General features: G+C 33.3%; 2 protein-coding genes, 1 non-coding gene and 1 pseudogene across 5 annotated transcripts; all 4 read left to right on the top strand.

Moving 5' to 3' along the window:
• Positions 1 to 9684: 9684 nt before the first annotated feature.
• Positions 9685 to 9788, top strand: LOC148545876 (small nucleolar RNA R71). Its single transcript, XR_015900468.1, has one exon. It is a non-coding gene; the product is annotated as a small nucleolar RNA R71 (small nucleolar RNA).
• Positions 9789 to 36561: 26773 nt separating this feature from the next.
• LOC107617920 (uncharacterized) lies at positions 36562 to 45043 on the top strand. The gene is made up of 13 exons (XM_088498218.1): positions 36562 to 36668; positions 37913 to 39367; positions 39826 to 39833; positions 40141 to 40322; positions 41110 to 41151; positions 41591 to 41651; positions 41744 to 41842; positions 41921 to 42015; positions 42364 to 42477; positions 42798 to 42865; positions 43101 to 43211; positions 43554 to 43788; positions 44735 to 45043. The coding sequence occupies exons 2-13, from the start codon at positions 38013 to 38015 to the stop codon at positions 44843 to 44845; spliced, it is 2481 nt and encodes an 826-aa protein (XP_088354344.1). The 5' UTR covers positions 36562 to 36668; positions 37913 to 38012; the 3' UTR covers positions 44846 to 45043.
• Positions 45044 to 46340: 1297 nt separating this feature from the next.
• LOC148545875 (U2 spliceosomal RNA) lies at positions 46341 to 46553 on the top strand (annotated as a pseudogene).
• Positions 46554 to 52672: 6119 nt separating this feature from the next.
• LOC107618178 (notchless protein homolog) lies at positions 52673 to 60489 on the top strand. Of its 3 annotated transcripts, XM_088499454.1 has the most exons (15): positions 53195 to 53448; positions 54475 to 54520; positions 54909 to 55360; positions 55481 to 55562; positions 55680 to 55769; positions 55995 to 56120; positions 56458 to 56585; positions 57134 to 57333; positions 58396 to 58459; positions 58974 to 59084; positions 59174 to 59311; positions 59566 to 59708; positions 59801 to 59855; positions 59957 to 60013; positions 60176 to 60489. In XM_088499454.1, the coding sequence occupies exons 3-15, from the start codon at positions 55199 to 55201 to the stop codon at positions 60257 to 60259; spliced, it is 1440 nt and encodes a 479-aa protein (XP_088355580.1). In that variant the 5' UTR covers positions 53195 to 53448; positions 54475 to 54520; positions 54909 to 55198; the 3' UTR covers positions 60260 to 60489. The 3 variants fall into 3 exon arrangements, with proteins under 3 accessions (XP_088355581.1, XP_088355579.1, XP_088355580.1); XM_088499455.1 differs by lacking the exons at positions 53195 to 53448; positions 54475 to 54520 and adding an exon at positions 52673 to 53002 and having other exon boundaries at positions 55168 to 55360; XM_088499453.1 differs by lacking the exon at positions 54475 to 54520 and having other exon boundaries at positions 52689 to 53448.
• Positions 60490 to 72089: the final 11600 nt, after the last annotated feature.

Genomic DNA, 72089 nt, shown 5'->3' with positions numbered 1-72089 from the left:
GGTTGATGATGATATTGATATATGTTAATGGATAGGTGGATGTTGAATTTATGTTGAAAGATATGGTTAGTTGATGGTGCTTCTTGAGATTTGGTTGTTGATTGAATTTATTTATATATGTATATTAGTATGGCAATGATGCATGAAGGAATCATGATCATGGCAAAGTAATAACATGGTTGTGGTTGAATGGTTGTGCTATGGTTAAGGGCTGTTTATATTGACGATTGTGGTATATTAGGTTGGCTGGAAATGAGTTTCTGGGAGGAAAATGTGGTTTTGGCAAAAATAAGGTTTGGGGTGTTTTTGGTAAAAAGTGAATTTTAATAAACTTTAGAAGTCCATAACTTGCTCCTCAAATTTTGAATGTCAATGAGGTTTGTTTTAAATTAAATGGTGTTTGATAAGCTTCAAATCGATATAAAATTTGTGAAAAACTGAATTTTGTAGAGGAAGTTATGGATGCCAGAAATTTGGTGCAAAAATCTAAAATTTTAAACGTTGCAGCAGAACCAGATTTTCTGGTGTGGTCCCACGCACAAGTCTGTGCGCACGCACCCAACAAAGGCAAATTTCAACTTATGTGTACGCACGCTTCTGTGCACACGCACACGCTAGGATGAGCCTTATGTTGGTGGCGCTAGCACAACTGAGACACAGGCACACTAAGGGATGTGTGCGCGTGCATGTATTCCTGCGTACGCACACATACTGCTTTCTTGTTGAGCTGTGCACACGCACAGGTATGTGTGTACGCACACGCCCTGTTTTTTAGCACCTTTATTTCTTTGTTCTAAACATGATTTTAAGCCCTAAAACCTCTATTTTTGCCCTGTTAATCTTAGATCCCACTAGTAAGTTTAGTATATAGCAGAAGATAGGAGTTTGAGGTAACTTGGGAGTGAAGAAAGAGGTAAATATGATGAAAAATGTGAAAGGGAAGTTGTTAATGAAAGGAGTTAATATTCCATGGCTTTGATAAATGGTTATAAAATGATTATAAATATGAAATGGCTTATGAACGATATCTGAGATACGAGTTTCCCTGGGTAACAGAACCGTGGCTCGCCAACACGTGTTCCAGGTTGAATCTCGATACTCTATTGACCCTACGTCGTAAGGGTGACCGGGCACATATAAATTTCCAGGTATGGATGGCCCCCAGTGAGTGATTTGAATGTTATATGAATGTGAAATCTATGCATAGATGATAAACCACTATTTTATGGTTTATCTTGTGTTTAATTGAATGGTTTCATCAAGTCTTCACCCACTTATTCATACTAATTGCATGATTTTATAATTCCTTCCTAGTATTATTCTATGGTTAAAAACTTGCTTCCTAGAGATCTTTAATTAGTATATTTTAATTCTCCTTTATACCATTCGATGCCGTGATCCGTGTGTTAAGTGTTTCAGGCTTCATAGGGCAGGAATAGCTTAGAAAATGGAGAGGAAGCTTGCAAAAATGGAAGGAACACAAGAAACTAAGGAGATGACCAGCGAACACCGACGCGCGCGCATGGCTCACGCGAACGCGTGGAATGGAGAAAATCGCAGCGACGCGAGTGCGTGCCTGACGCGAACGCGTGGATTGGAGTCTGCACAAATGATGCGAACGTGTGGACGACGCGTACGCGTGACAAGGAAAATCACTGAATGACCCGAACGCGTAGACGACGCGTACGCGTGACCTGCGCGATCTGCAAAATTAACAGAAAACGCTGGGGGCGATTTCAGGCCGCGTTTTAACCCAGTTTTTGGCCCAGAAACACAGAATAAAGCCAGGGAACATACAGAGACTCAACACACATCTTAGACATAATAGACATACAATTTTAGATACATTAGGATAGTTTTTAGGTTTCTAGATCTGAATTTAGAGAGGATTACTTTCCCTCTAGGTTCACTTTACATTTATTGTTTCATGCTTTTGGATACTGAAGAGTCATTACCTCCGTTGAAGACATTATTCTAGTTTGTTTACTTTGTCCCTTATTCTTCCATATCCTTATTTATTTTATTTAGAGTTCTAATTGGATTATTTTCATGAATTGTTAGTGAAGAGGATTACTTTTACTTTTAATTAATTTTCAATCTCTATTTTATTTGAATTAATTTATTATGTCTTCTTATATTTTCTGAGTATTATATTCATGTCAATGGAGTAGATTTCCCAAACTTGACATGGGGGTTGATTAAGAGGAGACACTTGAGTTGGAAGGCTTAAGTGTTGGTTAAATTGGAAGTTGTTGGCTAGTTCTGTATTTACTAACACTAGACCTTCCCAAGGGAGAGGACTAGGATTTGCGAATAAGGATTAGCTCAATCACTTGACTTTCCTTTATTTAGTAAGGGTTAACTAAGTGAAAACAACAACCTTCTTGATACTACACTTAAGAGATCCCTACAAGGATAGAACTTCCAATTAATCATTCTCCCAGTCAAGGCCTTTTATATTAATAATAATTCTTAGTTTTATTGCTTTCATTTATAATTATTGCTCATTATCCAAACTTGAACTCTTTCGAAAATTCCTGATTAATAAGTTAGCACCCTTTCCTGCAACTCGTTGGGAGACGACCTGGGACTCATACTCCCAGTATTTTTATTTCTAAATTTTGTGACAAATTTTCTAAATTGACAAGGCGGATCTTAGCTGGTTAAGAACTATACTCTCAACGCATTCTCTATATTGATTTCTTAATTAGCCGACTTCTGCCTCCACGTCAATAGACTCATAGGGATGTGCGACGGGGACAGTCTAAGGTTTTTCGGACTTGTCGGGTTGGCTGGATAACTGACAGATGAGCCTCATCAGCCATAGGACAGGCATGCATCATGTGCATTTGTTTGTGTGATTGCTATGCATTATCTGGGATTGCCTAATTGAACACATATGTCCTGTTACCTGCTATTCTTGCTATTTGCACTATCTGCTTATTACTTGTGCGTGAATTTGTTTGGTTGCTTGTCTCTACTGAATTTATGGAAGATGGAGGAATGGTGAACGGGTTGAGCTTTAGGTGCTAGGTTTAAGACAAAAGATTATAGTGTACTTAGGACACCTACCCCTATTTATGGCTTTTACTTAGAGGTTAAGTTTTGTAATTGTGATAACATAGTTCTAGGATTGCCTCTGGCATTCCCAGGACCTTATTTATTATACGCGTGGCACCTTTACCATGATGAGAACCTCCAGTTCTCATCCCATACTGTGTTGTTGTTTTCAGATGCAGGTCGAGAGGCTCCTTGCTAGGCGTCTGGATTTCCTGAAGCGGAGTAGTCTGGGATATTTTGGGCCTTATGTTTGTATATATATGAATCATGTACTTAGCTTGCTCTCCAAGAAACTTGTTTATTTTGTTCCTCCTAGAGGTTGCAGAAGAGTTAGGGATTTGTTTCTGTATTTTGATATTCGGGATACTTATGTACATATATATGTAAATATTCTCCGGACAGCCTAGGCTTGTAGGCTGAGTTAGGAGCTAATTTCACTGTATTCTTGGCACTCTTGTTACTCTTTCGTCTATTCTTATCTTGAACCTTTAGGTTTCTTAGCATGCCATTAATTCATTTCCTCAAGCAATGCGCTTTTTATTTTTGCGAAATTTGTTTACCCATTTTTCATGACTCCTAGTATATTTTATCCATTGTTATATATTATTATATATTTTATTTTAGAGGTCGTAGCGCCTTGCCGCCTCTGTTTTACATCCTAGGTGTAAGACTCTGTGTGGTAGGGTGTTACATACCACACCTTTTGGCCCACCCAGTCCAAAAAATAGATCGTAAGTCTTCTCAATTTTTTTTTTTCAAATATCATAACAAGTTCAATAGCTTATATCTTATATGTATATAATAACTATTTGTTGAATGCTTTATATTTGTTGAATGTTTTATATCATAGGAATGATAGCAGAGTTTGAGTGACCAGTTGGATGAGAGAATGTACTTTACAAGATGACTTCAATATTCAGGTAATATTTATAACAAAGTATTTTTAACATAAATTTTTCAACACACTTTTAATTATAATTATATTATTGGTGCTCTAATCAGATTAACGACTCCACACGAATGAGACTTTCCGTGGATATGGTTTTAGAGGAGTACAACGATTTATGTCTCGTAATTGATGCTGTATTTTACAACCACACTTACTAACCGGCAAGTGCACCGGGTCGTACCAAGTAATACCTTACGTGAGTAAGGGTCGATCCCACGTGGATTGATGGACTAAGCAACAATAGTGTTTGATAGGCTTAGTTAGACAAACAAAAATTGGTGTTGAGATGCAGTATAAAAGAGATTAAACAATATAAAAAATATTGAAGAAGGGCAAGTAATTAAGTTGGGAATAATATATAGAGAAGGCAGTTAAGGCTTCAGAGTTATCTATTTTCTGGATTGACTTTTCTTGTTAACTATTTTAATTATGCAAGATTTAATTCATGGCAAACTATTTATGACTAGACCCTAATTCCTTAGACCTTCCTAGTCTCCTCTAAAATTCATCAACTGCCAATTCCTTGGTCAATTAATTCCAATTAGAGGGTGATGATCGAATCCTAGTTTATATTCCACAAGAATCCTAATTATTCAAAGATAAAGGGAATATATGTCACGTATCCCGTTAAATACAAACAATTAGAAATTCAGGATAATATGTTTTCAAGCTATTGTTCAAGTAAAGAGCTTTTCCAAGTTTTACAAGAACTCAAATAGAACATGGGTCATACTTCCGTTCCACCCAAATTCATAAAATAAAGAACGAAAACAATTATTGAAATATAAATCAAAACATGAATTAAAATAGAAAAATAATATTATCAATCCATACAATAGACAGAGCTCCTAACCTTAACAGTGGAGGTTTAGTTGCTCATGGAAAAGAGAAAATAAGGATTCAGGTAAAAAATGTACCGTTCCAATCTGATGGCATCAGATTCCTTTTTATAACTAATCCTAATAAATTTAAAATCTAATATTTAAATTTAAACTTAAAATAATATCTTTTTCTAATTTAAAATTTGAATTTAAATTTGAATTAATTAACAGATCTTCAGTTGATGGGTGGGGACCACTTGTTCTGTCCATTCTGCAGCTTCTAATCTGTGTTTTCTGGGCTGAAAATTGAATTAAAACAGCCCAGAAATCGCCCCCAGCGTTTTTCTGCATTTTCTGCACGTGGCGCATGTGACGCGTCCGCGTCGTCCATGCGTTCGCGTTATTTGTGCAGATTCCAGACCACGCGTTCGCGTCAGGCACGCGATCGCGTCATTGTGATTTCCTCCATTCCGCGCGGTCGCGTGAGCCATGCGTCCGCGTCGGTATTCGCTGGTCATCTCCTTGGCTTCTTCTCTTTCTCTGCAGAAACTCCATCAAATTCCGCCAAATGCTACCTAAAATAAACAGTATTGTACAAAACTCAAAATAGCATCTATAGTGGCTAAAATATAATTAATTCTTAATTAAATTCAACAATTTTGATGCAAATTCACTAGGAAAAGATAGACAAGATGCTCACGCATCACAATACCAAACTTAAACTGTTGCTTGTCCTCAAGCAACCAAAACTAATATAAGCTTAGGATGTGAATTTGCATGAGAATGAGAGTTCGATTAAGCCCATGTCTTCTCTTATAGTGGGGTTTACAACTGCAATCCTGAACAATTTTGGCATCTCACTTTATCCTTTGAAGTTCAGAATGATTGGCATCCATAGGAACTCAGAATTCAGATAGTGTTATTGACTCTCCTAGTTCAGTATGTTGATTCTTGAACACAGCTACTTTATGAGTCTTGGCTGTGACCCTAAACATTTTGTTTTCCAGTATTACCACCGGATACATAAATGCCACAGACACATAACTGGGTGAACCTTTTTAGATTGTGACTCAGCTTTGCTAGAGTCCCCAGTTAGAGGTGCCCAGAGTTCTTAAGCACACTCTTTTTGCTTTGGATCACGACTTTAACCGTTCAGTCTCAAGCTTTTTACTTGACACCTTCACGCCACAAGCACATGGTTAGGGACAGCTTGATTTAGCCGCTTAGGCCAGGATTTTATTCCTTAGGGCCCTTCTATCCATTAATGCTCAAAGTCTTGGATCCTTTTTACCCTTGCCTTTTAGTTTAAAGGGTTATTGGCTTTTTCTGCTTGCTTTTTATTTTTCTTGTTTTTTTTATATTATAAATTTTTTTTTCGCAAGCCTTGTGTTTTCACTGCTTTTTCTTGCTTCAAGAATCAATTTTATGATTTTTCAGATTATCAATAACATTTTTCTTTTTCATCATTCTTTCAATAGCCAACAATTTTAACATTCATAAGCTTCACTATCAAAATTATGCACTGTTCAAGCATGCGTTCAGAATCACAGAAAAAAAATACCACCACATCTCAGTAAATCAGACTATTCTTAAAATTAACTCAATTTCTCATGCAACACATCACTTCTTTTTCTTTTCTTTTTAGATTCAAGTTTAGTGAGTGGTACATGAAACATCTTTTCAGTCATTAAAGCAATTAAAAGAAAACTAAACTAGTCCTAGGATTCTAACTAATAAAAGATCATGCAACAAACAAAGCAAAATAATAGGAAACTGGAACATAACATATATAAAGAGGGGAGGAATAAAAATGAAAGGAACTCAACCACCTTAATTATCCTAGCGGTCGCTTTATTCTTCAAGTTGTGCTCCTTCGCGAAGATGATTCAGCTCCCTTTTGTACTAGAAAACCTATAAGCGCAGCGTCAACACCAAACTTAAAGGTTTGCTTGTCCTCAAGCAAATAAGAACTGAAAATAGAGGAGACAAATATTAAATTGAAAGAAGAAAAAAATAAAATAAAAGGATAAGAAAATAAGAGAGAATTAGGATTGGGAGAGAGAGAGAAAGAAAACTGGGCGGCGCAAGCGACGCGTTCGCGTGGAGCATGCGTTCGCGTGCTTCGCGGAACTTCCTTAATGACGCGTCAGCGTCAGGCACGCGATCGCGTGGATGGCCATATATGCTACTGACGCGAACGCGTCAGTCACGCGTCTGGGTGACCAAATTTGTGCTTTTAGCACACTTCTATCCCCAAGCTGGCACAAATCTCTGCCCAAACGCTTTTTTACATCGAATTTGCAGGTCACGCGATCGCGTCGGTGACGCGACCGCGTGAATGACGAAAATCACAAACGACGCGAATGCGTGAGGTACGCGATCGCGTGGGATCGTTTGTGCGAAAGGCTCCATTCTGGCGCCACTCCCGCGCAACTCTCTGTAACTTTTTATTTTTTCTTGCACCCCTAGATGACGCGTTCGCGTCAGCGACGCTGGCGCGTCGGGTGCTTTTTTTTTTTTAGCTTGAGGTGTTCGGTTCCTGGAAGAACATAGCTGCATGATCAGAAAATTAGTAAGAACTAAAAAAAATAAACTAAAATAACTAAGAAAACTACTACTACGAAAAATAGCTAAGGATACGAATTTATCGGGTTGCCTCCCGACAAGCGCTTCTTTATCGTCACTAGCTTGACGGTCAGCTCCTCTAAGGAGGAGGATCATAGGGGCTCAGCTCTTCACCCCTTACTTTGAACTTCTTTCCTGTATCTCCATAACGTAGCTCAATATGCTCTAGAGAGAGGATTTTGATTACTGTATAAACCCATGTTGGATTGCTGGTCAACACCACCTTCATTCCTGGGGAGAAACATTCAGTGGGGATCTTTTTGTTTCTCCATCCTCTGGGTATTTTTTTTCTTTTTGGGGACCTCCTCTTTGGTGGATGATGCAGTTTCAACACCAAACTTAGGTTTTATGTCAGGCGGAATTTTATCGGTTGTCACCACAGGAGGTTTGAGTTGCAAATTCTGCTGTGCATCATCAGGGGGTTCTTGAAGGTTTGGATCAATAAGCTCAGCCTGCATGCACCTCTCTTCTACACCTGTTGAGTGTACATCTTTGAAGACATGAAAGACCAGTTTCTCATTATGCACTCTAAGCACTAATTCACCCACTTCTACATCAATCAGAGCTCTTCCAGTGGCTAGGAATGGTCTTCCTAGAATTATAGAGGCATTCTCATCCTCCCCTGTATCAAGAATCACAAAATCTACTAGGAGGAAGAACTTACCCACTTTGACCAATATATTCTCCACTAATCCGTATGCCGGCTTTATAGATTTGTCCGCCATCTGTAATGCTATCTTTGTGGGTTGTGCCTCTTGGATCTGCAGCTTCTTCATCACAGATAAGGGCATTAAATTGATGCTCGCTCCCAGATCACATAAAGCTTTCTCAAAGGTTGTGCTCCCAATAGTGCATGGAATTTGAAAGCTCCCTGGATCTGGCATCTTTCTTGGCAAGTTATTCTGAATTACAGCACTACATTCCTTAGTCAGGACTATTGTTTCATCTCCCTTTAAACGCTTTTTCTTTGACAACAGCTCCTTCATGAACTTGACATAGATAGGCATTTGCTCCAAAACCTCAGCAAAAGGAATATTGATTTGTAACTTTCTGAAGATTTCCAAGAACTTTGAGAACTGTTTGTCCTTGGTCTCCTTTTGAAGTCTCTGAGGATATGGCATTTTAGGCTTGTATTCAGGAGCCTTTGGCAAAGTAGGATAAGTGTCAAGAGAGTCTGGGAATGGGTTGTCCGCACGCTTTGGAGGGGCGTGTTCTACTTCTTCCTTCTTCTCCTCTGGAGCTTCCTTTTCAACTAGCTCTTCATTAGCCTTGGTCTCAGAGCCAGCTACTTTACCACTTCTTAATTGAATACCCTTGCAATCTTCTCCTGGATTCACCACTGTATCACCTTGAACTGTACTTGCAGACCTCTCAAGTATTTGCTTGCTCAGTTAGCCCACTAGCACTTCTAAGTTTCTAATGGAGGCCTTAGTTTCCTGCATAAATTGTGCTTCCGCACTTGCCACTTGTTCACTTATTATGGTGATAGCCTTGCATTCCTCTCTTGAATTTGGAATTGTGTTACCAGGAAGGCTATTAGTGGTCCTCTGATCAATTTCATTGACCTTTGTGGCTAATTGACCCATTTGAATTTCCAGGTTCTTGATGGATGCTCTGGTTTCCTGTCTAAAACCTGTCAATATTGCTTCCAAATCATTGTTCTACTGGAAACCGCCCTGAGAACTATTGTTGACGTTCTGAGGTCTCTGAGGTTGGTCCCTCCATCCAAAATTTGGGTGATTCCTCCATCCCTGGTTGTATGTCTTAAAATATGGATCATTGTTGGGATTTCTAGGACCACTCCCCATGTAATTCACCTGTTCAGAAGAGGGTTGAGCATAATCATAATTATCATTTTGCATAAAGTTACCTGCCATGTCATAGGAGACTTCCTGTGGTGGATTTTGGGTGTTGATAGCTGAGACTTGCATGCCACCCATCTGTTGAGTAAGTAGATTTATTTGCTGAGACATCAGCTTGTTCTGAGCAAGAAGAGCATTAACAGCTTCTACTTCCAACACACCTCTCTTTTGAGAGGTTTCAGAGTTCACAGGATTCCTGTTAGATGAGTAGAGATATTGGTTACTTGCAACTAATTCAATCAGCTCAATAGTCTCCTCTGGTGTCTTCTTCTTGTGCAATGAACCGCCTGCAGAGGTATCTAAGCTCATCTTTGACATCTCTTCTAAGCCTTCATAAAAGATATCCAGTTGGGTCCACTTGGAGAACATGTCAGGAGGGCATTGCCTAGTCAGTAGCTTGTATCTCTCCCAAGCTTCATAAAGAGTTTCACCCTCCTTCTGTCTGAAAGTCTGAACCTCCAACCTAAGCTTAGTCAGCTTCTTTGGTGGCAAAAATTTAGTGAGAAATTCAGTAACGACCTTTTCCCAAGTATTCAGACTCTCCTTTGGTTGGAAATCTAGCCATAGCTTTGCTTTATCCCTCAGAGCAAACGGGAAAAGCATGAGTCTATACACCTCTGGATTCACTCCATTTGTCTTCACAGTATCACATATCTGCAGAAAATCATATATGAACTGATTTGGATCTTCATGAGGAAATCCATGATACTGGGAGTTTTGCTGCACCAGGGTGACCAGTTGTGGCTTCAACTCAAAGTTGTTTGCAGTTATGGGAGGCACCACAATACTTTTTTCCATAGAGATCCGCAGTAGGGGCAGAATAAGAGCCAAGCACTCTCCTCTGTTGATCATCCCCATTCGGATTTACCACATTGGCATTAGCATTATTATTTGCCATAGTGGATTCTGCAGCCTTGCAAAGTCTTGCTTGTTGTAAACGTCACCTGAAAGTTCTTTCAGGTTCAGGATCAAAGTCTAAGAGATATTCTTTGTCTCTGTTCCTGCGCATACACAAGCAGAAAACAAGAAAAAAATGGGACTCTCTACGTCAGAGTGCAGAGAAGTCCCTGTGAAATAACCTGTGTAAAATAATAAAATAAAAATACTAAATAAAAAAATAAAAAAATTTAAAATTTAAAAGAAAAAATAAACAAAAAAATTAAAATAAAATTAACTGGGTAACACCAAACTTAAATTTAGAAATAAAAAAATAATAAATTTTTAGTGCTATTTTATTTATTTAAATATATATTTTTTTATTTTTTTTATTATTTTTTTTTTATAAAAGTAAAAAAAAAAAAGTAAGGTGTAAAGGGGAGGGGGTTTAAACGAAAAGGAAAGAAAGTAAATAATGTAAAGGAAAAACGGAATAAATTAACGTAAAAGGAAAGAAAAAATTAACGTAAAAAAATGCAAAATAGAAATTAATAATAAAATCAAAAATATAAAAAAAAATTATCTAATTTAAGCAATCAAACAACGAATAGTTGTTAATCACAATCAATCCTCGGCAACGGCGCCAAAAACTTGATGCGGTATTTTACAACCATACTTACTAACCGGCAAGTGCACCGGGTCGTACCAAGTAATACCTTACGTGAGTAAAGGTCGATCCCACGAGGATTGATGGACTAACCAACAATAGTGTTTGATAGGCTTAGTTAGACAAACAAAAATTGGTGTTGAGATGCAGTATAAAAGAGATTAAACAATATAAAAAATATTGAAGAAGGGCAAGTAATTAAGTTGGGAATAATATATAGAGAAGGCAGTTAAGGCTTCAGAGTTATCTATTTTCTGGATTGACTTTTCTTATTAACTATTTTAATTATGCAAGATTTAATTCATGGCAAACTATTTATGACTAGACCCTAATTCCTTAGACCTTCCTAGTCTCCTCTAAAATTCATCAACTGCCAATTCCTTGGTCAATTAATTCCAATTAGAGGGTGATGATCGAATCCTAGTTTATATGCCACAAGAATCCTAATTATTCAAAGATAAAGGGATTATATGTCACGTATCCCGTTAAATACAAACAATTAGAAATTCAGGATAATATGTTTTCAAGCTATTGTTCAAGTAAAGAGCTTTTCTAAGTTTTACAAGAACTCAAATAGAACATGGGTCATACTTCCGTTCCACCCAAATTCATAAAATAAAGAACGAAAACAATTATTGAAATATAAATCAAAACATGAATTAAAATAGAAAAATAATATTATCAATCCATAAAATAGACAAAGCTCCTAACATTAACAGTGGAGGTTTAGTTGCTCATGGAAAAGAGAAAATAAAGATTCAGGTAAAAAATGTACCGTTCCAATCTGATGGCATCAGATTCCTTTTTATAACTAATCCTAATAAATTTAAAATCTAATATTTAAATTTAAACTTAAAATAATATCTTTTCCTAATTTAAGATTTGAATTTAAATTTGAATTAATTAACAGATCTTCAGTTGATGGGTGGGAACCACTTGTTCTGTCCATTCTGCAGCTTCTAATCTGTGTTTTCTGGGCTGAAAATTGAATTAAAACATCCCAGAAATCGCCCCCAGCGTTTTTCTGCATTTTCTGCACGTGGCGCATGTGACGCGTCCGCGTCGTCCACGCGTTCGCGTCATTTGTGCAGATTCCAGTCCACGCGTTCGCGTCAGGCACGCGATCGCGTCATTGTGATTTCCTCCATTCCGCGCGGTCGCGTGAGCCATGCGTCCACGTCGGTATTCGCTGGTCATCTCCTTGGCTTCTTCTCTTTCTCTGCAGAAACTCCATCAAATTCCGCCAAATGCTACCTAAAATAAACAGTATTGTACAAAACTCAAAATAACATCCATAGTGGCTAAAATATAATTAATTCTTAATTAAATTCAATAATTTAGATGCAAATTCACTAGGAAAAGATAGACAAGATGCTCACGCATCAGTAATCTAAGAGAATGCTTGGAAATATAGGAGCATGGTGGATGCAGAGAATGAAGATATTTGGGAGTGAAAAATTATCTTTTTAGATATTTTTACTATTTTCTTTGAAATACAAATTACTAAACTATTTTTCATTAGTTTATGCACTAATTTATCCTTCTTCTACATATTACAATTCTATATTACTAATTTTCTTTACTTCATCAGTTAATATAAGTTATTAGTAACCAATATATTATCGTAAATAATTATTGCTGGGTATGATAGATACAATATAACTTAATCCAAAAAATGAACAACAGTAAACCTCAAATATATCCTGAATTTATAAGATATAATTAGTCTATTTTATATTATATAATACAATATAACTTCATACAAATAATCATATAAAGCTACAAAGTACAGCATCAAATATAAGCTGCTATAATAACTTTTTAAGCTACAAAGTAATTTGACCAACTAAACAAAGGGTTTTGGGATTTGAAGGAGTTAACCAAGTTCTCTTTAAAAAGGGATTTTTAGATTTTTGAAAGTGAACCTTTGAATTTTGAAAAGACACATAAGACGAGCAATGATCACTGTATTTTAAAAATAGTTCTATTTTACGTATCTTATTATGGCAATTCTGTAACCCTAGAGAGAGAACCAGCGAGGACGATGTTCTCACTCTCCTACAGGTCTTTTCTTTTTCAGGATATGGACGACGAAGTTCGGAAGAGCTTATTACTTTTCTGTTTACACGATATTTTTGTATTGTTTTAGTATTTATGTTTCCCTCGCCTTTAACATTGCAAGTTCTGTAAGAGGGATAGGATTTTGGTATGAAATGTTTGTAAAGTAATAATATGTATGTGTGTGTGTGTGTGTATTATTTGTAAGTATTGTAATTTGTATTGTAAGTATGGATTTATGCTTTCAAGAATATGGTCTTTGAAAAATACGGTTTAAAGTTTTAAACAGTCTCCTATTTTAGTATTAAGTATTTTAAGAGTCATGGTAATACCCGAGTTATCAAAGTGGCGCAGCCGGAAGCGTGATATTTTGATAGTTAGGGTGTTACACGTTTGTTGTAACTAGTACTCTTAGTCAATTTAAATCACAGACAATTCACTCTTGAACAGGCAACTTATTTAGAAGTGATGTTAGATCATCATATTTTTTATTATTATAAGTCTAAAATTGTAGATTGCTCCACTTTTTGACCTACCACACCTTTTGGCCCACCCACTCGAAAAAATAGATCGTAAGTCTTCTCAATTTTTTTTTCGAATATCATAACAAGTTCAATAGTTTATATCTTATATGTATATAATAACTATTTGTTGAATGCTTTATATTTGTTGAATGATTTATATCATAGGAATGATAGCGGAGTTTGAGTGACCAGTTGAATGAGAGAATGTACTTTTCAAAATGACTTCAATATTCAGGTAATATTTATAACAAAATATTTTTAACATAATTTTTTCAACACACTTATAATTATAATTATATTATTGGTGCTCTAATCAGATTAACGACTCCACACGAATGAGACTTTCTGTGGATCTGGTCACTACTACATAATTGAGTTTTACTAACATTTAAAAAATGTTACCAAATCATATTAAAATATTACCTATGTATATTAGTAACATTTTAAAAAATGTTAAATATACTCTATGTTACTAAATAGTTTTACTAATATTTTTCAAAAGATTTAATAACATTTAGTAAAAATGTTACAATAGACCTTTCTTAGTAACACTTAAAGAAATGTTACAATAGATATATTTTGTAACACTTAGAAAAATGTTACTATAGATATTTTTTGTAACACTTAAAAAATGTTACAATAGATATTTTATGTAACACTTCAAAAAATATTACCATAAATATTTTTTGTAACACTTCAAAAAATGTTACCATAGATATTTTTTGTAACACTTAAAAAATGTTACAAAAGCTCTTTAGTAACATTTTTTTAGTTATATTATACTATTTTTTATTTTTATTATATTATACGTAATATAAATATACTAAAATTAATTAATACAACATGAAATATTTAATTAAATTTACAAATTCACAAAATAAAATTTTTATAGCCTCTTTTATTAATCAATAATCATTGTACAAGTTTGCTTCGTGATGCAAATAAAAAGAAAAAAGAAAAAAATACTTATAACACTTAAACTCTATGAACATTTCATATAAAAAAGAAAAAGAAAAGTGATACTATGTACATAAAAAACTTAGTCCTTGTACTAATCCTAGAAAAATGTATTTATCTGCCGAGCTTGGAAGTAGCACCCATTAAGAAAACCTCTTTAACGTCTTCTGGAATCTCATAAAAAATCACAGCTGCAGTTAAGGTGTTGCTGTGCACGTAATGAGTAGAACTTTATCCTATATTGTGCAGCTAGATTGAATGAATGAGCAGTGGCAGAGTGCCCCACATAACCAACGGGGTGCACAAGACAAGAAGAACCAAATACAAACCATAAAATGACAAAAGCAATTTTGATTACCACAAACAATAGTATATAATATGCAATGAAAATGGAGCAGCTCAATTATATAAGGAGTACTAACAATTAATTATTAATTAATTACTGTAATTAAAGTAAGTTAGCACTTAGCACTAGAATGGAGTCGAAATGTAGTTGTAAGTTGCAAATCAGATACAGGCCAGTGTAGTAGTACTAAATACTAATAGTAAATATGGAGGATGAGGATGCTACCTTGGAAATGAGAGCCTTAATGAAGTCCAGTTAACACCTCTTGGTTGCAGCAAGGTCTCTGTCTCAAGCTTACCTCTTGATTGCAGCAAGCTCTCTATCTCAAGCTTTCCCTTATGCCTGCTCTTTGGATTCACTATATCAACCTATCATTTTTTCTTAACAAGTATTAGTATTCAATTAACATCCTTCAGGTGTGATCCTTTTCTGGATCCTGCACTAATACAGAATGTTTGTAAAGTGTAAACTGACCTCGACATGAGGCAGTAGATTAGATTTGAGATAGACACCAGTAGAAGAGCAATAAATGAACCTTGAAATGGTATGACATGAGATTTAGAACCCAAATTTAATTTGATTATTTCAAACAAGAATTTCATTCATTTAGCATGAGTTGTATACTGAAAATGTAACTTCTATGCCGGTACTTACACTTATTACAGTCTAAAACACAAGAAAGATTCAAACCCAACAGAACTCAAGTCTAAAACTCATGTCTACAAACAGATAAGTTGTATACAAAATTTGAGAGCGAAAATCCAACAAGAGACCCTTCTAGCTCTTCAAAATAAAAATAAAAATAAAAGATACATCTTTTTAGCATGAGTAAGAAAGAAAAAGGACAAACTATAAAGCTCATCAGATTGTGACCGTGCCGTGAAGTAAACTTATTTCTAGTGGAACAAAGCATAGAAATTGAAATGAATATTTGAAAGATAGAGAGAAAACTGACCAGAGGAAGACTGTTACTTCTTGTGTTGATGAGTAACGGATTTTTATCAGGATTTCCCTTATAATCTGTGTAGATTCTCCTACAATTTGTTGAGCTTCCGTTATGGAATTGCCATTTATAGCACCTCAAAAGCAAATCAACAATGGAGAGAAACAAGAACAGGACATGGAGGCGCTACAAACACCGTTAAGCTTAAAAAGGATGCAAATATGCCAAGTAGAAAAAAAGGATGTTACACAGTTCAATTAAAAGTCACAACAAATTTTAATACGATAAAGATTGTATGTCTTCAACTCTATGCACTTACTTTTGTAATTACACAATCACCAAGACTAAAAATGCAATTGCCAATTTCTGCTTGAGCATAGTGGCACTCCACATTTACAATGGTCTCGTCTTCTTCATCCTTGTTACAAATCAGCAACATTGAAAGAAATAAATATATAATCTAATCTAAGGTACGAGTGCAAAAAGAGCAACATATGAGCTTGTGAATTAGTAGTTCAAACTTACTTTATTTTAAACTTTTGGCCTTTATTTTTGTCCTGCATGCTTGAGCAGAAAAAATTAGATAAAAAGGAAACTCATGAAAAGAATCTCAAAAACATTGGGTTATTAACCTTCAATTCGAAACTGATAAGGCATTGCTAGAAAAATTCAATTGCCTAAGCCTACTCAATGACCAAACAACAGAAAAATCAATATAACTGGCGAAACGGTTATTCGAAAGATCAATTCTATTCAAAGATCACACACTGAAGCTCATCCAGCCTGCTCAACTTCATTTTTAGTTGATGAAATAGATGTTTGAATTTTAGTTATAGGTGACTCTATTTTGACAGAGGAAGGCACTGAACTTGTTTGAGAGCTACCAACCAAGGATACTAGAGCTGCAGGGGAATGTGAGATGCCAGACTTGTAACACTGTAAATTATGCAACATGGCATAATAGAACAATGGATCACATTAGAGTGACAAAATCACCATAGTTGTTTTTAACCTACACCAGATTTACTTGATTCTGGTTTCAATATAACATCTTATCCAAATAATTTTAAGATAAAAATTCAAAACAATAGATAAAAAATATACATCTTTAATATCATGATAATGTACAAGAACAATGTGCTCTAACTACCTGCAGACAAAAATAATGTTCAAGTTGACATGAAAAATGATCAACACTAGCAATTTAAGTGATAAGCCCCTTAAGATCCCCTATGGCCTTTTCTAGTTAACCCGAGGATCAAAATGAGTCAGATGCAACTGCAGGGTAGCCTGCTTCAGCCAGCGGCTTTATCAATTTTCAAAATATATTTAATCTCAATCTTTTATTATAAAACCTAACAAACGCTGTTTGTTTGCAAGGTCCAAGTTTGGATTAAGAACAAATTAAACATCATTACCTGAACCATTAACTTGTTGCCAGTGACTTTCAATGAATTGGATAATTAGAACTATTATGCACCAGCTTGCGCAACATATTCATTTGATCCTAATGAAGTACCTTGCTCAATGCACTGGAAGACATCCCTTACTGATGAAAAGGAAAACAAGAGTAATTTATGATGTCAAGGAAACGCTTTCAGAAACTTTTGAAATATCAGCGACTCACTTGTGCAATGTCGAAGAGAGACAAAATTTACTAAGCAAAGATAAAATGCAGCATATGATTCCAAGCTCAGACAAAAAATCTGCAGTCATTTCTTCTTGGTTCCCTCTTGTCAGCTTCTTTATGGCAACAAAGGTTCCATCTTCCAATTTTTCTAAGTATACCTCTGCATACCCTCCCTCCCCAATTACATTATCTGCCAATAACAACAATCATTTTCGATTTAACGAGTAAACTACCATTTCTGACCATAAAAATGTAATAAACTAACACAACCATACTATGGCTGAAGTCATCAGTTGCAGCCTAGAGTTCAGAGAGAGTGAAATTCTTCCATGAAGATTTAAAGTTGGCAAACTCAAAGTCAAAAAAAGAAGGAATGAGATCCTATCTAACCTTCTTACTCTTCCTTCTAGTTAGCTTAGGAACATTCTTTTTAAGAATGTGAAATGGTTGAAATGGCATTTGTGAGCCTTTCTTGAGAAGCTTGAAGAAACTACGCCATTGATTGTTAGCATTAGAACCACCACTTCCTGGTATATCTATATATATTGACTTTATTTAAAATGCAATAACAAAATTTCTCTCTTAAAAATATATAATAAAAAAAGGAAAATTTGTATTAATGAACTAATAAACAATATGTTTATAGAATCATTTGTGTGAACACGACTAAAAGAAAGTATAAACAAGATGATCTTTAAATAAATAAACATATTGTACCAATGCCTTCTTATCTTTTTGCAGTGCTTTAATCTGAAGCAAAGATGGGTGTTAGGACTATCATTTTATATAATTCTCCTACTTTTCAATATAATCATACCTCATTTTTATACAACTTGATCTCATCCTCAAGAGGAGTGATCACACTCTTAAATGGAATATAATCATCATCCTTCTGATCTAAATGTACCCTTCTAAGAGTTGCTTCTGCTACATATTGTGCAGCCAAGGCATCTTTCTTTTCTTCTGTTAGTTTCTTTATTTCTAGATTCTTCACATGAACAGATTTTGAAGTAAATGGATTTTAGAACTTAGCATTGTTTGACATGCTTCTATCTATGTTACAATCTATACTATTACTATATCAGTGTACCTTGTCCTTAAGATGATTCTCGGTTATTCTAAGTTTCTGATCCAGTTTACTAACTTCATTTCTCAGCTGGAATTGGAGAAAAATTAAGTTTTAATCTACTGATAGTGTAAGCATAAATAAATAAATAAACTAAGCATTAAAAGTACCTCTTCTATGGCCTTATCCTTCAGAGCTTCAGTTGCCCTTAAGGCCTTGACTTCACCCTGGCAAGTTGCAAGTTCCTTACTCTTTTTCTGCAATGGTTTCACAACTTAGTTATCATTTTAATAGATGAATACATACTGAGATATGAAATTCTCATACCATATTCATTTTCATTTGGAGTGAACAAAAGTATAAGCAATCATTTTCCTATGTTTTGACTCATTTATTATATAATTGAAGTTAATGATTCCTATGATGAACAAACAAAAGTATTTTTTTTTACAATCAATCCAACTTTAGCATTAGAGAGAATGGATAATTCTTTAGCTTTCTTCAGCAATCTATTCCTTCTCTTCGAAAATGTTACTTGCTGGCTCGTTGAATTGTCGATCCTTCGAATCGCAATCTTTTCTCGCCCCATTGCAATCAATTTTAGGGTTCCTACCTCCTCAAATTAAACATCTCCTTTGATCTGACCTGCTAGATCACGAGTCAACAAATTTATTAAGATCAATTAGCTATTCAACTCTCATGGAGCTAATTGGATTAAAACTTCTACAGATTTAAAGAGAGAATTAGTTCATTTTTACTAAACTCAGACTCTTCTGATTTGAAGAGATTTGAAGAATCAGCAACAACTATGAAAATCAAACCCTAGGAATTTGAAGAGAATCACCTATGATTTCAAATCTTACCTTACTGGAATGAAATTGAGTCTGCGATTGAATCATGCATGAGATCGACGAGGCAGAGTGAGAGATCGAGATGAGGCAAAACCAAAAATTGAGGAGGCAGAACAAGATCGAGAGATTTAGAAAACTGAGAGATTGAGGAGGCAAAGCGAGATTGAAAAATTCAGAGCACTGAGAGTGAGATTGAGAGTGATGGTGGATTTGATTTCAGAGTAATAAGAATTTTTTTTTATTTATAAAATTAGGAATAGGTAACAGTTTTTGTAAACTTTTTATAAAAATTAAACCCATTTACTAACATTTTATTAAAAATGTTACTTAATATTTAATTTTATTATAATTACTAACATTTTAATAAATGTTACAAGATAAATGTTACTAAATGTGTGAAATGTAGTAGTGGATTTTAGAGGAGTACAACAATTTATGTCTCGTAATCTAAGAGAATGCTTGGAAATATAGGAGCATGGTGGATGCAAAGAATGAAGATATTTGAGAGTGAGGAATTATCTTTTTAGATATTTTTACTATTTTCTTTGAAAGATAAATTACTAAGCTATTTTTCATTAGTTTATACACTAATTTATCCTTCTTCTACATATTACAATTCTATATTACTAATTTTCTTTACTTTATCAGTTAATATAAGTTATTAGTAACCAATATATTATCGTAACTAATTATTGCTGGGTATGATAGATACAATATAATTTAATCCAAAAAATGAACAATAGTAGTTCAAACATATCCTGAATTTATAAGATATAATTAATCTATCTTAAGTTATATAACACAATATAACTTCATATAAATAATCATATAAAGCTACAAAGTACAGCATCAATCATAAGCTGCTATAATAACTTTTTGAGCTACAAAGTAATTTGACCAACTAAACAATTATAAGCTGCTATAATAACGTTTTATATTATCAGTGCATCAAAATTAAATTCATATTATAACGATCATATTTTACTACAAAGGTTTGTGGGTGAGAACCAGAAGTTTAATTAGCCATATAATTAAAATAAAATAATGATTTAATTATTCAAAATAGGTTCAAAATTTTAGAAATGTTAATTTGAAAATTTGAAGGAGAGATTTGGATCCATTAGATTTTTCTGAGTGGAAAAAGGTAATTTTTTGCGAAAAAATGCGTAAAAACGCGTACTAGTGATTTAACCGGCAGTATCGGTTTAAGTCTGTCCGGTACTTCAAGTGAGGAATTAAAACTGTAGAAAAAACTTTAAAAAATATTTAGAATCGAAAACCGGTCACTTATTCTAAAGGTTTTGGCCCAAAGTTGAGTCAAGCGAACCAAAACCGCTAACCGATTAGAACGAACCTAAGTTGGGCTGAAACCCAACATATAAATACACATTTAGTGAGCTATTCAGCTCATTTTTATTGCTGAATGAGAGAGAGTGAGCACGTTGGTGAAGAAGAAAAGAAGAGGGAGTGAGGGTTTACTATTCATCATCACCTTTCTTGGCTAATATCTTGAGTTATGGAACTCCGATTTGTGTGTCATTTGTAACCACGCGAAACTCTTGTCGAGCTCTTCAATTCTATTCAAATAAATTTGGTAAGAACTGAATTTCATACTCTATTTCTCTTCCCTAACAGATTTTGAAATTTGGGTTTAATTATTAAGTGGGTTTTGTAGTTTTGGTTATTTAGGTGGTGATTAACCTTGTAACACCCTAACTTTTAGCACGTTATGACCATACCAAAAGTAAGGAGTTACTAACCTATTTTTCTTATTAACTATTTAATATTAAGCCTTTAGTTATTGCGTTTCACTCTTTATAAAATGCTAGAAAATTGTTTGCAACTCATTAAAAATCATATATCAAACATCACCAAGTAATAATAATCACATAATAATAATAATAATAATAATAATAATAATAATAATAAAAAATTTAAATTTTGCCTATCAAAAATAAATAATTCAAACTAATAGAATAAATTATAATTAAATTAAACTTTAATAATTATAAAATTCTATTTAATTATTTTTAGTAAAATAATTTTCTTAAATACAAAATCTCAACAAACATAATAACTCATAAATAACTAATTATTTAATTTTCAAAAAATTGGGGTCTTACATCTTCCCCTACTTATAAAAATTTTCGTCCTCGAAAATTGTTACTTTGAAACAAGTTCAAACCCAAATCAAAGAAAATAAGATCCATGAGGAAAAGTACCGGCAATCTCGAAGGTAGTACTCAAAATAAGTCAGGTAAGCAATTAGTTTTACAGGCAAACAAAGGTACACTGGAACGATAAGGTATGGTTGGAAAACAATCAAATCACATTCTGAGAAGATCCAAAACAAGAATTCCAAGGAAGATAATGAAAGAAGAGATGACACCAAGTCACATAGCACGAAAAGAGTATACGTCGAAACGAATTCTTAAAACTTAACTTCTATCGTTCCCAAACCCCGTGATTCACATAACCGATTATTTCTCTCTCGTCTATGAAAATCCATTAGTATTCCCGTGTACACAAATCATCAGTATTAAGCTGGCCAGACCTAATACCATGAGATATGCTACGGTCAACTAACAGAATTAATCAATAGACAGTCATGCATCTGAAACTCAAATTCGTGTCACTAGGACAAGTCCTATTGCATGACAAGTACTCAGAGTATGCAGTGAAGCATAGTCAGTCTACTCTCAAGACTCTAACAGGAACGAACTGCTCTGATACCATAATGTAACACCCTAACTTTTAGCTTAGCACGTCATAACCGTACCAAAAGTAAGGAGTTACTAACCTGTTTTTCTTATTAACTATTTAACATTAAGCCTTTAGTTCGATATCGTGTTTCACTCTTTATAAAATGCTAGAAAATTATTTGCAACTCATTAAAAATCATATATCAAACATCACCAAATAATAATAATAATAATAATAATAATAATAATAATAATAATAATAATAATAATAATAATAATAATAATAATAATAATAATAAATTTAAATTTTGCCTATCAAAATAATTTTTAATAAATAATTCAAACTAATAGAATAAATTATAATTAAATTAAACTTTAATAATCATAAAATTCTATTTAATTATTTTTAGTAAAATAATTTTCTTAAATACAAAATCTCAACAAACATAATAACTCATAAAAAATAATTATTTAATTTTCAAAAATCTGGGATCTTACAAACCTTGGGTTATTATTGGGTTTTATCTCAATCCACAATGGGTAAGGTAAAGAAACTCTTAACCCTTGTGGTTTGTCAATTTATTAAATTCTAAGATTGATTTATGATAATTTGTATGATAGTTAGCTTGAATTGATGTTGTTTGGAGTGGAAGTGATGATTAGAATGCTTGGAATATGAGCTAAAATAGTTGCTGAGATTTGGTTGTTTGTTTGGGTTTGAGAGCTTGTTTGGAGATCAAATTGGTGATTTTGGGCTTGTGTAGGAATCGGCCAAGGTATGGTTTTGGTTTCCTTTAAATAATATGTAATGTTGTGGGCAGCTTAGACTAGTGGACCTTAGGATAGGATTGAATTGTATGAAATTGCATGGAATGGTTAATTGTCATTGAGCATGTTGCGGTGATATAATGTTAATGATAATTGATGATAATTGATGCTGTTGATGAGGATTTATGATGAATATTGATGTTGTAGATGAATGGTGGTGGTTATTGATATTGATGATAAATGATGAGGATTGTGAGCTTTGATAATAATAAACTGATGAATAATGATTGTAATGGTTTAGAATAGTGAATATGTGATTTTATTGATGTTTGGATTGATTATCATTGAGAATGGTGATTTGTGATTAGGAATTGTGGAAAGAGTTGGTGATTGGGAATTAAATGGTTTGGTGATGTATGGTAGAACAATGATTTTGAAGTATAATTGGTAATGGGTATGAATGTGTAGGATTGTTGGGTTAAGAAATTTGGTTTTGTATGATTTTGAGTTTTGGAAAACTAGAGGACTTTGAATGTTTGGTAAAACCATGATTTTAACTAATTTTGACAGGCCATAACTTGACCTCTGGATTTTTTATTTTGATTAAACTTATTTTGAATGAAAGTTGGGTCTGAGAGATTTATGCCATTTGAATAACGGATGAAAAATATTTAAAACGAAAAAGTTATGTGCGTTTGAAGTTTGGTGTTAAAAACATAATTCTGCAGTAAAACATCTTTTTTCTAAAAATTGGGTGGCATGAGTATGCAGAACACCGCATGAGTTCACGAGATTGCCATTTTACACTCCTGCGTACGCGGCTATTGGCATGCGTACGCGGCAATCCTTTTCGGTTTTGAACGTTCACGTATGCGGGACTATACATGCGTACGCATAACCATTGTTTCGCTGGAAATGTGATTTTTGAATTTTTAAGCACTCCCCTAGCTTTCTAAACCTCTTTAATTATTGGTTGAGATCCCCTAGCTAATGGTTAGGCTTTGGGACGAATGAGAGGCTTTGAGTGAATTTAAAAGGTTATTTGGTTATAAGTTTCGAGCTGGTGACTTAGGTTTTGAAAGGCTTGTGAATGAAATTAGTGAGAGTTGAGTTGTGGAGTATTTCATTGATGAGGAATTGAGAAATGAATGAGGTCGAACAATATTTTATTTGAATGGTTTATAAACTTGAAAGATGTTGAGAAATGGTAATGATTATGATGAGTTGTGTAACACCCTCACTTTAGCACGTCATGATCGTACCAAAAATAAGGGGTTACTAACCTGTTTTCCTTTATTATCTATTTAATATTGAGCCTTTACGTCGATATCGCGTTTCGGTTTTTAAGAAAATTCTAGAAAATGTGTTTTTATTAATTAAAACCACATATCAAAGATCTTCAAGTAATAGTAATCACATAGTTATTACTAATAATAAATTTCATTCAAACAAATTCAATATAAAACTCGAAAACATTACTTATCTCTCTGGGTAAAATAAACTCCTAATTAACAGAGGCGAGGGAACTCTATGAAAACAACTCAACTCATAACTTAACTCAGATAAAACTAATAACCATCCACGGCTTCAAGCTGAATCTTCAAACCTGTGTCACTGAAAGGGTTGAAGATTTTGGGGTGAGAACAAACCACACGTTCTCAGTAGGGAATGAGAATGCTGTAAAAGTAATGAATTTAATGCAAATAATTATCTTACTTAGTAAAACTATTTTGTTAAACCTTCAAAAATACTTTTATTTCTACTTTAGATAAATAATTACTTTTCTCTAAATATCTAAATGCAAAACAGATTTGAATTATGAAATTAGTCATACTAACCATCTCTCAGCCACATAATCATTTTTCAACCACAACATCTCACCTCAATATATCCGTGAACTAACAGCACAAGTAAGAGACTCAAACCAACATACAAACAAGTCAAACAGCACAATCACAGAGACGTAATACAAGCAAACACAACCAAATACAAATGTGTAAACAACATGATGCATGTCTATTCCTAATGCAGGCCATGAGCTCATGTGTCGGTTGCCTACCTGCTCCCGACATTACCCGGGCATAAGTCCCAGATATGGCTTTCCAGATGCATACAATGTGCTTATAAGTCGTACGGCTAGGCCGCATACAGTGTGGCTCTCCAAATCAATAAGCGTACATCTGGAAAACAGTTCTCAGCGTGTGGGCGTCCCCAATTTACATTTGGCACTAAGACCCAAACAATATCACATCTGCTCTCCTATGGCAGACAATCTCTTTAAGTTAATATATTCTTTAAATCCTTGTTCTCTACTCTCCTATGGCAGAGATTCCTTTTCTTAAAAAACCGAGATCAAAACAACACTTAAAACAAAATCTCTCCTTACAAAATTGGATTTAAAACATTATGTTTTTCTTAATAAATCGAGTTTGAAAATAGAATACACCTTTTCTCAACTAAATAAATCTCAAATAATTTAATTTTCTAAAACCAAATCTTTTAAAATAACTTTTCAAATAAAACCTCAGATTTTATAAAATTTCGACAGCACTTCCCCTAAAACTCGGGCTTAGCCACCCTTTTTGAGTCCCAACTGAACCATTTTTAACCTCTTTTCAATCATTTCTAATAACTCAAACTAATTCCAATATCAGAAATTATTTTCGATAAATCAATAAAATTCATTTTACATGGTATTTAATCAAACCGACTTTTTAATAAATCAAATTAATACTTTTTAACTCCATAATTAGAATTTTCAGCACTCCTAATCAATCAAGAAATCAAACACATATTCATCAAATTCAGTCACAAACACAACTCAAATTCATCATTCAGTCATTCCAAACAATCATAAATTATTTATAAATACCCACTAGACTTCCATGGCATTCATAGTTTAAAACAGTTAATTTAAAAATAAAATTCCTTACCTTCGTATGAAATCAAAATCAACAATAGCTCCGGAGAAACTTTCTGACCGAGTTGCTGAAGAAGAAAACGTCAGAAATCATCTGTGCCTCCTAAAACTCCAATTGGCCGAACTCAAGAAAAAAGAAAGTTATGTCACCGTCAGCTTCCACCGAACAAAAAATATGCCAACGTGTAGAGGAGGAAGATACGAACACTTTTATCGGATTAGATTTTTTGTTGGAGTTACGGATCTCAAGAAATTGAAGTTAGAAGCTCGGTAAGGTTTATGGTTTTCTTCATGCAGCTTCAGTCTCTCACCCTCACCGTTAGTGAAAGTAAAAAAATGGAAGCAAAGGAAGCTGGGTGATGATGATTAAATGTGATATTAGATTAGGTGTCTTAGTTTTTCATATATATATACACATGTGTATGTTCCTTCATGCCACGTTCATATATATGCACATATATATACACATATGGTTATTCATATATATGAATGATTATAATTAAACTAATGCAAATAAATTGTGATCCACGGTAAGATATATATATATAAAGTTTTCATTTCTTTTCCTTTAGTTTCCTAGTGGCTTCGGCCCAATAGAAACTTAAGTAATAATAATAATAATAATAATAATAATAATAATAATAATAATAATAATAATATAGACAGTAACTATCAATATAGTTTTTAATAGATAATTTAAAATAATAGAATAAATCATAATTAAATTAAATTTTATTTTATTTTTTTTAAAATTTAAAGTATAAAATTTAATTTTAAAAATTCGGGTTGTTATAAGCTGAGAATATGAAAGTTGATGAGAAATTCTGGAAGATCAAGGTTGATGAATTTGTTGAGTTGAGCAGTGATCACTGAATGATGATTATGATGTGTATTGATTGGTATGTCGCTATGTGCCTGGCAAAAATGGTGGTTTAATCCCACTTGTCAAGGTAGTAATTCTGGCGTAGGACTGTGGGGGTATCCCATCTACGTTCAGATGTGAGGATTGAGGTAGTATCCCGCTCGCATAACTTTTTTTACCATAAGAGTGAGTCGGACTATATCCCAGTGAGCGCATAAGAGTGAGTCGGGCAATATATCTTAGGGTTATGCATAAAAGTGAGCCGAGCACTATATTCCAGGGGTGCACACAGCGAGCCAGGCGCTATATTCCAGGAACTTGGCAGAAAGGTGACATCCGAGAGGATGTGTCGGGTTGGCAACTTTGAATCGACAAATGATATCGCGAGCCAAAAATAAGATAGACATTCATCATATGCATCTTTTACATGTTTATTTGCTTTGATTACTTGAGTTATGCCTAATTGAATAATAAGCCTAATTGCTAATCGATCTAGCTGCTATATATGTATATTAATTGTACTTTACTTGTCTGCATTACTTGTGTTTTACCAGTTTGAGGAGGATCGGTAGGCAGTGGTGATGGAATCGCATGGAAGGTAGGTTGGCGAAGGCTGTGGGACAGCAGTGGCTATAGTTAGAATAGAAATCGCTTAAGTTAGATTACCCTGTTTATGGTTTTATTATATATTTCTTTAAGCTTGAATATCTGTATCGATGTAAAGTTCTAGGATTGCCTTTGACTTCCCGGAACCTTATATCTTATCTATTGAGCATTGTTACCATACTGAGAACCTCCGGTTTTCATACCATATGTTGTTGTTGTTTTTTAGATGCAGGTCGCAACCCACCTCGGTGAGTTTGAGGATGGTGACAAAGCAGAGGATGATCCAACTTTTATTTTGATTTATTTTTGTAGTCTCTCACTTTTATATATTTTGTTGCCTTAGAAGCTTATATTAATGAAAACTTTGAGAGATAGGATGTTAGCTGTTTTAAACATCAAAATTCTGTTGTATTCTATTTTGGCTAGCCAGCCTAAACTCCATAGGCTGTGACTAGTCCTCTTTTGTATATTATATATATATATATAACTTATTTACCACATGTTTTCTGTTTATATTGTGTAGGGGTGTGCATGGGTCGGGTGAAACCGGGTTTGATGTGACCCAGACCTGACCCGAAATATATACCGGGTCTATTTGTTAGACCCAAACCCGACCCTAGACCCGATGAAACCTATACACTTTCGGGCCATGATTATACCGGGTAAAAACCGGGTGAAAACCGGGCCGTTAACATTATATTACCTTGATACCTTCTTGTAAGTTAGCATGTAAAAATATCCAAATTTCCAAGACTCCAATCATTATTTGACATGGTAAAATTCACTTAAAAAAATATAATAGGAACCAACTCTTCTCTAAAATTAAAGCATAACCATAATCAATACTAATATTGCCTAATAACACAAATATTTAAATCAATACAAATAACACAAGATTATGCATTAGTCTAAAGTCTTATGCATTTTAAATATAAAATATTAACTTATAGTCTTATATATAATGACTAATAACACAAAATATTAAGGTTTACAACACTTAAATTTCACATAATAATAGCCATCATCCATCACTAATAACACAAAATATTAATTATGTATGATGACCGGGCCACCGGGCCAATTTCGGGTGACCCGAGCTATGGCCCGGACCCGACCCGAAATAATGACCGGGTATATTTTTGAGACCCATACCCGACCCTAGACCCGATGAAATCACACCAAATTAGCCCCTAAAGTGTTCCGGACCGGGCCGGATCTTCGGACCGGGCCGGGCTATGCACACCCCTAATATTGTGTGCCTACGCTTTTAGTTAGTTTGTGTGAATGCTTCGCGATTTGTTTCTTCTGTTTAATTACCTATCTTTGAACTCTTGTTCCTTATATCAAGCTTCTAGTCTTATTACTCCTTTCTATATATACACTATTGTATGAGCTTTAAAACTGTCGTGACGCTTTGTCGCCCTTTACTTTACGGTTAGAGATAAGGCTTAGGGTGATAAAGTGTTACATTGTAAGCTTTTTATATGAAAATTCATATATTTTTGTTATTTCTTTTGCAGTATTTATTTGAGAATTTTAAAAGTATAATTTTTTAAAGTATAGATTTCCAAATAATGAAGAAGGCGACAATAAACCATATAATCTATAACCGTAATCATCATACAATTATACAAATATGAAATATTTAAAAATATTAACACACATCAATTGTCAACTTTCAAATGAAAAAAATTAGAAAATAAAACAAATAAAGAAACTAACAAAAAAATTGAAAGAAATGTGTTTAAAAGTTATAATTTTATTTGAGGTACTCGTCACTCTTTCGTAAAAAACAAAGAAAAAAATTAGTCCAGCAGACCAACTCATTTCCATGCTACCAAAATCTACGAGTCTCGCGAATTTTTTTTTATTTAACGGGAAAATCCATTTAATTTTGTTCATTTTGACATCTCTAATTTTTCGTAACATCTTACTATAATTAATAAAATTACTCTAAACATCTATTAATTTTCTAACACATCACTATAATTAATAATATTAATCTAACAGAATAACTAATTTCTCATATCGTATTACTATAAATAATAAAATTATTTTAAAATATTACTAATTTTTCATATCATAGTATTATAAATTACTTTAAAAAGTAATTAATGTCCCAAATCATTCTTATAAATATTAAAATTATTCTACAAAATTACTAATTTCTCAAACAATCTAACTATAATTAATAAAATTATTATAAAAAATTATTATTAATTTTTCATAATATTTTATTATAATTAATAAATCTACTTTAAGCAACTAAAAATTTTCATAAAATCTAACTATAATTAGTAAATTAATCTAACAAAATTAATAATATCTTATATCATATTACTATAATTAATAAAATTATTCTAAAAAAATTGTTAATTTTCCATAACATCTTGTTATAATTAATGAAATTAATCTAAAAGTTACTAAATTTTCATACGGCAAAAAAGCAAACTACGTGTCCCGTCAAACTTAAATAGGTCAAGAATTCAAGATCCTTAATTTGAGTCATTCTATGGCAGGACCAGTCCATCAAATCAGATTTTTTTTTTTAATTAGCTCATCAATTAATATAAAAATATAAAATTACATAATTAATATCAATCTACTAAAATATAATATAGGAAAAATTTTAAGTATGTCAAAAATACCGGTATTCTAATTAGTTTAACTGTTGATTTTAATTAATATATATTATATATATTTTTTATAATTTAGATCAACGATTAAAATAATTAGAACATCAGTATTCTTGATACACTTAAAACTCTTCCTATAATATAATATAATACAAATACAAATAAAAATCAATCACATTATAAACCATTTTGTAATCCACATTAAACATTCAAACTTAAAAATTATAATACACCATACCATCTATAAGAGTAAGACAAAAATATTAATAAATTATCTAAAAATATTAATTTTTAAATATTAATACACAAATTAATTTTTAAATTAATAAAATTAGAAAAATAAAATAAATAAAAAAAATAAAAAAACACTGTAAAAGAGGTGCATTTGAAAAGTATAATTTTAAATTTATATTTATAGAGAGAGTACTCACTACTCTTTTATAAAAACAAAATAAAAAATTAGCTCGACAGATTGGTCCATCTGCATTGCAAAAATATGCTAATGTTTTTATAATATATTACTATAATTAATGAAATGAATCTAACAAAATGATTAATTTTCTATATCATATTACCATAATTAATAAAATTACTTAAAAAAGTTACTAATTTTCTATATTATGTTATTATAATTTATAAAACACAGATATTTTATTGAGTTATTGTATTTACGTATCAGACACATTTCGAATATGATACTTGTTCGATATACGTGTCTGATGTGTATAATTATGTCTTAATAAAAAATAAAAAAAATTCAGACATATTTTGACACACCTAAATACAATCACGTGTTAGTGTGTCTAATCTTATTCTTAATATGTATTCTTGAAATAAATTTAGAAATAGTATACAATTATTATTTATTAAAACAAAAAATATTTTAAATACTTTATATAATTAAAATAAGACAATAAAAATAATTAAAAAATTAATTTATCTTTTAATATTAATAAAATATTAAAATCTCATTACAATTTATCTAAAAAATACTTTAATTTTTTAAGATTTTAAAATTTGTGTATCGACATATTTTGTGTCGTATCGTATTCCATGTCCGTATTAGCATCATAAACTATAATTAATTAAGTTATTCCATAAATTTACTAATTTTCCAAAACATCTTACTATAATTAATAATTACTCTAAATAACTGATTTTTCATAAAGTCTTACTATAATTAATAAAATTAATCTAATAAAATTATTAATTTCCCCTATTAGCTTATATAATTAATGAAATCATTCTAATAGATTTTTTTTATATAGTCAATAGGACTAATGCCATAATAGCTAGAATTTTGATTTAACTCTTAAAATCTTCTGATATTATGATTTTAAATGAGTCTATCAATTTTACGAAATTTATACTACGTCTGACGATTTTACGATTTAAATCTCATTAAGATTTTATGTTTTATGTTCTTAATTTACTTTTTTGATTTCACGTAAAATTTCGATTTTCTCTACGTTGATTAATGCTCAAAAAATACTGAACTAAAAGATACGATTCTAAAGAAAGGTGCAGAAAATTGAACAAAAATAAAACTAAAAAGAGTCTCATAATGAACCAAAAAGAACTTGAGAATGACCAAACTTCGCTAAACTATCAGCGTACCCATCTCCTTTTTTTTTTTTTTAAAGACATAACGCATTGACACATTCCATTTCAAAATGGGAAGCATGCAGATTTACTTGAATCGACAAATTCTCGCCTAGAAAGTACTCTCACAAACCATTGAGCTAGAGTTCACAACAAAACCTTTAATATTTATCTTCATTTTCTTCAACAAATACTCTAGATGAGCAAGTTCAGCAATGTAAATTTAAAAGCTGACAATCAATTAAACACAGATAGAGAATTTTGTTTTTAATAATCTCCATGTGGTATAGTTTTTATTTATCATATATTAGTGCATTAATAGACAATAACGTGCCTATTAATCTAATTTTTTATAAATTAAATAATAATAATAATAATAATAATAATAATAATAATTTAAAATTAGTTAAAATAGTAAATATATTATATTAAAATAACAAAGTCATACTTCAGTTCTTAAAGTTGAAAAGGTAATTTTTTATAGATTATATATGAAAAAAAAATATTTTAAAAATAAAATTGATTTATCAACTCTCTTCCAAATTCTCAATATATATATTATAAAAAAATAATTAAATATAGATAAATAATATAAATGTATACATAAAATCTCTACCCATGCATACAAATTATGCAACATAAAAATGTAAAATTTAGATAAATGATAAATAATTAATTAATAAATTATTTATGAACAAAAAGGAGTTAAAAATCTAAAATTTATAATTTAGAAATTTATTGGTGAAAATTTAACTTAGAAAATAAATTTAAACGCAAAAATATAATAATTGCAAAAAAATACGTACCAGCGTTATAAATTAGCTGTACTGATTTAAATTTGTCTAGTACTGCATGTAAGAACTAAAACTGTAAAAATGATGAAAAAAATATTTAGAATAAAAATTTAGATACTTATTTTAAAAGTTTTGTCCCAAACTAACTACAAATGAGCCCACATTGGGTCCAAATTCATGATATATATACAAACCATAGCAAATTCAGCAACTCACCCCTTATTTATGAGAGAGAGAGCCACAGATAGAGAAGAGAAGAAAAGAAGGGACCAAAAGCCCTAGACACTATTCACGTGACACACTTAAATCCACATAATTTTTAAATCGTAGCTTCGATTGAAGATTTGTTTGTGGCCACGTGACCACATTGTTATTCTCTTCGATTTTATACCACTTTTGTTGTAAGTAGTCTCAAGAATCTTGAATTATTTTCAAAATTTCTCTCAAATTCGCGTTTTCGATATGTGGTATTGAGATTTTTTTTATTTTGATGCAATAGAGAAACTCTAGTATGGATTGTAGTTGAATTCCATCCAAATTTCGAATGGGATAAGTTAAGGTGATATTTTCCTTCTTTAAACCCCTATTTTATATGAACCCTAGGTTGAGAATTTGGTTAATTTGGATTTAATAGAGTTGTTTGAGTGCTTGGCTTAAATTAACGGAGGAAAAATATCTAAGGGCTAAATTTTATTGCGGGTTTGGCACTTGGCTTACATTTGGAGCACTTGGTAGGGGTTTGGTTAATTGATTAAAGCTTGGGTCTATTTCAAAAAGGAAATTCAAAGGTTAGAAACCGTCTTCAATAAGGTACATGTTTTAATTTTGGGTAGACATTATGTAAAATTATGTAAAAATCTAGGTTAAACGTCCCTAAGATAGCGTTGAATGAAAATGATTGCTGTTGTTATTAATTAGTTGGATGGTAGCTTGAATTATGATATGGATATAAATATATATATGCATAGTTGAGTTGACGTGGTATGATTACTTATGAAGGGCTATGAAAATAAAAATTTGGGTCGGAGACTGTGATAGAGTGAGGTACCCCCTATTTGATAAGTTATGGTAAGTTGATGGCATTTGCCATGTGTGATTTGTTGTTGGAATGATGAGAATTTGTTGGGTAATTGATTGTTGGTTTTGATTGTTGGTGGGATAATGTTGGAAATGATTGATTGTATTAGAAATTTGTTGAATTGGACTTTAAATGGTAGAAAGTGATTGAGAATTGTTGAATGAGTGTTGAGGAATGGTTTGGGGTAGTTTTGAAAGGAAAAGAACTGAGAATTTGAGAAATTAACACTTAAGTAAATTTTTGGTAAAAATATATTTTTGACTAATTTCAATGGGTCATAACTTGATGCTTGAAGCTTGAAATTATATGAAATTTATCTTGAATTAAAACTATTGAAAAGAACTCTAAAACTATCTAAGAACGGAGAAAAACAGAATTTTGTTGCAAAAGTTATGAACATTTGAAAACTGGTGTTTAAAACTGAAATTTTTTACTTTGCAGAAAACCAATAAATTTGGCTGGTGTGCACGCGCACAGAGGCGTGCGTGCGCATCTCTCAGAACGAGTGTTCTAACTCGTGCGTACGCACAAAGGTGTGCGTAAGCACGATCCTATTTTCTCCAAAATCCTGTTTTTGACTGTTCCGTCTTTCCGGCGTAGTTGTAACTCCCTTTAACCTCCGTATGGAGTTGAATAACTGATAATTAAGCCTTGAATATATTGGGAAGTGATATGACAAATTAAATTAAACTATTTTCAGATAAACATTTGGTTAATTGGATGAAATGTTGCGAGAATGTGGCTTTGTCTTGCTCGCGATGAGGATGGTGGTTTCATCCCTCTCATGGGATAATGAAATTGAGTAGTTAATGAATGAATAGGATTATGTTAGGTTGTATCTTCTGAAACTGGATGGAATTGTGAATTGACTTAAAATATGATATTGTTTTCTTTCCTGGCAAGGACGGTGGTATCACCCCACTTGCTCAGTGCGTAAATTACTATGCGGTGATGGTGGTTTGTCCCACCCGCGATAAGGACGAAGGTGTTATCCTGCTTACGTGATAATGGGAATGATAAATTGATAAGAAATTGGGGTGAATGCATCTAATAACTTAAAAATTTGATTAAAGATGTTGATGTTGTCTGATTGTGGCCTAAATGGCTGGATTGGCAAGGATGGGGGTGTGTCCTGTTTGCGTGGCAAGGTCTTGGCGTTATCCCACTTGCGTGTTGATTTGATAATTGTTTTGAGCAATGGCAGAGGTGTGTCTCGCTTGTGTGGCAAGGTCATGGGTTTCGTCCCACTTGTTTATTTGGTTTGGCGCCTGCACCAAGTAAGGATGGAGGTTCCATCTCGCTTGTTCGTGGTTGCGGTGTCGTTGTGGGGATGCTAATTTTGTCCCGCCCACAGTGAGGACGGTGGCGTTATTTTGCTCGTGATTAGGCAAGTTGAGGATGAAGGGTTTAAGGATGAATGATTCCCTCTCTTATTGCAGTGTAGATGTAGAAAAGGTGGAAAGGCACTCTCATTCGTATTATTTTTTTTTTCCCACATTTCTCTCTAGTGCAAGGTGGAAAGGCACACTACTTCTTATGTGGAAAGGCACACTCTTTCGTGATTCCTCTAAGAGAAGGTGGAAAGGCACTCTCCTTCGGTTATATTCCTCTTGGGGATGCGCAACAGAGAGATAATGTCCGGATTAGCTACCAGATATGTCGAATTTTGACAGTTTAACCAACACGCGAGCTCATGGCCAGTAGGACAGGCATGCATTATATGCATCTATGTAAAATTGTTTAAGTGTGCATATTGTATTTGGTTTGTCTATGTGAATATTTCTGTCGAATTGCTAATTGCCATATTTATTGTAATTGCTTTTGAATGTGTTTGAATACTTGTACTTGCTATTACTAAATTGGTTACTGAATACTGGTTTACTATGATATTGAAAATTAAGGATGCTGAGAGGTGTTGGAAAGAGCTGAGATTTAGTTTGTTTATCCTGTTTGGATTAGAAAGAACCCTAGACTTGAACTTTGTGTGATTGGAGACTAGAATTGCCTAGCAGGTTCATGTAGTTTTACATAGTCTTTATTTGGAATTATTACCCTATTGAGAACCTTCGAGTTCTTAACCGTTGTGGATTTGTTGATTTTCAGATACAGGATGTGACGCATCTCGCTGAGCATGTAGGATTCCTTGTGGCGAAAGCGAAGACTTGTGTTTTGGATTTTATTTTGTACTTAGATATTTATTTTCCACTTTTGAATATGTATATCCCTCTTAGAGGTTTTGATTATGGAGAAACAAGATGTATTTTGGTGTACTTTGAGTTGTAATATTGTCTAGTCGGTTTTTTCTTTACAGGTCGAGACTAGTTCTATTTATGTATCTTATTCTGGATCTTATGTATATATCTATATCTCTTTTGTTTCTGTATCCAATATTTTTACCTTTTAACGTTTCGAGTACGATGACGGTCTTTTTCATTTATCTTTTCTTTATATGCTCCTAGTTATATTATCTTTCGAATATATGTATATATTTATTTTGTTTTTAGGCGTCGTAATGTCTCATGACATCTAATTTACGACTATAGCCTAAGGCTTTGTGTGGAGGGTGTTACAAAAAATATTTCTTAGTTTAAATGGTATATTTATCACTCACCTTTCTAAATAGCTTGAGTAGTTGTTTTATATATTGATGTATTCTTTTGTTTATCAAAATGTATAAAAATAATAAGCATAAATTAATTGAAATAAAAAGTGATTTATAATTTAAATAAAAAATTTTAAATTTAAGTTTTGAAAATAGTAATATAAATATTTTTATGAATTAATATAATAAAAAATATTTTATAAAAAAATTATACATAACCATTTTTTATGTCTTCATTATATATAATATAGATAAAAATAAAAGATGAGTAATATATTTATAATTTTTCTTATATTTTTAATCAGTCTTTCTTATATTTTTTATTTTAAAAATTTTACCCGAATCTTAGAAACAGATATAACTAGAAGGAATAAATATAAAATATAAAATTTAATAAAACCCAAAAATCCGAAATTTTTTATTCGTGGAACACATATCTCCCCACCTGAAGTGTATGACGTCCGACAGGGACTTCAACTCATGAGTAGAAGAACTTGGTGTCTGAGTCCCCACCCACACAGTAAATAAATTGTTAAAAATAATTAATTTTTAAATTTATTCCTTAAAAAGTAATTTAAATATATAAATTTATTTGTATATTTATATAAATAATTTATAATATTAGCATATTAAAATTAATTTTTATAATAAATATAATAAAAATTAAATTTATATATTTTTTATAAAAAAAAATTAATCAATAACCTTAATATAATTATAAAATACAGAAATTAGAAATAAAAAACGAAGCCAACAACGGAAAATGGTAAGTACTAAGTAGAACATTGTAACCTCAATACAATACATCAAAAAACGGAGACAGACACATCTGAAAGAGGGTGTTTCTCTCGCCGATAACAAAGGTACCACACACACTCCCAACTCACAAGAAGAAACAAAGACCTTCAATTCACACTATTTCTAGGGTTTTCTTTCTCTCTACTTCTTCATGAAATGCCATAATGTACATGTATTCTTCTTTTCTTCTGCTAATTCAATCCATTTTATTGTAATCTGTTAGGTTCTCTATAACCTTTCTTACTGCAATTGTTTAATCATTGAACTCTCAATTCAATGATTCATTGAGAAGAAAGGTTAAAGCTCTAATCTTTTTGTGTAGCTCACTCGCTGTTGTAGTCATCATGCGATTCTGTCTGGTTTACCTTGAATGTTGTCCTCTGAAATGTGTCTAGTTGAGCTTATTGTTATTGTTTGGTTGTGTTGCTTTGATTGTATGTTCATGGCCACCAGTCTGAGCTTGTTCTGGTGTTAGCATTAGATTTGTTTAACTTGTGCCACTTTATTTCACGGCTTAATTTGCATGGATTTGAATTGGATTTCTCATTCTACATGGTGGTGGGATTTTTTTTTTTTTACCCTTTCTTTAAACTCGCTTCTTAGGTTTAATATGTTTCTTTTTTTTGTATGATACTATGAATCTCTTAGTTTTGGGTAGGAAATATGTCATTTCATATTGAAATCTATTAACTAGTAAATTTACATTACTTTTAGTTATAATTAGTAGAGGAGTTAATAAGGGGTAAAGCATGATGTGAGATTGAATATGGGGTTATTTGAAATGTTTGCAAAAGGCTTATAAAATTAATGGAGTTATATAGTGTGAAATGACCAAGTTAGGCATTTAAAACGGGGGAGCAGCTTTATAGAATACATTGCATAATGGTATACATATAGTAATTGTTCTTCTATTCTCTTTTTCTTTTTGGAAAGCTTATATACATAACATGGCGGTGTTGTAAGTTGTGCATGTACTGTGTGTGCGTTCAGTGTCTGCAGAAAATGAAAATTTTGCATATGTTAGATTTTGTATTTACATTTACACTCAATTTGATGCTACCTTTATTAAGCATGTTGTTTCATTGATTACCTGTGTGTCTCTCTAATCATTATCTTTGACTTTGTGTTTTATCATCATATCATGATGTACTTTGCATTTGTTGGTTAGGTTGATAGCAGGGTTAGAAAGGGGAGAGGAATTTTATGGATTAGATTCAGGGAATCCACAAAAAATTCTGCCTATTCACTTACCCTTAAGAAAACTGTTCATGCCTTATGTAGTTTCTAAACTTTTCTTATTGACTTGCAGTTACCCGACTTCCTCGTAGCTAACAGATAGCTGAGATAGGAATTGTTTTGGCTTTCAGATTACTTCCTCTTGACTTTCATGATTGTATTAAATTTTCACTATGAGTGGCACACCTAAGAGATCTCATGAAGATACTCTTCATCCATCGTCAAAGCATCCCCACGATGATTCAAGTACATATTCCAAGTTGGTTTCAACTTCAAATGAATACCATGTGCCTTATGATATAGGTCAGGATTCCCGTGCTGCAAAAGCACCCCGGACAGAATTCCGTGATGCTGATAGAAAATCTCCTCTTCCTTCAGTGTATCGGATTACATCACTATCAAATGATTCTCATCCGGATCATCCACTTGGTATTGAGAACAAGATAGAGTCAAGGGATTCTAAGGACAACAGAGATTTCCGATTTGAAAATCGTGATTCAAAGATAGAGAAGAAGGATTTACAAGTTGAAGCTAGAAGGGATGCTCAGAGTGCTAAGAGTGAAAAGGATTTGCGTGTTGAGGGTAGAGGAGATGACAATAAGGATGTCAAATATGACCGGGAGAGTCATAATGAATCAAAAGGTGACAAGACAGAAAAGGATGGCTATGGTGTGGTTAGCAGCCATTTGAATTGGAAGGAATCAAAAGATTACCATAGGGGAAAACGATATTCAGATTCACCTAGTCGTAGTTTGGAGACTTGGCAAATGCCACGTAGCAATTCACAAGGACCACTTGAGGCTCGAAAGGAGAGTTCAACAACAAAAGAAAGGGACTACGTGGAAGCTCACGAGGCTGTTGGGGAGAACAAAGTAGACTCTAAAGGTGATGATAGATCTAAAGAAAAAGATAGGAAAGGCAAGGATGTGAAGCATCGGGAATGGGGAGAGAAGGAAAAAGAAAGAAACGATCGTAGAAGCAGTGCAGACGTTAGCAATACAAGTGGTGATGGTAAAGAATCCGCCAAGGAAGACAAAGATGTAGAAAGGTCAGAGAAAGAGAAAAAAGATCATCCAAAAGAGAGAGAAAATTCAAAAGACAGGGAAAAGGATCAGATCAAGAAAGACTCATTGAATGGAATGGATAAAGAGGTTCCAAATAATGGGAAGGAACTTGGGGATGGATCGGTTAAATTGCCAGAACAAGAAACTGTGTTACCAGACCAGAAGAAACAAAAAGATGCTGATAGCTGGAAAAATGTTGATCGTGAAGCAAAAGAGAAAAAAAAAGAGAGAGATGCTGATTCAGAAGGTGATAAGCCTGATAGACCTGATAAGCGAAATAGAGGCTTTGACAAGGAATCAGATGATGGCTGTGCTGATGTGGAAGGGGCTATAGAGAAGGAGAAGGAGAAGGAACCCTATAATTTTACTGCCCAGCAACGCAGAAGGATACAACGATCTAGGGGGAGTCCTCAGGTGCCTAACCGAGAGCCTCGTTTCAGATCCCGTTCCGCAGACAATGATGGGTATTTTCTTCCTCTACTTCGTTTTTTGTTGCTAGTAAACTTCTTATGGATCTTCTTACTATCATGTGTTTCATTTACAATAACTTGAAGCTTCAGAGTTTCATCCAATAGAAGTTTCTTTGTCTTCATTGACTAGTCCTACTTTTATGATGTTTGTAATTCGGGTCAAGAAGTTTTCCTTGAAAAAATAAATTCACTAGAAATTTAAGGATTAGATCTAGTAATTGGCGGTTTATGGCTGACTGATATTGCGCACCATCATATCAGATCTCGATGAATAAAAACATTTACCTATTTTTATAACAGATCGTATGGTAGGCCATAAATTGGGCGAATGGATAAGATATATCTAATCGATTAGAATATAGAACTTTATGGATATAATAAAAAAGAAAAATAAGATATATTATGTTGCTGTATTTTCTGATAGTAACTATATCTTGCTAAATATTTTGCAGGTCTCAAGGTATGATGTCATTTTGTTTTACTGGCTTGATCTACAAATGACTACTGAATTTCGCCTTCATGAAATAATGCGGGGGCCAACATGAATTGCTTTGATTGGCTTGTTTCTGTATATTTTACGATATTTCCTCTGCTTTCCTATTTGTGCTTGTTTACACTTTACACTTCTATCTTAATGTCTTCCTTGAGATGATACTATTGTGCGCTAATCAATTGTTGATATCAATTTTTGCTGGAATAGAGAAGATTAAAGCTTGATGTTATCCTAGTCTTGCATATCCAATTTATATAAGTTTCTGGTATTTCAGGTAAAGTAGAGGTTTCATCTGTTGTTTATAAGGTTGGTGATAGTATGCAAGAGCTGATAAAACTGTGGGAGGAATATAAATCATCCGTGTCTCAACTGGAGAAAAATGGTGAAAGTTCTAGTAATGGGCCTACTTTGGAAATTTGTATACCTTCTGATTATGTTACTGCTACAAATCGTCAAGTGAGTCTTTTTTCTTTTTCTTTTATCTCTCTCTCTTGTTTTTTATTTTTGTGTTCGGGTGTTTGGGGGGGGGGGGGGGGGGGAGGGGTTGGTTTGTTAAAATGATGAATGAGACCAATCATTTAATTTCTTTCTTATGGTGGTTGGTGGATTGGGGCCTTTGAAATACATTGCATTGAAGAGTTCCTTCTGTTGATGATGCATTTAGGTATTATGCACTATTTTTATCTTGTATAGATTTTAAGTAAGGGTTTTACTAACTGGTGCCCTTTGTCAAGGTTACCTATGTTGGAATTTTTTTATAGTTTTATCCATTTTTAATACAAGAAATTTTTGAAAACTTGGAACTTTGTAGTCTTCTTACATTCAACACCTTAAGGGGCACTTGTTAGCTAACTTTTTAAGCAAGGTGAATTAATTAAATAATTTGAAAAATGTTGAGGGAATCTTCTACCTCCCTTTTAAATGCAATATTCTATGTTTCACTATATGCCCATTATATTAAGTTATGGTATATTCAAGGCTTGATTAGTTGTAGCTTGATGTCTCCTCTCTAATTGAGCCATTATTATGGTTTCTAGAGGCCTAGCTTTAAATATAGGTGTAGAATAGAGATTCTGAGTCCTGTGAGAACCATACGGCTGAACTTATTATTAGTTCTGCTTCCACAAATGCCATTGTCAAATCCTTTAAATATCATTGATTGTAACTCGTTCATGATCTAATCTAGTCTCTATTAACCTTTAGAGTTAAATATTTAAAAAATGTTGTTTGTCTATTCATCCAGGATGCTCTGAGACATCAATATCCATATTCTGCCAATTATCTGGTACCTTTTGATTCATCTAAATCTTCTTCTGCTTCTTCCATCTGTATCTGACACTGCATGTTTTTTTTTTTTCTTTCGGATCAAGTAGGTATGCCTTATATCTAGAAATCCATAGAGGATTAAGATTCATGTTTGCTAGAGTATATTTCCAACCAAAAAGCCTTAAGTATGAAGTTTCCAAATCGTCTGGAATTGTTCTCAATGTGTTGCACACTACAGACGCATCTTTTCACACCTTTCTTTTCCAGCAGTTGTCTTGTGGAGCAGGGTGTTTCATATGATGTCATGTTAATGATTCGATGAGATAAAAGTGTTTTATTTGCCTTTTTGCCGTTTCTCTTTATATGTCTTTAAGGTTTAGACATGGGATGCTTTTGAATATGCTTTTCTCATTGATGCTATAGCATATCTGAGTGAGTTGCATTATTATTATACTCAGGTCAGAGGTGGCCAGCTTTGGGGGACCGATGTATACACATATGACTCGGATCTTGTTGCTGGTATGTGCCTTTTCAGAAAGGATACAGTTAGATTTTTCTTATAAATGACAAGAGGTGATATGTTCAACTGATGTTCCATTCTTGTTGCACAGTTCTCATGCACACAGGTTACTGTCGCCCAACAGCTTCTCCGCCTCATGCAGCCATACAAGAGTTGCGTGCAACCATCCGAGTGCTTCCTCCACAAGATTGTAAGCCATCCAGCTTAGATTTTTGTTTTTCAAGCTTTATTTTGTTAATCTAAAGATGGTATTATGTATGAATATCAGGCTATACCTCCACATTGAGAAACAATGTAAGATCCCGAGCTTGGGGTGCAGCAATTGGTTGTAGTTATCGAGTTGAACGGTGTTGCATTGTGAAGGTAGTATCAGAAGCTATACAATCTTCTTTTGTCCTTTGCAATTTTCCCCCATGAAGTTATCAGATCTTTTTCTTACAGTTTCATATGCTTTAGATGGCATATTAATCACATTTTTTCGTAATGAATATAATTACTTTTTTTCTTTTTAGTCTTGTGTATTTTTAGAAAGTTGATGGTGTCTTGCATGTATACTTCTATTACTGTCTTAATATCTTGTTAAATCTTCTATTGAGGACATTGTCTTTTTTATGGAAAAAGTAATGTGTTTGGTATGCACATATGTTCATCGACATATGTTATGTGCACAAGCATTTACATGGTCTTAATGTTCATTTTGTTGGTTTCCAGAAAGGGGGTGGAACTATAGATCTTGAACCTTGCCTTACCTATACTTCAACCATTGAGCCCACCCTTGCTCCGGTGGCTGTTGAACGGACAATAACTACCAGGGCAGCAGCTTCGGTATGTCTGGCTTCTTTTAACAATCAAACTCTTACAGTGCAGAATTTGATAATTATTAGATATTTTAGATTGTTATCCATAGCTGCTTTGTTTATGCCATTCATTTATGGACCTGTTGAAGCTTGTTTTGATTCTCTTATATATGTACTTTCAGGGATCAGCTTTTTAAGTTGCCATATATATGGATTGTTATATGGATTGTTCATTTTTTTTTCTAAATCAAAGTGATTTCAAAAGAATTTCACGTTTGATTGAAATCTGAGATTTGTTTTGCTAACCTAGTTGCTACCATCTTACAAGTTGGTCCCTTATTTTTTCAGAATGCCTTGCGGCAGCAAAGATTTGTTCGAGAAGTCACAATACAGTACAACCTCTGCAATGAGCCCTGGTATGCTACCATTCGGATCTTTTGTTTTGCAGCGTATATAAACAGTAGAAATTCCAATTGTGTTATTTTGGTATATTTCAAGAATATATCAGCCTTAAACAATGCAAGGTGGATAAGATTGCAGAATTTCAGATCCTAAATTATACTTGGGATGCAACATGTCTATTTTGCTGATAACTTCATTTTAATTTTTACATTTATCCATACTCATTGATTGAATATTCATGATCACCAGGACCAAATATAGCATAAGCATTGTTGCTGACAAGGGTCTTAAAAAGCCACTCTACACGTCTGCTCGTTTGAAGAAGGGGGAAGTCTTGTATTTGGAGACACATTTTTATAGGTATTTTTGACATGATAGTTTTGCAAGAAGGCTTCATTATTTGATTCTTTTTCTCTCTTTTTTTTTTAAAGAAAAATAATAAAATAAAAAAGAAGCCATTATAATTGGTAAATGTCCTACTCACATGCAACAGGAATGTGCTTATAAATATGAAAACCATGTTGGACAAAATTTCTGTGTTACCACTACCAGTGTTATTTCCATTTATAGTTGAACAAAGAATCCATGATTATGTCTTGACAAGTATTAATCTGTTTCGATGAGAGGCCTTAGTGAAGTTAAGAAACTTCCCGTTGGTGTTTCTTTAATTGAGTCGTCTTCTTTTTTTTTTTTTTGGTGCAGATATGAGCTTTGTTTCTCTGGAGAGAAAATGGTCAAGGCTACACCAACAACTCCATTGCGCGACGCAGGAACAGAGAAGTCTCAGAATCACCACCACCACCACTCTGCGAATGGTGAAAAACATGATGGTGATCATGTCATGATTGAGGCATTCCGTTGGTCTCGTTGTAAGAAGCCTTTGCCTCAGAAGGTGATGCGCACCATTGGCATCCCTCTGCCCCCTGAACATGTTGAGGTATTTTCAATCCTCTCTTTGATTGCTTTACTCTTGCATGTACGTAAGATCCATAGAATTTTGTCCTCTCAATTGTGTAATTTAGATATAACTAATTGAGAAAAGCATAAATATAAGAATAAGAACAAGAAGAGGGAAAAGTGGGAGAAAAAAGAGGAAAAAAAAATCACGTAGGAGGAGGGAGGAGGAGGAAGAAGAATGCAGTTTCTGAAGGGAAAAGAAGATTGATTTTTTGGTTCTTTTTGGACATTTGGTTGGGAGTTTGCTTGAAAAGTTACTTGTTCACCTAGCACCATTTGATCATTTATACTATCTTTTACCGAAATTGACCATCAATAGCATATAATTGAATAATCCTTGTTTCTGTAACGAATACATTATATTGATTTTCAAATATATAAAAAGTATAGCAAACTATTTTGGATTGACATGAAATTTTTTAAAAATGATTTATAACATATAAACTAATCTAAGTGTATTTATTCTTTTTTGAAAAAATTACACGAATAACAAATTATTTAATAGCATAACATTTACTTAAATTAACGCTAGTGTTATTTGATCCCAACTATAGAATTTTTTTTTTTTTTTTGATACACTGACAGTTAAAACGTCTTACTCAGTCGTTCAATCACATCTGTCTTTCGAATGACCATTTACGTAATCACGTGATTAGTGTAAAATGTAGTTATTTTTGTTGATGTGACATTATGTAATTGGATGCACATGTAAAACTGATTAATACGATAGGGTATCAAAATTAAATTCAAGTCACAATAGTAAGGAGACTTTAATCTTAATCAAATAAGGAAATATTCATATAATAATAGTAATCACGTAATACTAACTGATTATATGTGATATTCCTTGATATTCTAAGATATAGTTGTGGTATTATATATATATATATATACTATTTTTCAGAAAACTTGCACTGTCTAATTAGGTACTGGAGGATAATTTGGACTGGGAAGATGTGCAATGGTCACAAACTGGTGTATGGATTGCAGGAAAGGAATATACACTTGCAAGGGCGCATTTCTTGTCAATGAATTAGTTCTATTTTACCCACGAATGGATTAGTTCATTACTAATTTCTTATTATTTATTTTATGGATATTGTGTTGGGTTGATGTAATAGGTTTATTCACGTACCTTGAGATATTGTCTTCTCTTTTCTTGTAACTAAAGCTGTTGTATTTTATGGGGCATGGCTATTGATCTTAAATCAAATATGTAGTAGTTTAATTATGCATATTTTGTTTCCCTATGTCTATATTAAATATAAATTCAAAGAATATTGTCGCTTTAAAAGAAGCAAAAGACATGAACCTCACTGATTGAAACTGTAACCAAACGACCCCCAAAGAAATTGGATAAATTGTCTTAAAGAAACAGATAGATGTAATGAATTAAGCAGATGGCATAACATTATGACTGTAAATGATGAATATACGCAGTTACCTTTTTCTTTTTCATTTTGATTAAAACACAATTAACTAAATGAAAATTTAATAATAATTTGAAATACAAGCTCTATTTTGCTCTAATTGGTGTGGCAGTTTCAACATTCATTTTTTTAGGACTTCATTTTTCCTTTTTGTTGTAGTTAAGGATTGAGTTTAAACTTTAAACACATGGAAAATTCTTGATGGAACAATTTAATGTTTTCTTTTACTTTTAAATTTTTTAGTCAGTAAATTGCTTCCTCTTTAAAATGGCGTTTTTGAGGGGTACTAATTGCGCTTTTGATTTTTCGTGACGGAGAGAGAAACGTGTATGACAATATGGTGTGAGAATAGAGGTGTTTTATTTGCTATGGGATGACAAAAATCGGAAGTACCGATTTGTTTGCATTGTTTTGTTTTTTAAACAAACAATCACATCGAAAATAAAAAAAAATTAATGTTGAAATCGGACCGTCCGATTTTTATTTTAACAAATAAAAAAATAAAAAATACAAATCGGACCCTTCGATTTGGAGTTTAATTTTTTCTTCAAGCAAATCGGACCCTCCGATTTGTAATTTATTTTTTCATCAAACAAATCGGACAGTCCGATTTGAATAAAACACCATATAAAAAAAACACCTAATTTTCCAATAACAATGTATTACATATATATTTAATCAATATAAAAAAAAATTAGCCTACTAATTGTGTGGAGGGGGATCTAAATCTTACCATGAAAATTTGATGTAGCTTAGAAATAAAATAACTTGCTCTCAAAAGGATGGTTAGTTCCTCTGCTGTTCTTTTTGAGGTTGAGATCTAAAACGAATCTCATATCCGAGTCTTCATTTTCCTTTTGCATGGTTGAGGAAGCTCTCTGTTGGAGAAGAATAGTTTGTTTCTCCCATCCAGCAATAACATTTCAATAATTCAATTTATACTAATAATGCTAATTGGAACAAGATTAGTTACACCGATGCATGGTTGGTGAAGCTTCAGAAAGTTTAAACTACTCGCTAAGAAGTCGCACATTGATAAGATGAAAAGAACAAACAGGTAAGCCTCCAAATATAAAAGAAACATTTGAACAATTCTGAAATCATACCTTTCTCGGCCTTTTGGCTAAGATAAAGTCTAGTATCTGTTCCTGTAACTAAAGCTGTTGTATTTTATGGGGCATGCCTATTGATCTTAAATCAAATATGTTGTTTAATTATGCATATTTTGAGTGGGAGGGGCCACTACAGTAGCTTGCTACTGTGCCTCTCGTGTGTCGCCCAAGCCTTACATTACAGCTAGGGGTGCACACGGTCCGGTCCAACTCGAAGACTCGGTCCGATCTCGAATATTTTAGGGGGTTAATTTGGCATGATTTTACTAGGTTTAGGGTCGAGTAAGGGTCTCAAAAATAGATCCGGTTATTATTTGAGACGGGGTCAAAGCGAACCCGGCTTCATCCAATCCATGTGCACCCTAAGGGAACTAAAAAAGATATATATATATATATATATATATATATATTAAATTAATTTTAATATTATGTTATATTAATTATAAATTTATTGTTTTATTTTTAATCACACTTGTTGAATTAGAAAATAGATCAAAGAAGCATTAAATTATAATTTATGGACAAATTCAAGTTCAAATATGGATATCAACTTTTCGGTAACAAGTTTCTTCTTTATAAATAAGTGCATCATAAAGTTTCTTTATAAATTATTGTTAAAACTTTAAAGACCCGGTTTTCACCCGATTTGAACCCAGTATAGTTGTGGCCCGAAAATGTTTAGGTTTTATTGGGTCTAAAGTCGGGTTATGGTCTAAAAAATAAATCCGGTATATATTTAGAGTCGGGTCTGGGTCAGGACAAATCCAGTTTTACCCGACCCATGAACACCCCTAAATACAGCTAGGGCTTGACGCACCCCCGCTAAATCAGTTCAAAAGGTATATTCTCTTTAGACGTTGGGGTTTACTAAGGATGGTAAACAGGAAGTTGGCCTGATATTTTCGATATTTTAAGAATGAGAAATTATATATCTCTCCTCTCTATTTGTAAATTTTTTTAATTTATTTTAAATTTCTTGCGTTATACTAACGTTAATTTTATTTATTTTTTAAAAAAATTATTTTTATAAAAATATCTTTTAGTAAAATTTTATTTTTTTGTGATTAAATTATATTTATCAAAAAAAAATTTAATAATTTTTTTATTGATTAAATTGTATTTTTATTAAAATTTTTTTTTAAAAAAATTTAATGATTAAATTATATTTTTATAAGATATTATTTTTTTTAATGATCAAATTATTTTTTTCAAAAACACAAATGACAATCATTTTGCTTCTGAAGGTTGTCTTTGGAGGATCACGGTGACTTCTAAAGGTTGTTCATGCTTCTCCTTTTATACATGGCTTTTTTTAAAAGATTTTTCTAAATTTTTTTAAAAATATTTTAGTATAAATACAATTTAATCAATAGTGTTAAAGGGTATTTTGAAAAATAAAATTTAATCACAAATAAATAAAATTTTTATTAAAGGGTATTTTTGTAAAAATAATTTATTTTTTTTAAAAAATAGGTAAAATTAACGTTAGTCAGAACAGCAAAAAACCCAATAATGCTTTTCAAATTCAGTGAAAAGCATAATTTATCATTAAATTTTGAAAATTTAGGCCTTTGTTTTAATTTGTTTTGCAGTTAGAGTTTGTTAGAAGATTTGTTTAGATTTGATTTGTTTAGTAGTATTTTTTTTTAAATTTAAAATTTAAATCAAATCTGATCTAATCCATTAAAGATCAAATCTGATTTAAATTTCAAAATCTTATCTTATCTTTTTTAGTTTTTTAGGGGCCTATTTAAACACCTTTGGTGGACCATTTACATAACTTTTGATGAATAAATTTTTCATTGCTTTTAGCATGTTTTTATTGTGTGATTAAGTAAAGTGAGTGATTTACTTTGCTTGATGCATGAAGAAGATTGAAAGATTTAACACTAAGGTAATTTGTGTGGTGGTTTCGTTCAGTTTTCATCCTTCTGATCTAGGTTGTCAAGGACAGGTTCTTTGAAAGTCTAACGGGAGTTAAAATATGTTAGGGAGTTGAGTTTTGTGATCCATGTCATTCCTTCATCCCATCCAATGTCATTTGCGGGTAAAAGAAGAAAAATTAAATAAGAAATATTTCATAAATCATTCCTTGTGTATTTACTCACGAATAATCACAGTAAGATGAAGTGTGAGAGTCAAGATAATCAGGCGATGTGTCTGATACTAAATAAGTAAACTAAAAATGAATCCTTAGTCATCCTATCATTACTAAAAGAAACAGAAAAGTCAAAGAAATACATAGATTTCTATTAGGCAACAATATAATGTGTTTGTCGCAAGTTTTTAGAATATCTAACAGATTTTTATTTCTTGGGTTTGTGGGGCTGCATATTATTCCCTAAGCTCTTTATTATTTGTCACTCAATTTTTTTTTTAGAATATCAATAGATTTCTATCTCTTGAGCTTGTGTGGCTGCATGTTATTCCCTCGACTCTTTATTATTTGTCAGTCATTTTTCTTTGCATTATTTGTTGTTGAAGTATCATTATGCTTTTAATTTATAAAAGTATTGAATTACATTCTACTATTCTATCTCTTCATTAGTGATTCTAAGTTTATTAATGCAAAGAGAAAAAAAAAGAATGAATTAAGTATTGATTAATGCTTTTAATCAGTATAAATGCAGGGACACAAGAAATGGATTACTGGGATATCTGGGAACCTGACCATCTTAGTGCTCGTTGCCGTGGTTTTACAAGTGCCAGCAAAAATAGGACGCTCGTATGTGTTTGTAAACTTGCCGGAATAATTCTCGGATGAGAACGATACTAAGTGGCTATTGTCTTTTGATATGGTAACATCTAAACCTAATTATTAAACTGTCTTTTTTAATTAGTTAAAAATAAAGTCTAATTGAAAATTTTATTTTCCAATTCAATTTAATCTTGCCATTAACCCTAATTTTCAGATATGCACTCTTATTCCCCTCAAACCGGTAGTATTTATGTTGTAGACCCTAGCTTCCTCTGTGGTGTCGAAGGTTTCGAACCAAAGACAAATATTTTGTTTGGGATCGTAAATCTTCACCGCCCATTTTTCCCATGAATGTTGTCTAATTCCTTTGTAAAACTTCTTCCCCTGTCTCTTTACAGGGGGCTTGTCGTTGTCCGGATCTTGTTTCCTAAGGTAGCGTTTGAAAGAGAGATAGAGACTGAGAAACAGAGACTGAACTAAGTCCCAATATTGTGTTTTGTGTAAAGTGAGAGAGAGAGAGAGATTGAAATAAAAATGAAGTTCTAATTTAATTTGCACAAAGAATGAAGTTAGAATTAATTAATTGAAATGGGGATATTTTAGGTATAAAATTTTATGTTTCAGTCTCCGTCCTTAAAAATTTCAGTCACCTGTGTCCTCACTTTTTGAAAGTACTAAAATATTAAAATTTTGGGGAGAGAGACAGAAATTTTAGTATCAGTCTCTGGGCCAACAAACAAGATGCTGAGTTTCAGTCTCTCGGTCTCCGTCCCAGTACCTCAAAACAAACGCTACCTAAAAGCTTGTTTGGAAACCATTTAACATGAGAAAATAATTCTATTTCCTTTAAGAAAAGAATTCATTTCTATTTGAAACTCAATTTCATGATTTCAAATGATTATAATATATTAATAGAATAGACTTTAAGTTTGAAGAGTGTGAGAGTTAATTTAGAAATCAGACCCCTTTTGGTCTGATTTACAAATGAAGAAAAAATAAGAATTGAATTTCTCAAAGGAATGTAAACCATTTATTTTTAATTGTTCCAAAACAAGAAAAAGAATTCAATTCTTGAGTGAATTCTAATTCCAAATATTTCAAACAAGTTCTAATTGTTTGATAAAACACCATTTTCAAAAACTCCAACCAACAAAGGAAGGAAAGAAAGGAAAAAGATGAGAAGAGCAAAGAAGATTTGTTGAGAGTGGGTGTATTTTGGAGATGACGATGAGCAAAATTGAAGTAAAGTCAATGTGTTGGACTAGATTTCAGAGACAGTAAACTAACGAGAACGGTTACGGGAGATAAACTCAGCGATTATGGCACCACCACACATGCTTAGCTTCATGTGTTTGGTCCTGCTGAACGTTATTGTTTGCGTTATGCATATGAAAAAATGAAGATATTTTTTAAGGAAGAGGATTTTTGGAGTTAAGAGTATGTTGTGACTTGTGAAGACCTCCATTCCTGTGAGAACTCCATTATTGATGATTATTGTTCATGAACCAATTTTTAAATTATTCAAGGTTTTTAAGAAGCATGGAGTATGAATCGAAGAGAGTCAGAAAAAGAGGGACCTATGTCGTCATAGGTTGGTGGTCACGAACCGACGAAGAGCCAGTTACAACAGTAAAATAAGATGAGACAAAGAGAGGAAGAAGGGAATAGAGACAGCAAGAGGTGATAGAAATAGCGAGAAGTTATGCGAGAGTGGTTCAAGGTTCCGACAAGAGCAGCAACCATGCTGAAAGTTAGTATGAATTGGGAATTTTTTAGTTTGAATTTGTCTTTATTTAATACACTTGTCAAATTTTAATTTCTTTCAAAAATCATTTTGTCAATAACATCTATTAGGTATCATTTTGTTAATGCTAGAATTTTTTGAGTATCATTTTGGTATTTACCTAAAAAACAAAAGTACAAAATTGAATCAAATAATTAGGAGTGACAAAAGGAGTAGCTTGCCATATTCCACCAAGTAAAATGGGCTTAAAATGCTTGTCCGTCTGGCTTTATGGCAGGTTGGCTAGGGGTGGCAACATACACCCTACTCGCGAGTACCCAACCCGATCGGGTAGGGTTGCCAATCCGATCCGCATCGGGTAGGGTAGGGTGTGGGTCGGGTAGGGTGCGGGTTGAGTCTCAACCCTACCTGATTAACCTGTACCCTATATATGTATATGTTATATACTAATAACAAAATATGTTTCAAGTGGATGTTGAACCAAATACCTCTCACTAAATGCGAAAAGATCCTTAGCCACTAAGAGAAGATAATTAATTGATAATTTAATATATTTATTTTTTGTACATAGAATTCAGTTCTATTTTAAATTATCATCAAGTTATATAATAATGTTACAATTTTTGGTAACCCAGGAGTAGGGTTGGGTATCCGCGGGTTAAGAACAAGTAGGGTTAGGGTTGAATCGAAACCCTACCCTATCCATTACCACCCCTAAGGTTGGTAAGCCGATGTGCTAGCCCGATTAATTTAAAAAAAATTAATAAAAAATAATAATTAAAAAAAATCAAATACAAATAAAAAAATAGTCAAATTACAATATAATTTTTTTATTATTCTTTTTAAATTTTAACTTCAATAAAATTATTAAAATAATATCTGTTAATAGAATAATATTATTTTAAAAAATAAATCACATAATTTTAACATATATAAGTGTAAAATAATTAAAGTTTAAAAAAAAAAATAAAAAGTATATCTAAAAATTATATAATTATAAATTTTTGTAATACTAATAACTTTTTTATTTAAAAAAAATTGGTCCAATGAACTAATCCATCCCATCATACCAAAATTTTTAAATTTTAGTCTGAATGTTTTTTGGGCGAATTTAGTAAGTTAATTAAGTTACTTTTAAAGAAATAACTTAAATAATAAATGTTTATATTAAAAGTAATTTATAAATAAGTTATTTTGTGTTTGATTTTTTAGTTCTAAAAGTACTTATTTTAAGAGAAAAGTGATAAAAAGCTTTTTATTATGAGAGAAGTCATTTTTTTTTAACTTCTCCTTAAGCACTAAAATAACTTTTGAGAAAGTTGCAATTTTGTTTTGAAAATTATACCAGACATTAATACTACATCTTTTCATAAGTTAAAAGTAAAAAAAAAAGTCACTTATGAACCTATCCAAATGGACCCTTAGTAGGATTTAAATTCTCCAAATTTTGAATTTCACTTTAAAGAGTAAGGTGTGATCGCTCACCAAAAAGTGGGATGAAGAGTAAATATGAAAGAGAAACTATTAAAGGATAAATGATCACATTTTATTCTCTAAAGTAAAAATTCAAAATGTAGAAGATCCAAATTTAATTTAGTAAATGAATGAGTTTGGTTCGTTTTACAGTTCCTATAAATAATATTAGGTTGTTAACCTTTTTAATCAATAATTTAATATTAATTAATTTTTTAAAATTATTTTATTTATTTTATATTTATACTTTAAATAATAACAAAAAAAGTCACAAAAAAAAAAAATAATAACAAAAATATTATTTGTATATAAAAATTAATTATTAAAATTAATTAGTTTATTTATATATAAAAATATATATATTATTTAATTTATTTTTAACAAATATTTTATATTTTATGCTTATTAGAGTTTAAGACTCTTGAAATGACAAACACTCAACCGAACCCTAACTAGATCCTTTTTCTCCTAATCAGTTAGTCATCTCCGGCCACCGTCACCGTCTTCTCACATCCAGCCACCGTCCTCATCTTCTTCGGTTCTTCCTCTCTTCCAGCAAGTCGTTTGTTCCCATCGTCTTCCAGCAAACAGCAACTCATTCTTCCACTCCCTGAAGTCGCTTTCAACTCTCCAATCCGCCAAGCTTTCCCGTCATCGTCGCATTCCCATCATCTTCCTCTTCTCGTCGCTGTCAGCTTCACATCTTCCTCTCCTTCACGTTGTCCTCGCCTCCAGCTGTCGCCTTCCAATTTAGAGGGACCGGTTCAACCGCGAACCGACAACATTAACGGTCCGGTCAGGCATGTAAAACCATTAATAAAAAGCCGATAAAAAACCGTTGAGCCGGACCGAACCAGAACCCCGCCGGTTTACGTAAAAACGGAAGCTCCTTCGTTTCTTTCTCCCTTTCTTCCTTTCGTTCAGAAATCACACAAACCCAGCCAAAAAACCCTAGCACTCTAAGCCTACACCACCGCCGCAAGGAGTGGCATACTGCCGCCGTCAGTGGCACTCAAAGTTCGCCATCCGTCCGTCTATCTAGCTTCACCGTTCGCGTTCACACGCCGTTCAGCGTTCGAGTTCGCATTCGCGTTCGTCTGGAAGCCACGTTGCTCTGCTTCAAACTCTGCGACCAACCCGCGCGCTCCACCTAGCCGTCGAACTGCTCTCTTTTGTCGCTGCCGTGAGTTTCCTAAACCCGCCACCAGATAATACACTCACACAACACCAATACTCTGCTTCAAACTCTGCAATTTCTGATTTCTATTACAATAAGTAACTATTTGATTTGGTAGTGGTTTGGATTTTTTCATAGACGGAATTAAAGTTACAATAGTTATGTTCTCTTCTCTATCACATTGATATTAAGTTTTGAATTCCTTTATTTCATTTTAATTTTACCGCACTCAACATGTTTGATGAAATGCTTTACCATATTTCTGGTTGGTTTTATAATTTCTAGCTTTTAGAAACGTAGTAGGTTGATTGCATGTGAAATTAGAATAACTGGATCTTAGTAATTAGGAAATTTTAGCTGCACAAATAGCATCTTTGCAGAAAACATATTAGCATGATGATTCCACTTGCATTAGTGTTCTTCTAGTAAATTTTAACTATTATTGTGAACTTGTTAATTTGCTAATTGTTCTTGTGTTGTTGTTCTGTTGTTCTTCTGTTACTTTTAATTTTTTTTTGTTTTTGTTGTGATTTTCTGTTCTTGAACTTGTTAAGTTGATAATTTGCTAAATTGTTGGGCTGCTGTTGTTTTAATTTGCTAAATTGTTAGGTTGCTGCGATTTAATTTGTTGGATTTTCTATTTAGGTCTTGTTCTTGTTTATTTGCTAAATTGTTGTTGTGTATTTATTGTTGTCTTTGAGATTATTGCTGGATATTGGTGATCATTGATTTATTATATGCTTCATGTTTTCATTGGTTTCTTCTTCTGAAGGAAAAAAAATTATGGTTTCATTGTTTTGTTGATTGTTTGTTTTGTTTCAAAAATAATTCTTTTGTGATCAATGCTCAAACTCTGAATGTTGTTCTGCTGTTTTTGTTTAGTTTCAGAAATCAATTCTTTGTGATCAATGCTCAAACTCTGAATGTTGTTCTGTTTTGTTTTGAGGCTGTGTTTGGAAGAGGTGATGATTTCTGAGTGTTGTTTTGTTTTTGTTTTAAGGCTGTGTGTTGTGTTCAATTTTCTTTTTGTAGGAAATTCTTTGAGGTATTTGAATTAAGAAGGAAGACTATTTCAACGGTATTACTCTGTTAATTCTGGTCTGCTACAAGCTTGAACTAGAATTGAAGAGAGAAACCCTTTATTATTTCATCATTGGCCTATTTTTGGCATTGCATATCATTGTAGTTTGTTTATTCATAGAACTAGTTGTTTATGATCTCCTTTTGAAGTAAAAAAATGCAATAGAAGAGTGTTTAGAACCAGTTGCTCTATTCATTGAATTTTTATAGAATCAAGTGTTTATTATAAAATGATTTTTCCGGTTGAACCAATAAACCAGTAAACCAGTAACTAAAATGGTTTGATGACCGGTCCGGTTTTCAGAACCTTGCTTATTAGAGTTTAAGACTCTTGAAATGACACACACTCAACTGAACCCTAACTAGATCCTTTTTCTCCTAATCAGTTAGTCATCTCCGGCCACCGTCCCCGTCTTCTCACAGCCAGCCACCGTCCTCATCTTCTTCGGTTCTTCCTCTCTTCCAGCAAGTCGTCCGTTCCCATCGTCTTCCAGCAAGCAGCAACTCATTCTTCCACTCCCTGAAGTCGCTTTCAACTCTCCAATCCGCCAAGCTTTCCCGTCATTGTCGCATTCCCATCGTCTTCCTCTTCTCGTCGCCGTCAGCTTCACATCTTCCTCTCGTTCGCGTTGTCCTCGCCTCTAGCCGTCGCCTTCCAATTTGGAGAGAGATAGAGATGGAGACAGAGACAGGAGAGAAGAGGGACACCACAACAATCAACAACGTCATGTGCCTCTTGATGCACCCAGATGGAGCTCCCCTTGGTGCTCCCATGTACCTTCCTCAGAATGCTGGTCCACAACAACTTCAACTCATTGTCAATAAGATTCTGGACAACGTAAACCCATCATTTTTCATATCCTTACCAACAAAATATAAAAAATTGCTTTGTTATTAAAATAATGTTCTCTTTGGTTAATTATTGTGTCTTTTATCCCCCTCCCCTTCCCCGATTTAGGAGGAGAAATTACCATATGCTTTCTATATTTCTGATGAAGAGCTCCTTGTGCCACTTGAAACCTACTTGCACAAAAACAAAGGCTAGTATCTACTCTCTCCCTTGGTTATCTTGCAACAAACTACTCTTTGTTTAGGTTGATTGATTAGTTTGTTTTTTGTTTCTTATAATGTGGTGTTGATTTAAAATTAATTTTCAGTCTCGGTGGAGAAGGCATTGCCTATAGTTTGTCAGCCTCAAGCTATTTTCAGGATTCGCCCTGTTAATCGTTGTTCCGCTACTATTTCTGGTATAAATCATAGAATTTTGTGTCATTTACAGCCTATAATGTTCTAGGTGAAATGTTTATTCACAAACAGATGTTTTGTGTTAATTCTATATAAAACTACCGTGATTTGGAACATGGTGATGTTTTGTGTGTCTTCTCTTTTTAATGTTTTGGTTCTTGATAATGATTTAGCTTAATGTCCTAGTTGTCATATCCTCTGATTCATGTTGCTGGAACTGTTTTTAGGTCATGCAGAAGCTGTACTTACAGTTGCTTTCAGTCCTGATGGGAGGCACCTAGCAAGTGGTTCTGGCGACACAACTGTTCGTCTTTGGGACCTTAACACGCAGACACCATTGTACACATGCACAGGTGTGATAATAAGTATGATATACCAAACATTGCTTGTTTGTACTTAGTTGTGTTTAAGCATCTTTCTCAGTATGAACAGAAGTAACCAGTTTAACTCGTAGAAAGAGAATGTAATGAAATTAAATTTAGAAGGTGGAATTGGAGTTAGCTTACAATTGTATTCTTAGAAAGGAATTCTTGAAGCATTGTGTAGGCTAAATCTGAAAATGCTGCTGTTCTGTTTTTCATTTGTTGTAACTTGTAATTCAAAAAGTTGATATATTTTTTTATTATTTATTTATTTTTTAAAATAAGAAATGGCCATGTATCTATTGATAGTTGTTTTCATTGTTAGCAGGGCACAAGAATTGGGTCCTTTGTATTGCGTGGTCACCAGATGGCAAGTATCTTGTGAGTGGGAGCAAGTCTGGAGAACTTCAATGTTGGGATCCAGAAACTGGGAAATTGTCTGGCAATCCATTATCTGTAAAGTCTTTAACTGAGTATGCTATTTACTATCAGAAAGCTTGCTTCATTTCTTTTCTTTGGTCTAAATTTTTCACTAAAACATATTGAGATTGTGTTATTCAAGGTATATGTTGTAAATTCTGGTACCACTGCTTTTGCTTCCTAACATGATACTGTTCTTGCTCATGTATAAGCTTATTTATGACTACTGCAACAGTTCACTCAATTATTTTTGTTTCTCCTGGCTAATTCAGAACATGATTCCTTTTACATTGTATTTAAATTAGAAGTATTAAGATATTCATCCTGATTATGATTTGTGCCACCCCATCCTCCCCGAAATAGCAAAAGACACAAGCAAAGGAAAAAAAGGAAGGCAAAATAGAATGTAAAAGAACATCATGCATTATTACTTCATGATTTCCCGAGAAAAATTGAAAAATAGAACTGGTAAGGAGATGCTACAGATGCAATGGTTTTTTAGTTGGTGACAAATTTAGTTCCCTGCATAGTACTATACTGATATAATGTTTCTTGGACAATATTTGAAGTATATATTAATGCAGGGCCACAAGAAATGGATTACTGGGATCTCTTGGGAACCCGTCCATCTTAGTGCTCCTTGCCGTCGTTTTGTAAGTGCCAGCAAAGATGGGGATGCTCGTATATGGGATGTCACATTGAGGAAATGTGTTATATGTCTCACTGGCCACACACTCGCCATAACATGTGTAAAATGGGGTGGAGATGGCATGATTTATACAGGGTACTCTCTCTCTCTCTCTCTCTCTCTCTCTCTCTCTCTCTCTCTCCACACACACACACACACACAATTTCCAAGCTTTTATCTATATTCAAACTTTTAAATTGTACAGATTTGTACATTACTACAGTACTTTTAACAATACCCAAAGATAATTTAGTCAGAGGTTTTAGTCCCTGTTCTTTTGAAAAAATTTATGCACTTTGGTAAAATACTACGTCATTACTGTTCCCAACCTTCAGGGGCATATCTTTCAGACTTCCAGCTCTGCACTAGCATATGTTACAAGATTTCCCTTTTTTCTTTTATTTATTGGATGATATTTATCTAAGAAGCACGAATATGACACGGACACGACACGACACGGATACGCTGACACGTTCTTTTTAAAAAAATATTGGATTAGACACGTGTAAGATAAGTATGTTATAAAACTTAAATAAGATTAAAATACTAAATTATCATATTATAAATATAAGAATAAACATAATTACATAAAAAAAATCTTTAAAAAATCCAAAATAAAATAATATCAATAATTATAATTTTTAAATAAACTCTTATATGGAACATTAAACATTAGATGTTATTAACTTATTTTATAAATAAAATAAAAATTTATACAAGTACTAGTAAAAAAGTCAAAGAAATAATAAAATAATGATATATTTGAGAGAGAGAGAAATTGCTAAACAAAAGTGGAGCAGAAAGTCAGAAGCAAGAATCATTAATCTCACCGCCTCCTTAGTTTCTGGAGATTTAAAAATTAAAATCTGAAGAAAAGGGCTTTCGGTGGTGCTATGGTCTCGTGCAGTCCATGCGGAAGGAAGACGCTCGGACTTGCCGCAGATTAGCGCTTCACTTGACGAAACCACCGCAAAGCTGAAAGGTGATCTCCGACTCGCCACCAATATGCGTGTCCACCATATCCCGTGCGTGTCCGTGTCGCATCCCCGTCCGACACCGGTACGTCAGCGCTGCTGGCGAGTCCGTGCTTCATAGATAGTTACTCTACATTGCTAGTCTGCTGTTTGGAGCATAGCTATATTATTTTTATTATTTCAGTTCCCAAGACTGTACAATCAAAGTTTGGGAAACTACACAAGGGAAGCTAATTCGTGAATTGAAGGTGTGTTTAATCCCCTTGAGCTTCAGTACTTTGCAATGCACCTGAACCTTAGACTTGGCTATTATTATGCATCATCATTGGTTCTCATCTCATGTCAAAATTATTTTTCATGTGTTTTTTTTCTGCATATTAGAGTTATCTGGTTATTTTTACTTTTTTTTTTTTTCAATCAAAAGTTTGTTGATTGTATTAAAAGCTTGCCATCCTTTTTTTTATTTTAGTGAATGAATTTGTGACCCACATTCCCTTTTTGGTATGAGTGGTTGATCTATGAAGCCTAAAAAGATGGGCTTTTAGACAATGTGATTGAATTTATTAGTAGTCTAGTTTAGTCTCTTACGGCAAGTTCACCACTGCCATTTTTGTTGAAGTATTTATCGTAAAAGTTTAAATCTAATCCATTTTTAGTGTATATTTTGTGTATTATCACTTGTTTACTCCATTTAGAAGATAGACTTTTCATTTTGAGTAACTTATCCCTGTAGAATTCTTCACATGTTGGTATCTATTTTAGGGACATGGGCATTGGGTTAATTCGTTAGCATTGAGCACCGAGTATGTTCTTCGTACTGGAGCTTTTGATCATACTGGGAAACAATACTCATCTCCAGAGGAAATGAAGAAGGTGAGCACTTTTTGGGTTAATAATCATCCTAGCACATCAAACCATATTTTACTAATATGTTCACACCTGTCTGCTGCTGATGAATGTAGGTTGCTCTTGAAAGGTATAATAAGATGAGAGGCAATGCCCCTGAAAGGTTAGTTTCTGGATCTGACGATTTTACCATGTTCCTTTGGGAACCATTTGTCAGCAAGCACCCAAAAACTCGTATGACAGGTCATCAGCAGGTACAAATCTTTTCCTATGTATCAAGGAGAATTAAGCAAAATGAGCTTTGTTGCAACTGCTTTTTTTTCTTCTTTCCAAATTATAATTCTAATTTAATAAATATTTGCCGAAATCCATCCCTAATTATTTGTAGTATGTTAGTTGAAAACTTGAAATTAGGTTTATCATTATGCAGGTTTAATGACAAACTCTCTATCTGTGTATATGCTTTCCATTTTTCAGCTTAATGAAAGTTGAACTTGTTTGCTGACAGCTTGTGAACCATGTGTATTTTTCACCTGATGGGCAATGGGTGGCAAGTGCATCTTTTGATAAATCCGTGAAGTTATGGAATGGCACAACAGGAAAATTTATAGCAGCTTTCCGTGGTCATGTTGGGCCTGTTTACCAGATCAGGTAAAACAAAAGTGTATCCATCTTACTTTGACCTTGACAGTCTCCGAAGATATTTCCTTTTGAATTCAGTGTATTTGGGTTTTGTTGTACAGCTGGTCTGCGGATAGCAGACTACTTTTAAGTGGCAGCAAAGATTCTACGTTGAAGGTTAGTGAGATTTTCCTTGATATGGACATTATTTGTTAGTTAAATACATGAAACTATATTTTCAATCCAAATTTAACCTTCCATTATGTTTGGTGATCAAGGTTTGGGATATTCGAACTCGGAAGTTGAAGCAGGATCTTCCTGGCCATTCTGATGAAGTATGCATCCCGTTTTACATGCTTTATCTTAAGTTTATTTGTTTGTTTGTCTAGTTATTATTATTATTATTATTATTATTATTATTATTATTATTATTATTATTATTATTATTATTATTATTATTATGGTGACTAGCATAGTTCAATCTTTTTGCTGGAAAGGTTTTTTCTGTTGACTGGAGTCCAGATGGAGAGAAAGTAGCCTCTGGTGGCAAGGATAAAGTGTTGAAGTTGTGGATGGGCTAAGGCCAACCTGGGATGAACATTTCTTGCGTGGATTTCTTGGAAATCAAGCCTGAATGTTAATACTTTGGAGTGAGTTTTTACATTAGATTGACAACTTGTATGATATGGATAGTTTAGAATTTAATGAAATTAAGTTGTCTCAATTCAGTTTTGTTTATCTTTGAAACTCCTTTGTTTGGATTGCGAGTTATGAAAATTGAGATTTGATAACATCTTTTAGAGGAGAAAAAGAGCGATATCAAATTGAATTCCAGGAAATTTTCAATTGGATACCCACGTTTCCAACGTAAGATAGCGAAAAACTGATTTTCTTTTAATGTACAAAACACTTATTTGAAAGTGGATTAGTTAGGTTTGGTTTGGTAAAATTTTTTAAAAAGGGGTCTTATTTTGTGTTTGGTAAATTAAAAAATTTATGTGCTTGTGCTTATTGTTTTTGAAAATTAAGTGTTTCTGAAAGTATTTAAGGGAGAGTTTTTAAAAAATAGTTTGTGTTTATCAAAATTAAAAAGTTTAATATAATTTTATTTATTCATTATCTAAATTTAATTTTTATATTGTTTAAAATATTTTTAATTTTTAAAATTATTTTACTAAATATATTTATTGTTGTTTGTGTTTATTAAATTTTATTTTTAATTTAATTTATCAAATATAAATATTATAATTTTTAAAAATATAAATTTTACCCAATCAAATTTTAGTCTTATAAGTTATAATAAAGTACACTAGGAATTTTATATGTTCATGTATTAATGGGTTTTACTGAAATTTTGAGCTGGCAAAATGATGTAGATGCTAAGCACGTAGGGGCACGTGAAAGTGGGTAGTATAGTATTGATGCGCATAAACTAGTTATGCTACGATTTAGGAAATTGCACGATCGGCAAAATTCCTTCCGGCAAGTGCACCGGTTATCGTCAAGTAAAAACTCACAATAGAGTGAGGTCGAATCCCACAAGGATTGGTTGAGTGAGCAATTCGGATTAGAAGTGTGTTCTAGTTGAGCGGAATCAAGATTGAGATGAGAATTGCGGAATGTAAAATTGGCGGGAAAAGTAAATGACAAGAAATTGAAATGGCGGAATCCTAAATTGCATGAATTAAAGAGCAGAAACTAAATTGCTGAAATTAAAAGGGAATGGGGGTGATTGCATGAATTGAGTTGCAGAATGTAAGGAGAAGATGTAAATCAGAATTGGGGGATTCATTGGGTTATAGGAGATATTGAGATCTCCGAATCAAAACATGTTTATCTCTTCCTCAACCAATGCGTTCATTGAATTTTGCTTGGCAATCTTATATGATTGGATCCCAATCCCTTGGCTCACCAATTCTCTCTAAAAATGAACAAATTCCCAATCCCTTGGTTTAAATGTTCATAAGAAGAGATGATGCTCGATCACTGATTATACCACACAGTTTCATGAACCACAATTTGGTAGGATTACATGTCACAATATCCATCCAAACCCCAATCCAATTCACTGTGAGAAAGCTTCTCTAGCATGAATCCTCCATTCCTTTCCCAAGGTTCCGAAGGATTCCAATTATGGGTAGTTTCTTTCCCAAGACAACTACCCAATGGAATTAGATCGAGAAGCTTTCTAACAAAATTCAAGAGAAAAGATTGAAGAAGAAGATAAACTATTATTGATTCATTGAATTACAATAGAGCTCCCTAACCCAATGAAAGGGGTTTAGTGAGTCATAGCTCTGAATTCAATTACAAAACTAAAAGAAAATGATTTCCAGTTCTCTCCCCCTCAGGGGCTGGATTCCCCTTCAATCCCCCCTGTCTTTTCTCAAATGCAGAAACTAAGGCCTTTAAATAGGCTCCCTAAATTACAAAATGAAAATGAAATTCAAAGCAAATTACAATCAAATGAAAATAAACTATTCTAGATGATTCTTGTGGCCTTGATTTGGTGTTGTTGATGGGCCTTGCTTGCTTGAAGGGTAGAGTGACATAATTGATCCAAAAAGGATAATGATCCATTAAACTACACTCAAACGTTGCACCCCCCTTTCTTGAGTCGTCACTTTGTTCTCTTGTCAACCTTGCCAATTTGATGCCAAATATAGACTATTATACCTCGTTGGAAAGCTATGGATGTCAGCTTTCTAACGCAACTGGAAGCACCTCAATTGGATCTCTACAACTCGAGTTATACTCCATGGAAGGTGAAGAGGTCAGCTGGCCTGATTGCATGTTGGTACTATGCTCTTCTATGCACATTACGGGGCTGTTTTCTCCCTCAATTTTTAGTATCCACCATGCATGCCATATATGCTTGGAAAGCTCTAGATGTCTTCTTTCCAATGCATTTTGAATCACCTCATTTGGAGTTTTGTAGCTCAAGTTATTTATGTTTGAAGAAGGCATGGTCAAGCTGTTCCATATAACACGTTTAAGCTTCAGTTTAAGGTTAAACTGAAGCTTAAACGTGGAAATGGAAAAGGTAGCCCTGGAGGTCGAACACGTTTAAGCTCCAGTTTGAGGTCAAACTGGAGCTTAAACGTGGAAATGGAGAGAGCAACCCTGGAGGAGAAAACTTGGTCGAACACGTTTAAGCTCCAGTTTGAGGTCAAACTGGAGCTTAAACGTGGAAATGGCTCCCTGGTGCTTTTCCCATTCTGGCGTTTAACCTCCAGTTTAAGGTTAAACTGGAGGTTAAACGTGGAACTCCTTCCTGAGTGGCATTATCATTCTGGCGTTTAACCTCCAGTTTGAGGTCAAACTGGAGGTTAAACGTGGAATGCTTCTTTGGTGAGACTTTTCATTCTGGCGTTTAACCTCCAGTTTAAGGTTAAACTGGAGGTTAAACTTCAATTCTAGCATTTCTTAGCCTTCATGATTCTGGCGTTTAAACTCCAGTTTAGGCTTAAACTGAAACTTAAACTCCACATTTGATATTCAAGCTTCCTTTATTGATTTTGTTGCTTCCTTGCTTAGCCTCTTTTTCCCTGAAATCATCCAAACAATTGCATCAAAGTCTTGCAAAATTTCATGAGAAATCTTCCATTCATAGCATTCAAGTAATATAACTAAAAACTCATGGAATTTGCATCAAAATCTTCATGTTGAATGATTTAAGACAAGCATGACTATTTGGCCCAAATGATTACTTAAGGCTCAAGAAAATGCATAAAACAACTAAAAATAAAAGAAAAAGGCTAGTAAAACTAGCCTAAGATGCCTTGGCATCAAGTATTCTCAGAAAATAAATTTTTTTTTTTGGTTAAACATATTTAATTTGGATTTACATTGTGAAATTTTAATAGCAAAACATTGGGAATAAATAGGCTACAAAGAGGATTTTTTTTATTTAAATTAAATAAATATAAAATTTATGAAAATACATAAATACACAATTGCATCATTACTGTCATATGTGCCCAGTATCACTCATCTAGTTGTAAAATGTAAAATATATATCTTCTGCAAAGTCGCCATGGCATTCTTAGGATACCCACTACGCAGCTTCTCTCCATGGTCCCTCTAAGGTTTTAATGATTCAACCAAATAACCTCACGTTTTAATAATAGACATATCTTTGGATTATTTAATTAGATTTTTGAAAAAAACATAACTAAATTCATGGCTTGATCTTTTATTTACATACAATAGAGACATTCTTTAAAAATCAGATGACCATTTTGGTTAAAAAGTATAGTAAATAAATAATTATTAATATTGAAATGCACTTATCATATAACATAATTTACATGAGAGTTGAATCATATATTGTCTCATTAATAAAATTATTTTACTAAATTATATATGTGGTAACATTTTCACATATAAATGTTCAAGTAAATAAATGATAATATAAAATATTATTTAAACTAAGAAGATCTTGATTTCGTTTTATATATAAAATATAAATATTTTTTAAATTAAACATATAAGTTTTAGTGTTCACAAAAAAAAAAAAAAAAAACCTTTTTTTAGAGCTTAGATAAAAATGCACCTTATGTTATCGTAGAAGAATAGGAAAAATAATTGCAACCTTTGCTTATAAAAAAAAAAACACTTTAATTAGCAAATAATAATAATAATAATAATAATAATAATAATAATAATAATAATAATAATAATAATAATAATATGATTGGAAAGACCTAAATATTCTTATAAGTTAACAAATAATTTAAAATCTAAAAATAATTAAAAAAATAATTATGATGAAAATTCTCGTGCATTTATTTTTATGTGAAATGGTTAATTAAAAATCATTAAAAGACAATATAGACAAATATGTTAAATCATCTTACGATTCTTGACTATCAACATTACGTGAAAATAACCACTTCACCATAAATTAATTCCATAATCTCAATTTAGAAAATAGCATCTAATTCTCTAACGACTAACTCAATAATTAAAAAAACCTTCATAACAATTCCAAATAAAAAATCTCCTCAATAAATTATAAATTAATTAAGTTCAAGGTAAATCACTAAAAATGCACCTGATTTATAATATCAAATTATTTAAAAATGTGACAAAAATATACACTCTTGAGTCGTGAACTAAGACATTTTACGTTAACAGAAAAAGAGTGATGCAACAAATAGAACTTTCTATGCGACAAGTGAGATTTTGACATTTGCAAGTTAGCCATGTCACACTTGTTCATTTACAAAGTAGGTCTTTAATCACAGTTGGATATTTTTTGCACGTTTTTAAATTATTTAATATTTAATAGTATTTTTGTCGATAACAAAATCTAAGAACATTCAGATACATTTTTAATAATTTATCCTTAGTTTTAATTTTCAAAAAAATAAAAAAATAAAAAAATAAAAAATCAGATTAAAACAAATCCCCCTCATCATTTTCATCACATGTTAACAATAAAACATTACCATTTTTAGAAATAAAAAGTAAAAAATAAAAATAAGAAAGTCAATTTTTGCAAAGCTCGAGTACAAACGGAAATATCATAAATAAGCATGATCCAACGGTTATAAAGGCCCACTAACTGTTTTTTGTTTTTTCATTTCAAGGAAAAAAAAATCCTATATTCTTTGTCTACTTTACTGTTTTGTGCTTATTTAAGCGTTATTAAGTTAATAAAAAAGATATTTTTAGCGTATTTAGTAAATTTCTAATAGTAAAAGTAAAAGTAATAGAATTAGTAAATATACATGATCTTAGCTTGAGAGGGAGTATTACCTTATCATAGATGGGCTAATAGTAAAAGTAAAAGTAATAGAATTAGTAAATATACATGATCTTAGCTTGAGAAGGAGTATTACCTTATCATAGATGGGTTAAAATTTGTTAGCGGTTAGTTATTTTGTTAGGAATGATTAGTGCAAGTGGTTGTAACTGTTATTGATCACATGCTGTTAGAAAAATTAGTTAGTTCACCATTTTGCTAGCTTGATGAGTTTTTTTTAGGTGTGAAAGCTTAAGGCTAATTTGGTAATTTAAACTAGTAACTAGAGTTGATGTACGTATATATGGGGCACCGAAACTTGAGTTAGTTGACGGTTTTCATTTTCTCTGAAATTGAAGAAATTTTGATTCTTCTTAAAACCATAACTCTCTCTTCTTTTCCGTCATCTTCTTTCTTCTCCTCTCTTCCGCAACTCTCTCCTTCTTCCCTCAACACATTGAACTCACACACACCACAGAGATGATGAGTGCCTCTTCATCTCAACCACGACACTTTCAACACAACTCACATATTGTCTTCTCCGCTCAATTTAGGTAACTTGATCCATTTCTTTCCATCTTTACAGTAACGGTAAAAAAAAAATAAAAAGGAGACGTTTAAAGAAGATTACCATGCCCTGTTTTCCTTTTGAGCGCGTACTTGCAATGGTGAAGAAGAAAGTATCTGGATTCTCAATTTTACTGTTGCGGGTAAAGCAAAGCAATTATTGATACCAAGCATTAATGGCGTGCGGGTTAGGCTCCGCTCTTCTATTCTCTTCTCTTGTCTTCGCTTTTCTCTTCTCTTTTGCTATCAATATTAGCATTTTTAATGGCGCCACCAATTCGCACTTTTGATATCAATGTCCTTTTTTATGATTCTTTCTTTCTTATCGGTGTGTATAAGAACTTTTTCTATGCCCTCACATCTTAATTTTGACATGTTTAGATTTTTATTTTTCAATCATATGTGTGAATCTACTTAACCAATTTGGCTCTTTCTTGCGTTTTCTTGAAGGTAATGACTCTCAATCAAAACGGGACAAGGAGAAAGGTTGTATGAAAGCCATTTTTGTGGTATGAACGCCTTTTTCTTCTTTTCTCAATTTCTTTTGTGGGTTGGGGTTGAAGCATTATATTGTTAGGCCACCATCGGCTCTGATACCACTTGTTAGGCCATCGTAGGGGAGCTCTCAACCACCAGGGAGATTTTGGGAAGGAATCAAGTGAGAGACTATAAGATGAGAAGACACCACATCCAACTCAAAATCTTAAGATAGTAAGTTAATGGTCTCTCATCTTATAAACTCCTCACTCTTCCTTGCTTTCTTTAATGTAGGACTAATTTCATACACTACTCCTCACACTTGTAACATCAATCTCCCCCTCAAGTGTGAGTCGTATCCACATCAAGCATCAACTCCCCTCTACCTCCTCCACCACATATGAGTATTCGTCCATCACACCGCTGCACCACACTGCGGGACACGCCGCTTGATAGCGAGAATTATCGTCGGTCTAGATTTTCTTCTTATAGAAAAAATTACTTTGTTGTAAGCATAGCTCCATAGTGGAGGTGTAATGCTCTTCTCCACTTGCTGCTGTCCCTGAATCACTTCCTTTGAACTATGTGGCTGGTTGTCTTTCTCTTTGAGCTTCTCTGGGGCACTTCTTCTTGTTGTCATGTCTTCATTGTTAGCTTCCCCTTTCTCTGATGATTCTTTGTTACTATCCAAAGGCTTCTTGGTTACCTCCTTGTTGTTTCTACCAATATCTTTCCACTCCTTAGTTGTACAGCTTTGCACTCTTCTTTTGGATTAGGAATGGTGTCACTTGGTAGTGAGCTTGAAGGTCTCTCAACAGAAATCTGCTTGGAGATTTGTCCAATCTGCCTCTCTAGGCTCTTCATGGAGGCTTCATGGTTCTTGGTTGTCATTTCTTGGTGTTTCCACATTTTGTCTATCAAGGTTTCCAAGTTAGTGATTCTTTGAGATTCTGGTGATGCTTGTGGTGGGTTGTGAGATGTGAATGGTGGATGGTAGGCATTTTGGTTGATGGGTTGGTTATTGGATTGATAATGGTTGGAGTTGGGGTAGTTGTTTTGAGGTTTTCTGTAAGGGTTTTGGTTAGTTTGCTGCTGGTTGTGGTTTTGGTTATTTCTTGAAGTGTTTTGGTTTGAGTTCCTCTGCCATGGTTGTTGGTTCTGGTTGTGATTGTCTCCCCATCTGAGGTTTGGGTGATTCTTCCAGGATGGATTGTAGGTGTCACCATACACCTCATTTGATCCTTAGTTGTGCATATACTGCACTTGCTCTTATTGTTGTTCTTCTTGGTTCTCCTCATTCTGCCCCCAAGGGGTTGTTGGTTGGCTTGTGGCACTCACTGATGCTACTTGTAGGCCATCAATTCTTTTGGCCATTTGCTCAAATTATTGTTGAATTTGCTGCTGCATCATTTTGTTTTGAGCCAGGATTGAATCTACTCCTTCCAACTCCATCACTCCTTTCCTCTGTGATGGTTGGCGTTGCCTTTGGTGAGCAAAGAAATACTGGTTGTTGGCCACCATATCAATGAGATTTTGGGCTTCCTCTGCAGTTTTCATTAGTTGTAAAGAGCCTCCTGCTGAATAATCCAAAGCCTCTTGAGATTTCAGTGTCAAGCCCTCATAGAAATTCTGCAATCTATCCCACTCACTAAACATTCCCGGTGGACACTTCCTAATTAGAGCTTTGTATCGTTCCCATGCCTCATACAAGGGTTCAGCATCCATTTGAGTGAATGTTTGAACTTCAGTCTTCAATCTAATAACTCTTTGAGGTGGGTAGAACTTGGCAAGGAACTTGGTTACTAAATCATCCCAATTGTTGATGCTGTCTCTTGGGAAGGATTCCAACCATTGAGTGGCTTTGTCTCTGAGAGAAAATGGAAATAGCAGTAGCTTGTAACTGTCAGGGTGCACACCATTGGTTTTGAAAGTGTCACAAATCCTTAAGAAAGTGGACAAGTGTTGGTTAGGGTCTTCAAGTGGCCCTCCTCCATAGGAACAATTGTTTTGAACCAAGGTAATGAGTTGTGGCTTTAGTTCAAAGTTATTTGCATTAACATTTGGGGTCAGAATGCTACTCCCACAATGTCTAGGATTTGTACACGTGTAGGAAGCCAAAACTCTCCTCTGTGGTGGATTATTGTTGTTATTGGCTGCTCCTTCAGCTCCATTTGGTGGATTTGTTAGATGTTCCTCCATATCCTGGAACTCTTCTTCCGATTCCGCTTCTCCAACAATATTTTTCCCTCTTTCAGCTCTTTTTAATCTTTTGAGGGTTCTTTCATCTTGTTCACAAAAAGTGGGTGTAATTCTCCTTGTACCTGACATACAACCAAAGCATAAAAATCACACACCAGAAAGACAATAACACTTCAATCCATGGCTGAAGTGAAATGTTAGTTAGCTTAAGCAAACATTCAAACAGTTAGTGGGTTAGTCAAAAAATAAGGAAACAGAAAAGAAAAAGGTGCTTCATCTAGATCTCCACTTCACTTAATCATTGTCAATCTATTTTAATCCCCGGCAACGGTGCCAAAAACTTGATGTGTATTTTTGGAAAACGAATTCCAAACACACGAATCTAACCGGCAAGTGTACCGGGTCGCATCAAGTAATAAAACTCACGGGAGTGAGGTCGATCCCACAGGGATTGAAGGATTTGAGCAATTTTAGTTTAGTGGTTGATTTAGTCAAGCGAATCAAGATTTGGTTGAGTGATTTGTAATTTGCAGAAACTAAATTGCATGAAAAGTAAAAGGGAAGAGGGGAAATTGCAGTAAAGGAAAGAGCAGGAGAGTAAATGTGCTGAATCTTAAAGAACAAGAAATTAAATGGCAGAAACTTATAACGCAAGAAATGTAAATTGCAGAATCTTAGAGTGCAAGAAAGGTAAATGGCTTGAATTATAAAGGGAATTGGGAGTGTGATTTGCAGAAATTAAACAAGGAACAGTAATATTCAACAAACAGAAATGTAAAAGATGGATTCAATTAAACAGGATTGTAAATGAAAATGAAAATAAGCTTGGTGTAGCAATGGAACAAGGAAATTGAAATTGAAAAATGTAGATCTCAGGACTCAAGAGACTAGATAACCAAGTCTAGATCTCAATGGCTTCCTAGATCCAAATTGAGAATTCAATTGCAAGAAAAGTAAAGATCCAGCAGTAGAAGAAAAGAAGTGAAATCGCAAATTTTCAATGATGCAGTAAATCAAAACAGAGAGAGATCTCAAGGTGAGATTGAGACAGAATTTCCTCAATTCTTCAACACCCAAAATTCAAGCAAAGTGTAAATGAAATTGAAATTAAGAAAACTAAGAGAAAGAGAATTCAATTCCCTTCCCCAAGACTCAGAATCTCCCAATAACGTCTAACCAAAAGCTCTCCCCAAAATCACTCAGCAAAACTAAAACGGAAAAAGCTCTCCAAAAACTTAAATTCTAAGATATTTATACACTCTCTTCAAATGATCTTCAAGCCTTGAATTGGGCCTTTGCTCTTGATGGAATTGGGTTGACAAAAGCCTCTGTTGATTGCTCTTGGAGTTGGAGAGAAACCCATTTGTGAACCGAGCCATGAACCAAAAAAGCTTGAGTAAAAGTTTGAGGTCAAACTTTTACTCAAACTTTTCATATCAGCTAGCCTTCCTTGCTGCCATCCACGTTTGAGCCAAAGTTTGAGGTCAAACTTTGAGCCAAACGTGGATCCCTCTTGCATGCCTCTTGGGGTACTACTTTGCCCTCTTGTCAAGTTGCCAATTTTATGTCCACTATAAACTATTATATATGGTTGGAAAGCTCTGAACGTCAGCTTTCTAATTCAATTGGAATCACCTCAATTGGACATCTACAACTCAAGTTATTCTTATTGGAAGTATACCCCTTCATGTTGTTGTGGCGCCAACGCTTGCCTAAAAGCTTGAGGTCAAACGTTGGCGCAAGCTTTTGCTCTCCTGGGTGTTTTGTTGTGGCGCCAACGTTTGCCTAAAAGCTTGAGGTCAAACGTTGGCGCAAGCTTTTGCTCTCCTGGGTGTTTTGTTGTGGCGCCAACGTTTGCCTAAAAGCTTGAGGGCAAACGTTGGCGCAAGCTTTTGCTCCTCCAGGGTGAATTCAATTCTTCCAAAAGTTTGAGCTAAAGTTTGAGGCAAGCTTTTGCTCAAGCTTTTTGTTCTCTCCTGCTCCTTGCCATTTCTTCTTTCTTCAACCTTCTTCAAATCTCTTTTCACCTATCATTAATCAACCAAGCACATCAAAGCTATACTCAAAATCATGAGATTGTTATTCTTTCATAATATATGACAATTATAGCACAAAATCTCATGAAATTGCATTAATTTATCCATGGTTGATTAAATCAAAGGAAACATGAAATTCTACCCAATTGGCTTACTTATGGCTCAAGAAAGTGCATAAAATCAATTGAAAATAAAAGAAAAAGACTAGTAAAAACTAGGCTAAGATGACTTGTCATTAGACATCGAATGGAATTAAAGTGAACTAAAATCACCAATTTAAGGGCCTAAAAAGCATGTTTTTACACTTAAGCACAAATTAAGGGAGAATTACAAAAATCATGGTAATTCATTGAATAAATGTGGGAAAAGGTGATAAAATCCCCTGAAATAAGCACAAGATAAACCAAAAAATTTGAGTTTATCACCGTTCGGACCACCTTTTGCTGGAAAGACTTTCGATGCTTCACCTTGAATACTCCTTAAACCAGACCGATTAACCATCAGCTCTGATACCACTTGTTAGGCCACCATCGGCTCTGATACCACTTGTTGGGCCAGCATTGGGCAACTCTCAACCACCAGGGAGATTTCGGAAAGGAATCAAGTGAGAGAACATAAGATGAGAAGACACTACATCCAACTCAAAACCTTAAGGTAGTAAGTTAGTGGGTCTCTCATCTTATAAACTCCTCACTCTTCCTTGCTTTCTTTAATGTGGGACTAATTTCATACACTACTCCTCACACTTGCAACATCAGATATTAGGAAAAAGTAACAATTGATATTCTTTTTTCTATGGGGGTAATATTTTAATTTTTAAGAATGCAATCATCTTTAAAAATAAATTTATCAGAAATCCAAATGTGGAAAATTACAAACAAGGGTTGATTCTAACCATCTGTTACATGACATACGAAGTATTCTATGTGCTGCAACGTTTCCATCTCTGTTTGCTTGTAATTTGTGAAAAAGTGAACATGTATGAACATTTCTAATCCTCGTATTCATTCAGACTGGCTACATAACAGATTCCTTTTTGCTTCCCTTAGTTATAGTATAGTAATGCACTTCTGCCATTCTTGTGCTTAATTATCACGACGAATTTGCTTTTGTGATTTCAATAGGAGTCTACTATTTGTGTGTGTTCATTTTGTTGCTGCTAATTTGCTAGAGTATATGGCAACTTTAGTTGAGCTTCCTCACAAAATTAAGCAAAAAAAGTAATAATTATTTTTTCGAGTTATATTCATTAAAGGCCTGATATTGTTAAATATACTTGCAGCAGTTATGCATGCATAATGAAGTTAGAATGGCTTTGTTTTCCATTGGCTGTTGATCTTTTTCTCTATGTATATTCTTAGTCTACAAATTGATAGTCTCATT

This window comes from Arachis ipaensis, chromosome B9 (genome assembly GCF_059453495.1).
Source record: "Arachis ipaensis isolate K30076 ecotype BB chromosome B9, ASM5945349v1, whole genome shotgun sequence".
Classification (NCBI taxonomy): domain Eukaryota; kingdom Viridiplantae; phylum Streptophyta; class Magnoliopsida; order Fabales; family Fabaceae; genus Arachis; species Arachis ipaensis.
The sequence above is the reverse complement of the archived record's forward strand: the minus strand, read 5'-3'. Positions and strand labels throughout refer to the sequence as shown.

What these genes read in the sequence shown, in the direction of transcription:
- LOC107618178 (XM_088499455.1), top strand. Translation starts at nt 55,199, where the DNA reads ATGGAGACAGAGACAGGAGAGAAGAGGGACACCACAACAATCAACAAC. An exon ending in GATGGCATGATTTATACAGG is followed by an intron (nt 57,334 to 58,395) that starts GTACTCTCTCTC and finishes TTATTATTTCAG; the next exon opens with TTCCCAAGACTGTACAATCA. An exon ending in GTATGACAGGTCATCAGCAG is followed by an intron (nt 59,312 to 59,565) that starts GTACAAATCTTT and finishes GTTTGCTGACAG; the next exon opens with CTTGTGAACCATGTGTATTT.
- LOC107617920 (XM_088498218.1), top strand. Translation starts at nt 38,013, where the DNA reads ATGAGTGGCACACCTAAGAGATCTCATGAAGATACTCTTCATCCATCG. An exon ending in TTACTGCTACAAATCGTCAA is followed by an intron (nt 40,323 to 41,109) that starts GTGAGTCTTTTT and finishes CTATTCATCCAG; the next exon opens with GATGCTCTGAGACATCAATA. An exon ending in TTGGAGACACATTTTTATAG is followed by an intron (nt 43,212 to 43,553) that starts GTATTTTTGACA and finishes TTTTTGGTGCAG; the next exon opens with ATATGAGCTTTGTTTCTCTG.